This window comes from Rutidosis leptorrhynchoides, chromosome 9, assembly GCF_046630445.1.
Source record: "Rutidosis leptorrhynchoides isolate AG116_Rl617_1_P2 chromosome 9, CSIRO_AGI_Rlap_v1, whole genome shotgun sequence".
Classification (NCBI taxonomy): domain Eukaryota; kingdom Viridiplantae; phylum Streptophyta; class Magnoliopsida; order Asterales; family Asteraceae; genus Rutidosis; species Rutidosis leptorrhynchoides.
This window is the reverse complement of record NC_092341.1, coordinates 353,396,137-353,468,225: the sequence shown is the minus strand read 5'-3', so window position 1 is coordinate 353,468,225 and position 72,089 is coordinate 353,396,137. Positions and strand designations below refer to the sequence as shown.

Sequence of the window (72,089 nt, the reverse complement as noted above, 5' to 3'; positions counted from 1 at the left end):
ATCTATAATATTCCATGTGAATAATTATTTTCTTTTCATTCTTATAGAAGAATATGGCGCGATTGAACCGAATGACGGAACAAGAAATCCAGGAACTCATCAATCAGCGAGTGAACGACAGAATGTTATGGGTCGAGGCTGCAAGAGGTGCTGCAGTTAACCCAAATCCTCGTGTGGGGTGCACTTACAAAACTTTTCAAGCTTGCAAGCCCTCATCATTCAGTGGAACAGAAGGACCGATCGGTTTAACCCGGTGGATAGAAAAGATGGAGACTGTGTTTAAAATCAGTGGTTGTGTTGAAAAGGACATGACCAAGTATGCATCGTGCACTTTACAAGATAGTGCACTCACGTGGTGGAAAAATTATGTGAAGGCTGTAGGAGGAGATGTAGCTTATGATACTCCATGGGAAGAATTCAAAACAATGTTAATTAACGAATATTGTCCAAGGAACGAGGTTAGGAAGTTGGAAGATGAATTACGAAGCCTGAAGGTTGTTGGTACTGAAATCACCAACTACAATCAGCGATTCATGGAATTAGTTTTGCTATGTCCTGAATTGGTTCCAACCGAAGAACGGAAGATTGAAATGTACAAAGATGGTTTGCCCAAAAAGGTCAAGGCAAACGTTACAACATCGAGACCTAAGACAATTCATGAAGCTATAACCATGGCAAACGAACTAATGGATCAGGTCGTCATGGATAAGAAAGCATCCAATACTGATGTGAAGGTATCAGGTAACAAAAGAAAGTGGAATGGAAATTATGATCGAGGTAACCAACAACAATCTTTTAAGAAACAAGAAACCACGCAAGGTGCAGGTAGTGGTTCAAGCTTTGGTTACAAAGGACAAAATCCTTTATGCAACCGATGCCACAAACATCACTCTGGCTACTGTAATGTGGTATGCAACAAATGTAATCGAAAGGGTCATCTTGCTGAAGATTGTAGGGCTCTCGTTACAAATACAAATGGTACCAAGACTCCTGCCACCAATGCAAATAGAACTGCTTTGGCTACCATTACTTGTTATGGGTGTGGAAAACAAGGTCACTATAAGAGCCAGTGTCCGAATCCAGAGAAGAATAATGGATCTGCACGTGGAAGAGCATTTGTTATTAATGCTAGAGAGGCGTGTGAAGACCCGGAGCTTGTTACGGGTACGTTTACCATTAATAACTTATCAGCATCTATTATATTTGATACTGGTACCGATAGAAGTTACGTGTGTAGAAATTTTTACACTAAATTGAATTGTTCATCATTACCTCTAGATGCTAAGTACATGATTGAGTTAGCTAATGGTAAACTAATTAAAGCCGATAAAATTTGTCGTGATTGTAAAATAAATTTAGCCGGAGAAACATTTAAGATTGATTTGATACCCGTAGAATTAGGAAGTTTTGATGTAATAGTCGGCATGGACTGGATGTCCAAAGTAGGAGCTGAAGTTGTGTGTGCCAAGAAGGCAATTCGCATTCCTTGTAAGGATAAAATGCCGGTGATGATTTATGGAGAGAAGGGTAACTCAAAGTTAAAACTCATTAGCTGTTTGAAAGCCAAGAAGTGTTTAGAAAAGGGATGTTATGCTATTTTAGCACATGTTAATAAAGTCGAAAAGAAAGAAAAAGAGAAGTGCATCAACGAAGTGCCTGTGGCAAGAGATTATCCTGAAGTTTTTTCGGAAGAGTTGCCAGGATTACCTCCATTTAGATCTGTAGAATTTCAAATAGATTTAGTACCAGGAGCTGCACCAGTGGCTCGTGCGCCATATAGACTTGTACCGTCCGAATTAAAAGAACTTCAAAGTCAGTTAAAAGAATTACTAGACCGTGGATTCATACGACCAAGCACTTCACCGTGGGGAGCTCCAATTTTGTTTGTTAAGAAGAAAGATGGATCTTTTAGGATGTGTATAGATTATCGTGAATTAAATAAGTTAACTATCAAGAATCGGTATCCACTACCGAGAATTGATGACTTATTTGATCAACTGCAAGGATCATGTGTTTATTCGAAAATCGACCTAAGATCGGGTTATCATCAATTACGTGTCAAAGAAGAGGACATTCCGAAAACTGCTTTTCGGACACGTTATGGTCATTACGAATTTTTGGTCATGCCGTTTGGATTGACGAATGCGCCAGCTGTATTCATGGACCTCATGAATCGAGTTTGTAGTCCATATTTAGATAAGTTTGTTATCGTTTTCATTGATGATATTCTTATCTATTCCAAGAATGAGCAAGAGCATGAACAGCATTTAAGGTTGATATTAGAGTTGTTGAGAAAAGAACAGCTATATGCTAAATTTTCTAAATGTGCTTTCTGGTTGAAAGAAGTGCAATTTCTTGGCCACGTTGTTAGTAGCAAAGGAATTCAGGTTGATCCAGCAAAAATTGAAGCCATTGAAAAATGGGAGACTCCTAAGACACCAATGCAGATACGCCAATTTTTGGGTTTAGCCGGTTATTACAGAAGGTTTATTCAAGATTTTTCCCAAATAGCTAAGCCGTTGACAGCGTTAACGCAAAAAGGGAAGAAATATGAATGGACTTCTGAGCAGGAGAGTGCATTTCAATTACTGAAAAAGAAGTTGACTACGGCGCCTATTTTATCGTTACCAGAAGGGAACGATGATTTTGAAATATATTGTGACGCTTCGCGACAAGGTTTTGGTTGCGTTCTTATGCAACGGAAGAAAGTTATTGCATACGCATCCCGACAATTAAAGATTCACGAGCGGAATTATACGACGCATGATCTAGAACTGGGAGCAGTCGTGTTTGCATTGAAGATATGGAGACACTACTTGTATGGGGTTAAATGCACTGTGTTTACTGATCATAAAAGCCTTCAACATATTTTTGATCAGAAACAGCTGAACATGAGGCAACGTAGGTGGGTCGAGTTAATAAACGACTATGATTGTGAAATTCGTTATCATCCCGGGAAAGCGAATGTGGTGGCTGACGCTTTAAGCAGAAAGGAATGAGAACCAATTCGAGTACGAGCAATGAACATAAAAATTCGCATGAATCTCAACTCACAAATCAAAGAGGCTCAACGAGAAGCTCTTACTAAAGAAAACATAGGAAATGAAATAATGAAGAAGTATGGGAAACAACTCATTATGCGGGAAGATGGAATTCGATATTTTGCAAACCGTATTTGGGTACCAAAGTTGGGTGGATTAAGGAAGTTAATATTGAATGAGGCACATAAGACAAGATACTCGATACATCCTGGAGTTGGAAAGATGTATCAAGATCTTAAGACGCATTATTGGTGGTCTAATTTGAAGACAGACGTTGCAACATATGTTGGAGAATGTTTAACTTGTTCCAAAGTCAAAGCAGAACACCAGAAGCCGTCAGGATTACTTCAACAACCAGAAATCCCAGAATGGAAATGGTACGGTATTACCATGGATTTCATCACGAAGTTACCAAAGACTGCCTGGGGATACGACACCATTTGGGTAATTGTTGATCGTCTTACCAAATCTGCACATTTCTTGCCTATAAAGGAAACGGATAGAATGGAGAAATTATTACGATTATATATAAAGGAAATAGTTTCAAGGCATGGAATACCTATTTCCATTATATCTGATCATGATAATAGATTTACCTCAAAGTTCTGGCAATCACTACAGGAGGCACTAGGAACTCGTTTGGATATGAGTACCGCATATCATCCGCAAACCGACGGGCAGAGTGAAAGAACAATTCAGACTCTTGAAGACATGCTCAGGGCATGTGTGATCGATTTTGGAAACGGATGGGATAAATATCTACCATTAGCAGAATTCTCGTATAATAATAGTTATCATGCGAGCATTAAAGCTGCGCCATTCGAAGCATTGTACGGAAGGAAGTGTAGATCTCCTATTTGTTGGAATGAAGTAGGAGATCGACAATTAACTGGTCCCGAGATCATACACGAAACGACTGAGAAGATAGTACAAATCAAGGAGAGATTGAAAACAGCCCGTAGTCGCCAAAAGAGCTACGCCGATGTCCGAAGGAAACCATTAGAGTTTCAGATCGGTGACATGGTTATGCTAAAGGTGTCACCTTAGAAAGGTGTAATACGTTTCGGTAAAAGAGGTAAACTGAACCCAAGATATGTAGGCCCGTTCAAGATCATCGAACGCATTGGACCGGTAGCTTATCGACTCGAGTTACCGCAACAACTCGCCGGAGTACATAATACATTTCACGTCTCGAACCTTAAAAAGTGTCTTGCAAAGGAAGACCTCACCATTCCTTTTGAAGAAATTCAAGTGGACGAGAAACTACAATTCATAGAAGAACCAATCGAGATCATGGATCGTGAAGTTAAACGGCTCAAGCAGAGCAACATACCGATCGTTAAAGTTCGTTGGAATGCACGAAGAGGTCCCGAGTTTACTTTGGAGCGAGAGGATCAAATGAAACAAAAATACTCGCATTTGTTTCCCGATGACGCAAAATAGGTACGATTTTAAAATTTCGGGACGAAATTTATTTAACGGGTAGGTACTGTAATGACCCGCACTTTTTCGATCAATTTATACTTATAAGATTAATATTTACATAAATTAAACCTTACCAACATGATAAGCAATCCAAATTGTTGAGACTTATGTTTTCAAAGAGAGTTTTACACAACGATTGACCGTCTAATTTGACCGATGATATCACGAACTATACAATATATGATAATTATACATTTGTGTATATATATGTATATATACATATTTAACATGATCTAAGGATGTTTTAATACCTCATTTTGTATTAATAACAATAAGTTATAAGTATATTTTGAAACTACTAACTTAAGTTTTCAAAACAATAACCATACGTAACGTTATTTGATATAAATACTTATAACCTATAATGTTTATACATATATCGTATATATAATGTATTTAATCACTTTTTAAAGACTTAAATACATAAAACAATATAAGTATATTCACAAAAGATAGCTATATTTGAATTCTCATTCCATTTTTCACAAAATTTCTATACGTATATCTAGAGTACATGTACTCGTATCATACCTAGCTTCTATACGTATTTACTATTGGTATATACACATCAAATCACCACCAACTAGCCCTTGTTCAATGCCTTATGTATAAGGTAACTACTTTTGTTATCTAGTATGACAATTTCACATGATTAAAAGATTTTTTCACAAAATTACAAACTTATACACCTTTTACACCACCATTTATACTCCATTCCATTTTCATTTTACTACACATTTCCTTTAACAAAAACACACTCTTAAGAAACTCCATAACCATTCAGCTAAAATCCATGAATATCTAGCCATAAAAACATCACTTAATCACCATAAGAAAACTCTTACAAAAACACTTCAAGAATCCTTCCAAGAACACAAGTTTACTTCCAATCTTTCATCCAATTCCATCACCCTTTTGGTTCTAGGTTCTTACTCCTCTTTTACAGCAATCTTGTCCAAGTAACTTGAGGTAGTAACTTTGTTCATAACCTTATTCGATTCATATATATATAGCTATCTTATTTTGTGGTATAAAATTTTAACAACAAGAACATAGTTTGAATGTTTTCAAACTTGTTTGCAAACTAAATAGATCCTTCTAACTTAACTTTTAAAATACTTCAAGACCTGTAATATATCATAAATATATTCTAATTTAACAAGGTATAACTTGGTTTTTCAAAGAACACCTTAAAAACTGTTTTTACGACGTCGGAGTGCAACCGGGGGCTGTTTTGGGTTGGATAATTAAAAACTATCTTGAACCTTGAATTGGAGGTTTATTTTCTGGAAAAATGATATTTACTATGAATATGATAACACATAAAAATTTCATGATTTAACTCAAAGTATAAGTATTTTTAGAAAAATAATCATTTAAGGTTGTTTACATGATGGAAAAATGATTAACTTCATAAGTTTCACCAAAGTTTGACCTATGACCTGTGATTTCGAATACAAACTAAGGTATTTACAGTTCATATTCTTAAAGAAGGACTCGATCCAAGGAAGTGGCAAGTTGAACCAACGAAAACGGAGTTGTAACGAAGAAACTATGACCAAAACAAAATCGGATATCCAAGACTAGTTTAGCCACGAAAATAATTGGAGAAAATTAAAAAAATCACATCTTTCTAAAATAACATGATATTTTATATATATGTACTCATAATTTAATTTTATATGGTTCAGGATCACCCGTAAACAATACGAGAAGATTAATCATAAGATCCCATGATTGTACGCAACACGTCATTTGACAACACCGGTACTTTATGTACGCAACACGTCATTTGACAACACCGGTACCGTGGGTCAAGATTAATCTCGACCAATACATATACGATGGGGGTTTTATTTATTTCATTGGGGGTTTATTAAACACCTAAAAATGAACCATTAAAATTGAATTACTAACATCGGACTGCTAACTACGGACTAAGAAATTATTAAAAGTATTAAAAGTATAATAAGTATATATATGTGACGATTGTTTTAAAAAGAAAAGGTATTGATATATTATATATGGATAGGTTCGTGATATCAACCGGAGACCAAGTCAAAATATATATATCTTCAAGGCAAAAGTGAGTATATAGTCCCACTTTTAAACTCTAAGAATTTCGGGATGAGAATACATGTATTTTATGTTTTACGTTATGGACACAAGTAACTGAAAAATATATTCTACGTTGAGTTGTACCACTGCCATACTTCCCTGTAGCTTGGTAACTGTTATTTACAGCGGTATTGTAAACACGAATCCTGTTGATAGATCTATCGGGCCTGACAACCCCAACCGGACTGGACGACCAGTATTCAACGGTTGCACAGTACTTCATTTTATGACTACACTTGGTACGGTGTAGTAAGATTTCATAATAAAGGGAATATGCGATGTGATTAAATGTTAAGTATGGTTACCAAGTGCTCAATCACTTAGAATATTTTTATTAAAACGTTTATATATGAAATCTTGTGGTCTATATATATATTGCTGCCGGCATTAAACCTATATCTCACCAACTTTATGTTGACGTTTTAAACATGTTTATTCTCAGGTAATAATTAGAAGCTTCCGCTGCAACATGTTGAATTTAAGCAGGATCTTGCGTACTCATATTTGTGTCAAAAACAAAACTGCATATCCGAGGATTTGTATTGTAAAATATGCTAGAAATCGTGTTGTTATCATCATATGTAAAGTTTGTAAGTCTAAGATTATCGCTAAACGATAATCATCTTTTTATTGTCTAAAGCTTGTATCAAAAATAAGAATTATGGTTTGTAATGTAAAATATATGCAGTTGTTCTTTTAAAAATGTCGCATATAGAGGTCAATACCTCGCTATGAAATCATACGTTATCTAACACGTTCTTATGGTTAAGGACGGGTTATGACAGTCTTAATATAATTTAACATGCAGCAAAACCTATAATTGATCACCAAAAGAGTTGACACATGCCTCATAAGAAAAAGACTGGTCTTTTATTGAACGGTGTTGAAGATAGCTATACATCAAAGATGTCAAATTATACTCAAGTTCATGTATAAAACTGATTTGATCAAAGGTTGGATAATGCCGAAACGAGTTTTTTTTATCATTAAAATTGTTGCTTTGGTGGTCCAAATGTTAAATCATACCATAACAAACACATAAGCATAATTCACAAGCTATAGATATGATGGCGATTTCAACTACAAAATCATTTATTATTAAATTATTATACACATTAAAAGTAACTTTACAGTACTCACTTGATAGTCTCATCAAGAGCTGCAGGTAATTTGAGTTCTTCATTGAAAGCAGAAGTTATTATAATATTGTGTTAGGGTTTTAAATTATAAGAACATACTACGAATCGTTTCCTGAAGCTTTCAACAACAATTGCTGCAACTAAACTTGATCTAATTATGAACGTTTTGTTGTAAAAAGGGATACCGAATTATAGCAAACCGCTAGTAATATTTGAAATAAAAACAATAAAGGAACACCAAGATTTAACGTGAAAAACCCCAATAGGGTAAAAACCACAGGCAAGGAAAGAAACGTTTCACTAATAAGAATAATAGGAATTACACTTCTCACTAATTACAAGGATAAGCACCAATCTTTATATCTCTTGTGATTAGGAGATTAACACTCACTAACTCTCTATAGACTCTTTTAGTATACAAGAACACTTGTGATTTTGGGATGTATAAATGAGCATGTATGATGCTCTATTTATACTACTAGGAAATGAAGAAGTTGTATACAATTTGACAACCACATGCTAGTTGTAATCAAGTTGTCATCTACATGGTAATTGTAATCAAATTGACAACTATATGAAAGTTGTAATCAACTTGATAACCATATGAAAGTTGTGATCAAATTGAATTTGTCATGCAACCTTCTAGATTATTAATTCAACAATCTCCCACTTGAAGATTTGATTGAAGCTAAATCAATCTTCACACGTTAATCCTTCCTTGCCAATGATGTTGCTTACGTTTCTGCTAGGCCGCATGAGGAACGACACCAAATAAACTTGTCACAGTTGATCTACTTTGTTAGAAAATCAGCCACATTGTTGTCAGTATGAATTTTCTGCACATCCACGATTCCTTCTTCCAATTTCTGACGAATGAAGTGATATTGAACTCGTATATGCTTTGTCTTTGAATGAAATGCTGGATTCCTTGCAAGATGCAAGGCACTCTGGTTGTCACAAAATAGAGTGATATTCTCTTGTTTGTATCCGAGTTCCTCCAACAACATCCTTAACCATACTGCCTCTTTAGCAGCATGAGTAGCTGCTACATATTCTGCCTCTGTTGTTGACGTGGCCACAACTGACTGCAGTTTTGAAACCCAGCTTACTGTTCCACCACAAAGTGTGAAAACATATGCAGTGGTAGATTTACTATTATTAATATCTCCTGCATAATCTGAATCAACATACCCTTTGACAATAAATTCTTGTTGCCCGTAACATAATGCAACATCTAAGGTTCCCTTGATGTATCTTAGGATCCTCTTAACCGCATCCCAATGCTCTCTCCCAAGATTCGCCATGTACCGACTAACTACTCCCATTGCATGTGCAATGTCTGGTCTTGTACATATCATTGCGAACATTAAACTTCCCACTGCTGATGCATACGGTACTCGAGACATCTTCTTCCTCTCGTCTTCACTGCTAAGACTCATAACGGAGGATAACTTGAGATTAGTAGGAAGCGGGGTTGAGATTGGCTTACTATCTTGCATATTGAAAAGCTGCAAGATTTTTCTCAAATAATTCTTTTGAGAATGCCAAATCTTCCTATTATCTCTGTCTCGGTGAATTTGCATCCCTAGAATCTTGTTTGCGGCACCCAAGTCTTTCGTTTCAAACTCCCTAGCTAATTGAGCCTTCAACTTATTTATACGATCTTTGTTGGGACCTGCAACTAACATGTCGTCTACATATAACAGCAAAATGACAAAATCATTGTCTCCAAACCTCTAGAAATATGCACAAGGGTCTGCATGAAGTCTGTTATATTCAAGGCTCATCATGAAAGAATCAAATCTCTTGTACCAACATCTCGGCGCCTGTTTGAGACCATACAGAGATTTCTTTAACCTGCAAACCAAGTTCTCTTGTAGCTCAAAACCTTCTGGTTGAAGCATATAAATTTCTTCTTCAAGGTTTCCATGAAGAAATGCAGTTTTCACATCTAGCTGCTCTAGATGCAAATCAAATGTAGCACACATCGCTAGAACTACTCGAATTGTTGTAAGTCGAACCACGGGGGCGAATATTTCATTAAAGTCTGTTCCTTCTTTCTGAGCATATCCTTTGACCACCAGTCTTGCACGATACCGCTCCACTTGATCATCGCCATTTCGCTTGATCTTATACACCCATTTATTTCCAATAGGTTTTCTACCTTCCGGTAATGGCACAAGTTCCCATGTTTTATTTTTATGAAGAGCTTCAATTTCTTCCTGCATAGCTGTCATCCACTGAGATGCATCTGAATGATTCAGTGCCTCGCGAAGATTTACAGGCTCTCCTTCCTCAGTTAGAAGACAATATGCAACATTGGTTTCCATAATATAATCCGAGTGCCACCCTGGACGTTTCCTTTCCTGATTAGAAATACGAGTCGCTGGAGCTTCATCAACGACTACTTGATTTTCATCGTGCTCTGGTACTGCTTCAGAAGAATCTTTATAAAATTCATTTTCAACCTGTATATGTGTAGTTTCTTTTGAAGTGCTAACATCTTTAAAATTTTCGTCTTCCGTAAAGACAACATCTCTGCTGATGACTACTTTGTGGGCAGTGGGGTCCCACAAGCGATACCCCTTAACTCCATCAGCATACCCCAAGAACAAACACTTTCTCGACTTCGGATCCAGCTTTGTCGTTTCTTGAGAATTGTACATTACGTACACAGGACTTCCAAATACATGAAGGTCAGAATAATCAACTGGTTTTCCAGTCCACATTTCCATCGGCGATTTCAACTCAATTGCAGTTGATGGTGACCGATTTATCACGTAACAGGCAGTACTTACTGCTTCTGCCCAGAATGATTTTTCCAAGCTTGCAGTTGCCAACATCGCCCTTGTTCTATCTAACAAGGTTCTGTTCGTCCGCTCTGCCACTCCATTTTGTTGAGGAGTGTATGCCGTCGTGAACTGTCTTTTGATGCCTTCTTGTTTGCAGAACTTATCAAATTCATCACCATTGTATTCTCCTCCATTATCTGTCCTCAAACACTTGATCTTTTTACCAGATTCAAGTTCAACCCGCGCTTTGTAAACTTTGAAAACTTCAAACACATCTGCCTTCCTCTTGATTGGGTACACCCAACATCTCCTAGTGTAATCATCAATAAATGATACAAAATACTTTGCTCCTCCTAGGGATTGAACTGGTGCTTGCCACACATCAGAGTGAACTAATTCTAGAACCAATTTACTTCTAGAATTTGATGCGTCAAACTTCAGGCGATGCTGCTTGCTAATTACACAATGCTCACAAAAAGGTAACGATACCTTTGTAAGACCAGGTATAAGATTTCTTTCAACAAGAATCTTCATACCTTGTTCAGACATGTGTCCAAGCTTTTGATGCCATGTTATAGCAGCTTTATCACTTGAACTATTCAAAGCAACAGATGCTTCCGCTTCCCGTACCGTCTCGCCTTTCAAAATGTAAAGATTAGCACCCACCTTTTCTCCTTTCATAATTACAATTGCGCCTTTCATGATTTTCATGATCTTGTCTTGTATTTCCATCTTACAACCAAGATCGTCTAATTGTCCTAAAGACAATAAGTTCTTCTTCAAACCCTCCACGTGTCGTACTCCTTGAATAGTACGAACTGTACCATCGTGCATCTTCAGAATGATATCTCCAATTCCAATGATCTTTAGTTTATGATCACTGCAACTGTATACAGATCCTCCCGAGATACGTTCATATTGTTTGAACCATTCTCTTCTAGGGGTCATGTGAAAAGTAGCTCCTGAGTCAAATAACCAGACATCAACAAATGTCTTTCTGCCTTCATTTGCTACCACTGCCTCACTAACCAAAGCAGTCCCATCTTCTGAAGTGCTTACAATATTTCCTTGAGGATTAGAGTTATTTAAACTCCGACAATCCTTCTTCAGGTGACCTTTCTTGCCACAATTGTAACATGTGTAAGTCTTCTTTTTCTTAGACTTCAGTTTACCATGATTGTGACTCCCACTTGGGCCACGTTCCGTCGATCTACCTCCTGTCACCACCAAGGCCTCCGCTTGTCGTGAACCGGCCTGTCTATCCTCCTTTCTATTGCGCCGACCCTCTTCTTCTAGAACCGCAGCAACAATATCATCATAGACTAGATATTCTGAGAGAATATTATTGGTTAGGTTGATGATGAGTTGATCATACGAATCTGGTAGACTCTGAAGTAGAATTTCGGCACGTTCTTGTGACTCTATATTGCAACTCAATGAAGCGAGTTGAGAAAATAGAGTATTTAGGCCGTTAATGTGCTCATTCACTGAAGTGGATTCACTCATGCGTAAAGCATAGAGTTTCCTTTTAAGGAATATTTTATTGTGGAGTGATTTGGTCTCGTACAATTTTACGAGGTGATCCCAAATCTCTTTCGCCGTCTTCTTTTCTTCTATGCTAGACAAAACGCCATCTGCTAATGCCAGATGAAGATTTGCGATAGCCTGGCCGTCCATTTCTTCCCATTTTTCATCAGTGAGCTCAGATGATCGTTCACTGATGGCCGCTAAACACTTATCCTTTCTCAGGATAGCTTTCATCTTTAGTTTCCATAACGAGAAATTACTCCCGTTAAACTTTTCAATTTCAAATTTCGTAGACATTGCTATAATTACAATCTTCTTTTCGACAATATTATTTTTCGAGAAATAATACACACTAGATATAAGAACCTGGCTCTGATACCACTTGTTGTAAAAAGGGATACCGAATTATAGCAAACCGCTAGTAATATTTGAAATAAAAACAATAAAGGAACACCAAGATTTAACGTGAAAAACCCCAATAGGGTAAAGACCACGGGAAAGGAAAGAAACGTTTCACTAATAAGAATAATAGGAATTACACTTCTCACTAATTACAAGGATAAGCACCAATCTTTATATCTCTTGTGATTAGGAGATTAACACTCACTAACTCTCTATAGACTCTTTTAGTATACAAGAACACTTGTGATTTTGGGATGTATAAATGAGCATGTATGATGCTCTATTTATACTACTAGGAAATGATGAAGTTGTATACAATTTGACAACCACATGCTAGTTGTAATCAAGTTGTCATCTACATGGTAATTGTAATCAAATTGACAACTATATGAAAGTTGTAATCAACTTGATAATCATATGAAAGTTGTGATCAAATTGAATTTGTCATGCAACCTTCTAGATTATTAATTCAACACGTTTTAGTTACGTTTACTATTAATTCAACTAACATCGTTAATCTACAGCTTCGATTCTGATATCACCGGGCTACATACATATCAGTAAGAACAGATTTCTAATTCAACCCTAAATCCATACAAATAAAATTATCAGCTGGATATTATTTTTATTTTAATGTACATATCAAATATCAAATATCAAATTAGCCCGTCTAGCTCGGTAGAGCGCAAGGCTCTTAACCTTGTGGTCGTGGGTTCGAGCCCCACGGTGGGCGTTTAATTTTTTTGTTCATAATCGTATAAAAGTAAATTGACGATCATCATACTATGTTGGTTCTACACGTTAGAGTGCCAGGACATTTAACTATGTTTTCTTATTGAGTTATTTTCTCATTTGATGATCAGAAAATGACAGATAAACAATATACGGAGTATTAAACTAAACAACCATACTTGTTTATCCATCATTGAGACATTCAATTCCATTACAATGTTATGGTAAAACAATAGTTTAAATGTTGCCAAAAGAACAACTTATGGTTCCACCTTTTTAAAATCCTATCGCCTATGTACTTCATCGCTCGCGCATTCTATAGGCTCACGAAATATATTTACATGTACTTGTACCTGAAAGAAGGATAATAACAAAACACATTACAAGCAGTGGTACAATGGACCCAAACAACGCATTCCAAGAATGTTATAATCTGACTTACTTGGGTCGGTAGACACTATGATCGCTGTATGAGCAAAGTCACAGTTGAAGTCATGACGACCATTGGCTTGATAGTAAGAGTTCATGAGGAATGCTGCATGAGCTCGTATGGTATTGGGCTCAAAGCAACGGCCACCGGGCTGGGTTGGGCTACAATCGACACCATTGCTGCAGATGTAATCTATGTTGGCTTGAAGTGCACCGTCGCTGGCATTTGGTTTAGGCACGCACCAAAGCCTGCCTGATGCTGTATATGGTGTCGATTGTGTCGGTGACTTTGGTGATGGGCTCGACTGTGTTGGTGACGGGCTCGTTGACTGTATCAAAAATCCAATTATATTCAACTTACAACCTTATAAGATAATAGATATCAACCACAACTAAAAGAATTAAGCATGTAAAAGAATAAAATGAAACTAGTTACATTATTTAGGATTGAAATAAAGTTAACCGTAATCTTTTTTTTTTTCCAAAAAAAAAAAAAACAGAATTTTACTATTAGCATAATAAAGTGTGCATCATTCATGAAAATGATAATTTTAATAATTGAACTATTCAACGAATATATTCTTTGATGCTCCCTCGTTTATATATCAAATTGCATGTCGCGTCCCTCTCATTATTTTTCAACTTCGGTGGTCCCATAATTTTACAAATATTGTTTTGGTGGTCCCTCTGTCTTTTTCTGTTTAAAATGTCCGTTAAATGTCATCACATGATGTCGTTTAAGATGAATTAAACGTCATAAAACAACATCATGTGTTAATCACGTTATGGTACTTAACGGACATTTTTAATGAAAAATCAACAAGAGACCACCAAGGTAACATTTGTAAAATTAAGGGACCACGAAGTTGAAAAATAATGAGAGGGACGTGATATGCAATTTGATGTATAAACGAGGGAGCATCAAAGAATATATTCGTTGAATAGTTCAATTATTAAAATTATCATTTTCATGAATGATGAACAAATTTTTTTTTTTTTTACGGTTAACTTTATTTCAAATTTATGATTCATACTTAGTACTTATATCTTAATCAACAACAACAACAACAATACCCAATACCACATGAGTGGTGTATGGGGGAGGTAATATGTAGACAATCCTTCCCCTATCCGAGAATAAAGATAAGTCATTTTTCTACCTAGAGAGAAACACTCTCAAGAGTAGAGAAAGTCATCCCTCTCTTTATTCGACGGATAAAGAGATTGCTTCCGAGAGGACCTCCGGCCTTTAAGTAGGAAAAAGGTTTTATTTTTTAAAAAATAATACTCCCTCCGTCCCATTACAAGTGTCCACTTACTTTTTGCACACAGTTTTAAGAAATCCCACTAACTTCATTCTCCACCAATCAGAAATCTTCTCTCTCCAGAATAAACTCTTCCCATTGGTTGAAACACAAAGTGGACACTTGAAATGAGACATCCCAAAATAAAAATGTGAACACTTGTGGTGGGACGGGGGTAGTAATAATAATAGACGCCATGAAAATGGTAGAATCAAATTTTCATGGTTTTAAATCCTGCCTGGAATTTAATTTAGGCTCTAAGAGTCAGTCAAGTCACCATCAAATCGACGATTGCAGTCGACTCAGTAGAGCCATCAACTTATTCTCGGATACTTATATCGTAATCCTTAATCAAATTTATAATAAATAAAAAGGTAATACCTGTGATTGGTGCATAATCCCAATGTCATAAACTTCAGTAAAATCAGGTCGAAACAGTCCAAAATTCTTTTCATCCAACGACGGCCCTTTTAAATCCTCATTAAACAATGAAAAAATGTAAGTTTCAAACTTTCGTCCAGGCATCAATGGCGTTCCGACACCGGAGTTAAACTTCTTGATCACTCCACCATTATAAGCAGCCGCATTTTCGGGATTCGCATGAGTATTTTGTGGGTCCCCGCCGGACGGCCACCCTGTTTCCGCAACGATAATTTCAACGTCTGGGTAACCCAACTTTTTCATCGAAACGTACACTGCATCCATCAGTTGATCGAACTGATTCGTGTACCTTAAATTTGACAACTTATTACTCCGTATATAATACAGTATAACTTATAACTTATGCTACAAGTGCTATATATGTGCAAAAAGGTTACAATGTACCTCCGTTGATTCATACTCAGATTTTTTTTATTAAAGATCATGTTGAATGATGAATTTTTTAGCGATTTATTTTGTTTTATTCTTCCACTTATGCAAACATACTCTAGTCTAATAAATCAATATTTTTGTTTTATTTGTCCACTTATGCAAGCTCTTTAAGAATTAAAATACGCTATAAGAAAATTGACACTTTTCAATAAATGATTAACCATTACTTCAAGTGTCATGCTTAGCATTGTCTTTTTATTTATTTATTTATTATTTATTTTGATGAAAAACAAGAAATTAAATACTAAATGAAAAGAGAAATTTTTTCATAAAAAAACAATGAAAAAAACATCCATGTATTCATTTTATATAATATAATAGAGTAAAAGTAAATTACTTTATAAAAAGGTACCACCATTGATTCTCTGGTTCTCCACTTCTCCTTATAAAAAGTATACGAGTACTTTATAAAAAGATTGATCACTTTTATTAGAAAACAAGCAATACCTTTTTCCAGTCGCTTTATCAATCCAACCATCATTTGGTTTGAAAAGACAAAAATTCTCTTTCTCGGGCGAGTATCCGAAATATGTATATGGGTTAACCATGAATGCAGACTTGGTCTGCCTATGAAACTTTAGCATCGGGGCGAGATTACCCACATCCCATCCGGATCTAAACGACGCGTTACTGGGCGGGTATGAAGAAAAAAGAATATCCAGTGCATGTGGGCTAGATATTTTTATGTCTTTGATCCCAGATTTAATTAGTGCAGCGTTAAGTACTCTCATTGCTGGCACAAGGTTGTCCACAATGTGTTGTGGACCCCAATGTAGTACCTGTTAATTTGTACATTGTTGCAGTAAGACTTAAAGAGTTATCATTAACATGTATTGTACATATAGTATTTATTTATAATAATAATAATTGCTATAAAGTGACGTTTATTAAAAAAACGGTATAAAACTCCAATACATGTTAATAACAGCTCTAAAATTATCATTTATTTATTTAAGAGTACATACCTCGGTGCCAACACAAATGTAATGAATCTTGGTAGCGGGATAGAAGGGTTTGATATTGGTGTGGACCCACTGACGTGCGTTCCATGGGTCGGTGAGCGAAGGGATGTCCCCGTTGGGTATGGTGATGGATACGAGGATTCCAGTGTTAGCAAAGGCTTTTATTATATCTGGGTTGATGTCGAAGATTCTAATGCGGTCGATTATTGTGTTGGATTTGAGGAACTGAGCGACTGTAGCTGGTGACGGGAGGTTGTCGCCTTGAGTGCCATAGTTGACTCCGATAGAGCTGACTATCGGTACGATGAGGAAGAGGAGGAGGAGGCTGAGAGGAGGTTTTGGAATGGTCATTTCTAAAGTTATGATTTGTTGGTGAATTTATTTAGGTGATTTTATAGGTGGTTAGAGAATTTTTTATGACTGTTTAGAGAAACTTTTAAATGAAAAGATAGGAATGAGTAACACGAGTAACGTGGGTATGTGGGGAATAAAAGTAAAGAATAAAAAAGGAATGCAATATGAAGAAATTTAAAGTCACAAGTAACATGTTTCCAAGTAAAAATAAGCCTATATATTACCCTATTAAAGTTTGTTGGAAGTTTTTTATTTTTGTTATTACTTGATTGTAAAAAGATTGTATTAAATTTTCATGTATAATAGTTGCAATGGTATTGAATCTAGTTAAAATGTAATATGATGAAAATAGTTGTTACATACTTACATATGGTCTTTTATGATATAGAGTAAATATTTCTATAGTTGTAGCAATGACTCATGTAATGCTCTTTAATATACTATAAGACCTCTCGTAGTGGTAGTGGTGAGTTGCGTTTCTTACTCGTGTTTCTTGCTTTTTGTATTTTTTTTTGGTGACTAAGACATTTCTTTTTTTAGTAGAGTAGTGGTGGTGTTGGTTTTGGTGCTTGTTAAGAGTATTGTGATGATGTGTTAAAATATAATTGGGTAAATATTAAAAGAGGATAAAAATAATATTTTTAAAATAAAAAAACCAGAAACGCGCGTTTCTTGTTCCGTTTCTATTCAACAAACGCCTCCCATTTTTGGCATTGGCTTAAACGTTGTAAGAACTTATTGGTTAAGTAAGTGAATAACTTTGACATTGATTGATTTTAACGGATTTGATATACTTCTAATTTTTAAGATGATTTTGATAAACTTTAACCAGATAAAATAGATTTTTACTGAATAAAACTGATTTTCACCGAATAAATTCGTCTTTGAATGGTTTTGATGAATTGATTAGCCTTGATCGACGTTGACTGCGATGTTGACTACTTGAACCAAGGCGGGTTAGACTACTCATATTCGACTTTGAGAACTAGTTAGCCAACGTTTTAACACCCGCAAAACCTTCAAATAGCTGTACTAGGATAATTTGTTTTTTTAACATCATGTTAGGAGTCACTAATAGAGGGCAGAAGTCATTGAGGAGGCCCGAAGTCACTTACTCGATCATATTCGGACCACGTGTGAGGACAAAACCCCAAATCAATTGCCTAGAAGACACAATTTAAAGAAACTTCCCAAACAGAAACATCAATTGACTACTCATATGGCGTAATCTGAAAATGACTCCTACGGGATTCGAAGCATGATCTTCTCATTACATGAACCCGCCGGGTACCACTGGTCTTTTATTGAAAGTGGTATACTAGGACAATTTTGTCATTTTGTTATTTATGTGTTATTTTCGTAATCAACATCCATTAAAATAAGGGTGATAATTAATACTTGTTATAAATAAAACTAGCTTAAGATCCGCGAATTCGCGGGATTTTTTTATGGGTCAAATCAAATTCTTTTTGTTCCATTAACAGTATTTCATATTGTATATGTTAGGTTGATTAGAAAGCAAAACAATATCAGAAATGATGGTGTCTTAATATTGCAAACACAAAATAAAACAAAGTTGTAAACCATAATATCACTACAAAGCGAGACTTTCTACTCACTTTTCAAGTCGAGTTTCCTACATCCTACTATGTGATTATAATCTCTTAACGTGTTGATGAATTGCACAGAGAACAAAAGTCATTTGCTTTATTATGAGTATACTATGGATATGTTTTAAGGTAACAAAATTTGTGTTGTGCTCCAGCGTTTGGTGGTCTGCCTCTTTTAGGGGAGGTCAGTAGTTCGACCCCCGCTAGCTATATATTAAAAACACAATTTCATCCACACCGTGAATTATCCACCCATAGCACCTTTTCCATATCGTTTGGGTTAAGGGGAGGGAGCTTTACTTTCTCTAAAAAGTAACACATAATTGTTTAGTGATTAATTACTAACTTTTTTCAATCTCTTACTTTTCTTGAAAAGAAGACTATGTCAATTTAGCACTCTTCCTTGCTAACTACAATGAAATCAAAACAAAAAACTACTACATAAGACACAATGAATGAAATTGTGTTGATTGTCAATGAACAACTAAATAGTATTGTTTGAAGATTAATAACGCATCGAAGTTGTTTTGTTGATCGAATCTTGATACATTGAAGCTTAATAAATATACATTCTATACAATGAATTCTGAGTGAATTAAGAAAATACTGAATTAAGATCCAATATAGCTGTTTGATATATAAAAATTTAATGTAATATTGCAGCATATGTTGGGAGCTATAAATGCGAGCATATAAAAACAAAATCAGCACATTCGCTAGATGACTAAACACCTGCCCAATGTCTATGTGGAACATGTTTATCTTCGTATATAGTAGCACATTAAGCAGTGGCGGGACTTGAAATTTTTTATCGAAGGGGCGAGATAATAAAATGTAAATAAAGAACACTCCACAAAGATTATAATTAAGCACAGCGGCCTTTAAGATCTTTAATAAATTGTAGTATATAGAAATTAAGAAAAAAAATACCGCATACTAAAATAAAATTGTATAATAAAATCATAGTCCTCCTTTGTTCAATTTCATTTGAAAATTTTTGGGATAAAAATTGTAACCTGTGGGATTAGGGAATTTAAATTTAAGCTTTGTATTTAAGCTATTTAATTTAATGGGTTCTTGAAAATGCTTGTTAATAGACTTTTATATATAATTTATTTAATCGACCACAGCGTGTTGTATTCATGCGATCATGTAGCGGGGTATAATATATGTATAACAGTTTTTTAAAGCCCACTTAACATAGAAGGGTTAATTGTACGCTGAATGTCAGGTGGGGCAACTGCCCCTTCCACTATAGCCTATCTTCCGCCCCGGACATTAAGGATTCAACTTACATTTTTCAAGTGTTGCAAACATACTTATTTAAATTTTAATTACTCAACTTACATTTTTCACTGCAACACTCTTCCGTGTAGTTGGAAATAAATCACTCTTTCGTGTAGTTGGAAATAAATCAGACTTTTGACACCCAAGAAAAGCAATAGATAAGTGCTGATTAATTAACTTAAAGACAACACAATCGTACCAAAAGTGATCCATTCTGACGTCACAACCATTTTGTCATTTATGGCATGTGGCATACTAAAGTGACAAAAGTACAACAACAACAACAATACCCAATCCCACGAGAGTAGTGTATGGGGGAGGTGGAGTGTAGACAATCATTCCTTGAACCCTAGATTAGAGGGAAGTCACTACTCCACCCGCGGGTATAGAACCCGCGCCTAGATAAGATCGTCCCACCCTCTACTCGAGAGCCAAGAGATTGCTTCTTAAAGGACCTCCATGTAGTGACCCGAACTTTTCTATGTTTATATATATTAATTGAGATTGTTATTTACATGATTAAATGTTTCCAACATGTTAAGCAATCAAACTTGTTAAGACTTGATTAATTGAAATATGTTTCATATAGACAATTGACCACCCAAGTTGACCGGCGATTCACGAACGTTAAAACTTGTAAAAACGACATGACGATATATATATGGATATACATATGGTTAACATGAGATTATGATAAGTAAGTATCTCCATAAGTATATTAACAATGAGTTATATACATATAAACAAGACTACTAACTTAAGGATTTCGAAACGAGACATATATGTAACGATTATCGTTGTAACGACATTTAAATGTATATATATCATATTAAGATATATTAATATATCATAATATCATGATAATATAATAATTTAACATCTCATTAGATATAATAAACAATGGGTTAACAACATTAATTGAGATCGTTAACTTAAAGGTTTCAAAACAACACTTACATGTAATTACTAACGATGACTTAACGACTCAGTTAAAATGTATATACATGTAGTGTATTTAGATGTATTAAAATACTTTTGGAAGACTTCAAGACATATATCAAAACACTCATACTTAACGAAAATGGTTACAGTTACTTTTCCATTCTTTTCTTTCATCAAGAATTCTAGTCGTATTCTTACCCGTATTATACACAGCTTCAAAACGTACTTACTATGAGTATATACCAATAGGAACTAGCATGGGATTCCGCTCTTGATTATGTCATGTATGACTAATCAATTTTAACTTCTACCATGAGCTAGTCAACTAACTAGAACTCCTTTTAACCCCACTCACCACTCACCAATTACCACTCATCATTCACTCCATTTCACTTCCAATTCTCTTTCTAATTTTCTTTCAACACACACACACACTATTATGAACGTATTTTTCCAGTAGTTAATCATCATCTTCATCAAAAATCACTTCAAGAATCAAGCTATAATCATCATAGGAAGAACACTTCAAGAATACTTCAAAAATCCCTTCAAGTTTACTAATTTACTTCCAAGCTTTCTAATCCATTCCAAGTAATCATCTAAGATCAATAAACCTTTGTTATATACAGTAGGTTATCTTTCTTATTCAAGGTAATATTCATATTCAAACTTTGATTCAATTTCTATAACTATAAACTATCTTAATTCGAGTAAAAATCTTACTTGAACTTGTTTTTGTGTCATGATCCTACTTCAAGAACTTTCAAGCCATCCAAGATCCTTTGAAGCTAGATCATTTCTTGTCACTTACAGTAGGTTTACCTACTAAACTTGAGGTAGTAATGATGTTCATAACATCATTCGATTCATATATATAAAACTATCTTATTCGAAGGTTTAAACTCATAATCACTAGAACATAGTTTAGTTAATTCTAAACTTGTTCGCAAACAAAAGTTAATCCTTCTAAATTGACTTTTAAAATTAACTACACACATGTTCTATATCTATATGATATGCTAACTTAATGATTTAAAACCTGGAAACACGAAAAACACCGTAAAACCGGATTTACGCCGTCGTAGTAACACCGCGGGCTGTTTTGGGTTAGTTAATTAAAAACTATGATAAACTTTGATTTAAAAGTTGTTATTCTGAGAAAATGATTTTTATTATGAACATGAAACTATATCCAAAAATTATGGTTAAACTCAAAGTGGAAGTATGTTTTCTAAAATGGTCATCTAGACGTCGTTCTTTCGACTGAAATGACTACATTTACAAAAACGACTTGTAACTTATTTTTCCGACTATAAACCTATACTTTTCTGTTTAGATTCATAAAATAGAGTTCAATATGAAACCATAGCAATTTGATTCACTCAAAACGGATTTAAAATGAAGAAGTTATGGGTAAAACAAGATTGGATAATTTTTCTCATTTTAGCTACGTGAAAATTGGTAACAAATCTATTCCAACCATAACTTAATCAACTTGTATTGTATATTATGTAATCTTGAGCTACCATAGACACGTATACAATGTTTCGACCTATCATGTCGACACATCTATATATATTTCGGAACAACCATAGACACTCTATATGTGAATGTTGGAGTTAGCTATACAGGGTTGATGTTGATTCCAAAATATATATAGTTTGAGTTGTGATCAATACTGAGATACGTATACACTGGGTAGTGGATTGATTCAAGATAATATTTATCGATTTATTTCTGTATATCTAACTGTGGACAACTAGTTGTAGGTTACTAACGAGGACAGCTGACTTAATAAACTTAAAACATCAAAATATATTAAAAGTGTTGTAAATATATTTTAAACATACTTTGATATATATGTATATATTGTTATAGGTTCGTGAATCAACCAGTGGCCAAGTCTTACTTCCCGACGAAGTAAAAATCTGTGAAAGTGAGTTATAGTCCCACTTTTAAAATCTAATATTTTTGGGATGAGAATATATGCAGGTTTTATAAATGATTTACAAAATAGACACAAGTACGTGAAACTACATTCTATGGTTGAATTATCGAAATCGAATATGCCCCTTTTTATTAAGTCTGGTAATCTAAGAATTAGGGAACAGACACCCTAATTGACGCGAATCCTAAAGATGGATCTATTGGGCCTAACAAACCCCATCCAAAGTACCGGATGCTTTAGTACTTCGAAATTTATATCATATCCGTAGGGTGTCCCGGAATGATGGGGATATTCTTATATATATGCATCTTGTTAATGTCGGTTACCAGGTGTTCACCATATGAATGATTTTTATCTCTATGTATGGGATGTGTATTGAAATATGAAATCTTGTGGTCTATTATTACGATTTGATATATATAGGTTAAACCTATAACTCACCAACATTTTTGTTGACGTTTAAAGCATGTTTATTCTCAGGTGAATACTAAGAGCTTCCGCTGTTGCATACTAAAATAAGGACAAGATTTGAAGTCCATGTTTGTATGATATTGTGTAAAAACTGCATTCAAGAAACTGATTTCGATGTAACATATTTGTATTGTAAACCATTATGTAATGGTCGTGTGTAAACAGGATATTTTAGATTATCATTATTTGATAATCTACGTAAAGCTTTTTAAACCTTTATTTATGAAATAAAGGTTATGGTTTGTTTTAAAAATGAATGCAGCCTTTGAAAAACGTCTCATATAGAGGTCAAAACCTCGCAACGAAATCAATTAATATGGAACGTTTTTAATCAATAAGTACGGGACATTTCACTCCAACCAGGAAAGCTCATTAAAATGAGAAAGTGCGGGCATATGTACCTGTAAGCGTTATGTGTGTCTAGGAAGATGAAACCATACGAAGAAGCCAAAAAAGAAAACACATATAGCAGTAATGCACAACAGTAAGACAGATAGCATAAAAAATATAATGCGCAGTAATAAGTAAGCGAAAATAAATACCCATCAAGAGGAATCGTACCTCCAGGATAATAATCTCTAAAAGCTAATTTATTTATCTTGTGACTTATCTGCATTAAAAAAATAAATAAATAAAAATCTGCATGATGCATTTTCAATTTATTAGCAAAAATCAATTGAAGGTACGATTTCAGATTTACAAAAAAAAAAAAAAAAAAAATACTTCAAAAATTTGATGGTCTGCAAAAAGATGGGGATTCTAGCCTACATTATAATAATCCTCTTGGAAAAGGTAGTAAATCGGGAATATCAATACTCGACTGATGAAAGCTTTAGATGAAGTGAAAATTTCCAGCCACATTGTTATCAATATTAATAACTGAAATCAAAATTGATAACTGAAATTAAACAAAATTGAAGAGAGGAGAAGGGGAAAAGAAAAAATGCAGTAAAAGAAAGCCATCGTGAGGTGCCAGTGGCCGGAAAAATTGATAACTGAAATCAAAATTGATAACTGAGATCAAAATTGTTCATTTATAACAAACAATCGGACATAAACAATACATAGAAACATTAAAAATCACAAAGTTGAAATCAACACCATAATTCATGAAATCGGAAAATAAGAAGTTCATAACTTTATTTAGAAATATTTGATCATAAATTTAAGTAAATAAGTTGTACCAAGAACCTCATTTACAAACAGGGTGTGATAAAACGTCTTGATTTTTAATAATAAACATAAAAAAACACATGTTTATCAATAACAAAAAAACATAACCCTTAAACTTAAACCATCAGTTTTGACACATTTAGTCAGATAAGTAGCCTTGAAATTAAAAATCATTACGGTCAATCATTGATATAATCAAAATTAAGAACCCTAAAAATCAGTATAACAACATTAATAGTTTAAGGTGATCGTTTATTTTGAAATATAATACAACCAATCATATAAAAAGACTAAAGGATTCAAAACTTACCTGTGGTAGATGAAACATGATAAATCGATCCGTCCCATTGTTACAATCATAGATACAAAAATCAATCCGTTCTGTTTTCATTGTTACAATCGTCATAATAAAAAACTTCATTAGAATTGTAGGCAGGCGAATTGGGGAGAAAGCTAGGTTTTTTCTTCATGATAAAACTACAGGTATTCATACACATGAAGAATAGACGATTAATCATACCTTACACTGTTAAAATCTTAAAGTACTCAAGTTCCCTACAGCAAATAAAAAGGTACTCAGTTTACATAGTAACAAAATCAATTGATTAACAAATTTCCATTTAACTTAAAACAAAAATCTGCAAAAAACATATAAAAAACCCGTTACGATAATCTAACATTCACTCGACAAATAAACACAACACTTACAACGTACTTGTTCAGTTTTGCCCAATTATTATCAAAATACAACAACAAACACAATATGCATTACCTATAGCTAAAAACCCGACATGTAAAGGCAGTTTGTTTACGTATTTATATATACAATGTAGACAACCACAATCAAGTGATTTACATAAATACTTTGACACCTCTTTATGTTACAGTTTTTCATCTATCAATTATATGTATACAATAATAATGTTGATACACCAAAGTCATGAAATCTATTTTGTCACGATATGCAAGAACAACGCATTAATAAAAACGTTGTGAAAAACATAATTGATATGAAATAAAACAACTATCAACTTCATATTTTCTCAGTTTTGGGTAGCAAAAACCTGAATTTTTAAACCCTAACTAAATTGGAGAGGAGAATATTGATACATCAACACGATTATATTTTAAGGATCATTATAATTCAGAATTTCGTATGAAATGATATATCTCATTATTCATTCATCTTAAATTCAAGAAACTAATTCGAATGATGACCAATACACATGAGCTATTCTTCCAATTACAGATGACACTAACATGATTTTAAGAATGAGCAATAGGAATGAGGAACAAATTACAGATTACAACTCAACTCCGTTTATAATCATGACCTTATTCACTTTCGTAAAAAACTCATGAACAGCAAAAAAAATGATTCAATTCAAAGACTATCATAGTATTTTTTTGATTAGAAAAGTGATTACCTTTTGGCAATATAGCATTGAACCAGTTTCGCATCTGTTTCAAACCAGACCCATGAACATCAAAACCCTGATTAAGTCAGACAATGAATAACTAATAAGGTTTTGAGAGTATCAAAAGAATTTGTGATTAGAAAAGTGATTACCTTTTGGATATATAGTATTGATTGAATCTGGAATCGAGTTCATCCATTGCAGATGCCTTAATCTAGTGATTTGATTTGAATTAAATCCAACGATCGCTTAAATGGGACAAACTGAAACCTGATTGATGTTAATTGTTAAGGGAATTTTATCAATGAGAAACGAATCGAGTAATTGAGAATGGTTTGACAGTTATTGAACCCTAATTCCCAAATAATGTCCCGCTAGTTTTGTGTTTAAAGGGTGTTATGGTAATCAAACAATTCATGGAGTAGATTATGATGTCATAATCAAGTTTAAAAAAATGGATGGTTTAGATTAGTTTAGATTATCTTTTTTGATGGCTAAGATTAGTGTTTTGAATTTTAGATGATCTATTTTTAGTTTTGTTATTATAAATATAAAGAGATATGACATTACATTACAATATAGGGAGTATAATATATACTCCGTACTTTATATACTCCGTAATTATATAATTATATAATAATGTAATAACATGATAAAATATTAATGTAATGTTGTAGCTTCATGGTATTCAGTAATTTACGTTACACTTATTTATTATACTCGGTATCCACTTATATTATTTATAGTATTCATATGGAGTGGTTTTTATATCATATCTCAAACATGATGAAAATGAGAAATATATCAATCTTTATGTATCTAGCAATTTATGGTTTTAGTATAGTACATGCGTGTGTTAATCTTGAACCAGAATTTAGAGTTCAAGTTCAAAACTTGATCCCAGATAGTAACATATTGGTTCATTGCAAGTCAAAAAATGACGATCTAGGCGATCATCATCTATCGTATAACGATGAGTTCGACTGGAAATTTTGTGAAGCTACGTTTCATAATACATTGTTCTTTTGCCATTTCTACTGGGAATCACAAGAGCAAGTTTTGGATATGTTTAACGAGACGATGTATGATATATGTAATTGACATAACGGCCATGTTAATCCATGTAATTGGTCAGCCATGACCGATGGGATATATTATTATGATTCCAACAAATCTGTTTGGGGCAAACAGTATGATTGGAAACCCAAAAGTATATGAATATGTTGTATATCAGAAAGAAATAAGTTTTTTTTTTTTTTTTTTTTTTTTTTTTTTTTTTGAGAAGTCAAGCCCCCCTAAAGCGTAGCATGTGGGGATTGAACCTGGGTCCATTTGAAACTTTTCAAGCATCTTACCACCAAACCACCCCTTAGGGTTATATTTTTAGTAGCCTGTAGCCTTGCTAATCTGCTTGTATTCATTATGTTTTACTTAATTATCAAAAACATTGAGTGTATCATTGATCATCAAAAGATGATCTATAATTGACGGCTTTATATATTCATATAAGAGGTAATAATCATCTTAAAATAGCCTTTAAGATAGCATAGTTGTTGGGGCATCATTTTCCTCAAAAGAGGTCATAGGCAAACCTCGCTCGCAGCCTAGCAGTGCGAACAGAAAAATAGTCTTACCCATTTACTAAAAATAAAAAATAAACAAGATTATCTTGTAGTTGACGTCTTAATATCATCACATGAGGCTTTATGTTCAATCCTCACTATAAGACATTTTAAAGTGGCGAGAGAAAAATCGGAAATGATCATGAAATAATCCCACAAATCACATAGACCTAAGTAACTATACTCACCCACCCCTAAGTATGCTGAAAATGGGAGACTTAATCCGTTGATTTAGTCTATCATTTTAATTATAAAGAAAAAAATAAAAAAATAAAAAGTTGTATTACTCTAGCAAAAAAAAATTATTTCCTCAAAATCTACACTACAACAACTTCAAATATAAAATCAAATAACCATCAACTACAACACAAAAATTGAACAAATTACAACAAAAATTCCAGCTCCGACAGTTAAAAGGCTCACCAGAGAACGAAAAGCATCGTTGTGACCATAAGGAGTTTTGTCGCTAGACTTTAATCCATCGTCACTGTCTTTTGAGCTCCCCGAGCCCGAAGATTCTGGAGATGCCGCGGGACCCTAAACAACGCCAAAGTCACAAATTATCATTCAAACACTCAACACGTTTTGACATATAAGTAGTTAAATCTAGCTAGTGTTTGAAATCAACTTTCAAAAAATGTTTGAGTTGTACAAATAAGAGAGAAACAAATTTCAAACACGTTTATAAGTAAATTTACTTACATGTGATTTTCGCTTTGGTGCACTTCCATTAATGACACCAATGTCATAAACCTCTGTCAAATCGGGCCGAAAGAGCCCAAAGTTCCTCTCAGCAAGCGAGCCCGGCTTCTGGTTTTCATTAAACAATGCAAAAATGTAGATCTCGAAATTCTTGTCGGGCATCAATGGCGATCCAACTTTCGATGATGATTTCTTAATCATCGCTCCATTATACGATTTTGCATTTGCGACGTTAACCCACGTAAGCCATGGTTCACCAAGAGACGGCCACCCTGTTTCCCCAACGACAATTGGCACATCACCATATCCTAATCTTTTCATCGCTGAGTAAACGGCGTCCATCAAACTATCAAACATGTTGTCGTACTTTTTGTCGGTTTCCGGGTCGACAAACCCGGGGTTCGGTCGGAACAAAGCAAAACTATCATTACCCGGTGAGTACCCGAAGTAAGGATATGGGTTAATCATGAACCCGGACCCACTTTCTTTTAAAAACTCAAGCATTGGTTTTATGATACCAACGTCCCATCCAGGTCTGAATGCACCGGAACTGGGTGGGTCCGAGGACAACATAATCCCTAGTGAGTGGGGAGTTGTCACTTTTATGTCACGCATCCCCGCCTTGGCCAGCGCTCCACGGAGCGTTTTCATGGCGGGGACAAGATTGTCTATCTGGTCCGGCGTCCCCCAATGTAGAATCTCATTACCGACACAAATGTAATGAATCTTTGTATCCGGATAGTATGGTTTAATCTTCTCATTGACCCATTTTTCGGCCTTATTAGAGTCGGTAAGGGATGGGATGTCCCCGTTCGGGAGAGTAAGTGTAACGTAAATCCCGGTGCCTGAAAACGCTTTTAGTATTTCAGTATTCATATCGAAAATCTTGATGCGATCAATAATCGTACTCTCTTTTAGGAACTGTGCGACTTCTTTAGGCGAAGGAAGGTTGTCAGCAGTCGTACCATAGTTTACGCCAAGTGGGTACACGGGTACTAAAACTTTAACAAACGTCAACAGAAGAAATATATGGCATGAAGATAGTCGAATCGAAAACTCCATTATTGTCCTGTTTTACACACAACAAACAAGAACAATTTTGATGATTAATACATTTTCTGTTTTGGTAACTAGCTAAAGATGGATTAAAGATTGCATGGTCAAGCGATTATCAAGAAGTTAAAAATGTTTGAATAATGGACCTTTAATATCTATGCACCTTTCGTATTAACGATATAAAGGCGATTTAACAGTCAAATATAAGCATTACCTTCCACTTGTTAGGACTAATGCAAACACACAGTTCATACTTTATGTTCATTAAGGTTGAATTGCTACCTATATTCTCGTATAAGTACTAGATTTGTTTGAAAAAAAGATTCACATTAATTGATTCATATAATCATATCTAATCTACTAATGTGCCAATTATTATTCTCAAAAATAAAAGAATGAAATAAACCCCCAAAAAAAAAAAAAAATTTGTGACCAACGGACATACAACCAGATTAATTGGCCTTACAAGCTTGATCGAACCAATATTCACCCTAATCGTGTCGTTGTTTGAGAAGATTGCATACCATGGCACGCGAATAATGTTCGATCTCGTGGCTAAACTACCCTTCTTGTTTGTTCTAATTCATCAAACCTTAAGATCATAATGGACCTTTCGCGAAATCGAACTTGGTTCTCCTAATTGGCAGGCTAACCTTATGAACAAGATTAAAAATAGTCCTATAATTGAAAATCTATCGCTAAACTTAATAACAATTTCTTTAGGGTTGAGTCATGTTATCCAATCTTAACATATTCTCTACCTAAACGAATTCCAAATTATACGCGATATCGTTAAACTAATACAATGGTTAAAAGAGGGGACTAAGAACAGATGAAATAATTAACGATGGATGATTATAGCCATGACAATGGGGAAAATAGATACATGTAAAATAGGGATTTTGATATTGATATGAAAACAAAATGTAGCATATATCTCGTACGACGTGTTTATAACCGGCGGTGAATGAGGAATTGAGGATCATGTATGATTTTACTCCGTATTATTCTAAAAAGGCTTAAGAACACAAGTTTAGTAAGCCCATTTAATTTAATGGACTAAGAAAATAAAAAGGGTTATTGACTTATCTATATCGGTACACCGGATGCGATTATAGGATTAAGAAGATTTTTTTTTTTTTTTTTTTTTTTTTGAAATGCAAGGAAATATTATTAATCACGAAAAAAGTACATAAGATTAGGCCTAACGGTCACCCTAAGTCCTACACGAATTTACGAGAAAATGTATACAAACAAGAGATTGAGTGTGCAGAGATTGCGCTCCCAATACAAAAACTATTACAATGCTCTAAGAAGATATATTTAGTAGAAGAAAATAAGAATAATTAGTGTAATTGATAATTAATAGTTATATAAAAATAATGAAAAAATATTTTTTCCACATATAGAGAAAAGAATAAAGATAATTGAGTATGTACTCATATTATATATTTATATATTATATTATATATAGGAGAGATTATTAAATTTGTTACAAATCAAATTAATTGTTGAATCAACTATATAGAGACAATTATGACGTCATTATCATCCAAACCAATGATCAAAAATTAAAATTATAAACTCTTGTAAATATTGATATTTATTCATTATTCATTTAATAAAATATGACATAATTATGAATATTTATTGAGAAAAAAGAATAAGGTATAAACAAATAGAAAAAAAATAATAAAAAAGTGGACATTGAGGTTGCGGCATCTTAAAATGCAAAAAGTTGGTGCAATTAATAATTTAGAGGATAATAGATTGATAGCTACATATGCCTAAAATTATCACTCGTGTAACTTTGAAGGGGTCTACATGTGCCTAAAATTGGTGCAATTAATAATTTAGTGATATTTTTATAACTAGTCGTGGAGCTCTCGCTTCGCGTCGGGAGCTCCGTTTTGAATGCGAGTTAAAAAAAAAAGTCTTGATCTATTTTGTAAAAAAAAAATTTCGACATCTAACATTGAAGGGTTATTTCTTTTGTGAAAGTTACTTCTTTTAGCGTTCCTTTTTTTTTTTAAGTTAGTTGATCTATTTTGTCAAAAAAATGTTTTTCGACATCTTTTGGTAGTATTGAAGGGTTGTTCATTTTATGAAAGTTGCATCTTTTATCGTTGAGGAAGAAAAGAGAGAAGGAAAAAAAAAAGTTATATAGTTGATTTTTTTTGTAAAAAAAATAAAATTTCGACATCTTTTGGTAACACTGAAAGGTTGGTTCTTTTACGAAAGTTGCTTCTTTTATCGTTGGAGAGACCAAAAAAAAGTGAAATGGCGAAAATACCCCTGGTTACTATTGGTGGATAGTGAAATAGTGTTTTGTCTGTTAGTATATATATAAATATAAATATAAATTATTTATAGTATATATGTACTAATGCATAATAAGTTATGAATTTATAAAAAATACGAGTATAAATATATAATACGAGTATGCTTTTTGACAGTGTTAGTGCTTATGTATATATGGTTAGCTTCACATAAAAATAATCAAGAACTTAGAGATTCTAAACAAATAATATTAACTCGGTTCAATTACATTGTCCAGTTACTTTTTACACACAGTTTTAAAAAATTTCATTAACTTCATATTCCGTCAATCAAAAATCTTCTCTTTTCATAATAACATCTTCTGATTAGTTAAGATACAAAGTGAACACTTGAAATGAAAAATTCAAGAATAGTAATGTGCACACTTGTGGTGAGATGGATGGAGTATTACATTACAGTTTTATTTTATTTTTTACGAACCGCTACAATTTTATTAAAAAGAAATAGCAAAAAGCTAGAGCAAAGAAACAAAAGAATACAAAAGAATACCTATAAAATACAAAGAAAATTACAAGAAAAATAAAGAAGACATATACAAAAAACCTCAAAATGTATTTTTTGACACATAAACTACAATTTGCTTAAAGTTTATATAATTGACACATACAAAATCTCAAAATGTATATATGAATGACATATACAATTGTTCACTTATAAACCAAAAATATAAAGTTAGTTTTGAAGTTAACTTTGCGATTGACTCAAACTGAATTGTAATTAACATATGAATTTTTCTGTTAACGATAACTCTAAAGGTTATCTTATCTTTTCCATTCTCATATGAGAATAGGAAAGTTTATTGGCAGCACGTCGACACAAAGTGATTTTAATGTGAATTAAATCATTGTACTTAGCAGTTATTAATTAACAATTTTTAAATTGTATAATAATTTGAAGTGTGTTAACCATGGCTCTAAGTGTCGTCGTTATCAAATCATTAATATTCCTTCCGTCCCATATTAATAGTTTACAGATAAAAAACACACAGATTAAAAAAATGTCATAAAAGTACTGTATTTTCTCTTTGCTTTCCAGTTTTACCATTACCCTTTATTTCTCCTTTAATCATATTCACATATATTAAGGGCATAATAGAACTTAAGCTTCTTATTCTTTTCTATTTATGGAAATGAACATCTCAAAATGGAATACTAGACCATTAATATGGGATGGATGAAGTAGTAATTAAAATTAATCTAGAGTAGTTAAAAGGGGTTTTAATGTAAAAGTATGTATGATTCAATCGCGAATTAATGAGGTTAAAGGAGTGTGTAAAAGGGTGTTAGATGTTGGTACTAATACTCACTTAGAAGATCCTAGTTTGCAAATTGGTAGCTTTGTACCTACTGAGATTTCTTCTAAGGTGATTGAAGGTAATACTAATTTGGATGGCAAGGGTCTTTCCAGGAAGCAACAAGAATTCATATTTGCTATGAACCAAAAATTTGGACCCTCTTCTTGTAACAGACTGAAACCCGGACTAGTTGTAAGTTGTCCATTTTGCCCTAAGGGTTTGTGCTTAGTCTTAAGTGCTTTTATTTTAATTATTTTATTAGTGTTTTATTATAATTTTGTTGTGACCAGTTTGTGACAAGGGTCCCAGAACAGGTTTGTTTATTTTATTTGGACCTCGTTTGGATTACCTAATCTTGTGCGAAAGATATCAGATAACTGGTAAATACCCGTGTGTGATGGGGTATTGTGTTTTAACACAAATAAGAGCTGGTGACCAGCTCCCTTCTTGAAGTTTCCTGATTTTTTCATTTCACTCTCTCTCACTAAACCTAACCTCACCATCTCAAACCCTAAATCATTTGATCTCGAATTGAAGCTTGATTTTAGTGTCAAATCGTTCCTTGTGTTGTTGTGATTCTAACAAGGTAAAGTTTGTTTAATTTCGTGATCAAATCAGTGTCAAAATGGGTGTTTTAGTCAAGTTTTATGAAAATGGGGTTTTGTGTCAAATTGGTAGAAATTGATGTTGTTTGTGTTTGAATGTTGTGGGTTTATGTTCCAAAAAGTTTAGTGTACGAGTTGTGTTCAGTTTTGAGGTCAAAAACGTGTCTAAAGTCGAGATTTGGTGATTTTGGGTTGAAACCCGTCACTTTGCTGCTGTTGCAGCTGATGAACTACCTTCGGCCGATGGTCGTTGACCATCGACCGATGGTGAGGGACGATCGGCCGGTGGATAGGACCATCGACCGATGGTGTATGACTTCTGACCAACTGATGTAATTTTGACGATCGACCGATTGGGGGAGACCATCGACCGATGGTGTGTTGACGATCGGCCGATGGATGGGACCATCGACCGATGGGCTTAGGCAGTGAAATTCTTACTAAGTGTGGAATTCTAGCCGTTATGCTGCCCGTTTGTAGTTTAGTGTTCATGATGTAAATTTTGAAAGTGCACAAGTGTTAAGCATGAAAATTTTAGCGGACGCAAATTTTTACTAATTTGCTATAATTCGCTGTCAGTGTGTCTAATCTTGATGGGAACACTATTCTAACTTGGTTTTTGCTGTTCTCAGGAGATAAGGACAAGGAGGAAGCTCAGAAATAATAACTGAGCAGTTGCTGGTAATTGGTGAGTGGGTCTATCTACGGATAGAGTTTAAGTAGCATATCATGCTACTGTGGTTGACTCTTTTACCATGCATAGTGTAGGAATTGCCATGATATAATAATATCGTTGCCTGATGTTGTATGTGAATTTTGTGTACACTGTGTGAATGGCACCAGTCGGGCCTAGGGAGACTGGGGACTCGAGACCGTGCCTGGGAGAGGTTAGAGTCCGTATGAGGTCAACCGTGCCTAGGGGAGGTTGGGTCCATAGGCTACTAATTGTGGAGTATAGTGTGAACGATGCACCCCCTGCATCTGGATAACTATACTGTGAATTGAGTAGCAGGGACTATCGGTAGACTCAGGCCCGATCAGCTGGGAGTCGTGTGCTCGTACAAGCCGCCGATCCTCGTATTGTCTTATTGTATGCTAGTTGGTAGTTAGCAAGTGTTGTTGTTAGTATATAGCTTGTGTGTGGCTTAAGCTATATCTGTTAGATAGACTCCATTCACTTAGCGGTGCGCTAATCCCCCACATATTCTTCCCTTGCAGGTTTAGGTACTGTTAGCGGTGCGCTAACCCAACTCTGATGTGGACTTTTGTATAAATAATGTTTTGTGGTAACGTAACACCGTTGTGTAAACTTAAACGTAATGACGTGACTTATATTGTGTTTATTATTAAAGTCTTCCGCTGTGTATAAAAAAAAAAAAAAAAATGGCCGGTGTTACACTTCTTCGGAATGTGATATGAGCAATGACAAAGGCGGCAATGTGAAATCTAGTCGTATTAATGGACCAAAAATCGCTAGGCCTAAAGGTTCAAAGAACAAAGTCAAAAAGAAGAATGCGGATGGTGATGGTTCGTTACAATTACGGGATGAGGTTGACGTTAAGGTGTCATCGCGAATTAAGGATAAAGAAAGTCTTGTCGTGGTCAATGGAGGTGGCTCTTCCGGAGTCGGTGATGTGGAAGGTCCGCCGATTCTGTCCAATCCCGGCTCTCCTATTAGATATTCTTATAACTCGAGAGGGGGGAAGGCGGTTACATACGAGCAAGTCGAGGGTAAGTATTCGAGGCCGGTTATCAAGGATAAAGGCAATATTGTTTCTTCCGATGCGGACTTGGATGACGATCGTTAGCTTTTGTTGTGTGTTTATGTTTAGAGTATTCGTAATATCTTGCTAGGAGTTTAGTTTGTTTCACGTGGTGTTGTGTTTCCATTGTTTAGTTTCTTTTGTTGTAGTTTCGCTTCCGTTTGGATGGTTTTTTGGTTAGGACGTAGTTCGATGTTAGTTAGCGTAGTTTTTGTTGTTTTGTTTTGTTTGGTTTTCTTGTTCCAAAGCTTGTCGGCTTTCCCTTGTATCTTCTCGTTTTGGCTCTTTCATTTTTTTGATGAAAGTGTCTTTAGTTTATATAAGTCTTCGTCTTTTTCGCCGAAAAAAAAATGCATGATTCAATCAATCAATTCAATTGAAAATAGAGAAGGAAAATAAATAAATAAATAAATAAATAAATAAATAAATAAGAGTTCTGGTCAAAGTCAGTTAACAGAACTAAACATGATGGATTATATATTACGAAAATTCAGCAAAAAGAACACTGACCTGTCATATTTTTGTTCTCAGATCCTATTTTTGTTTATAAAAAATCTTTCAATTTGATTCCACAATCCCCACCATTCATGCACACTCTCACTTTCTATTTTTTTCTCAAAACTGTTCAACAAACATTTAACGGAGTATATAAAATTCTAAAATATATACTACTCCGTAGTAACAAGTTGAAGTGAAAGCAAATGAGTCATTTTTTTGGCTTCACTTTTCTTCTCGAAGGGTTTATTGTTAATATTAATTAATTAAATTATTGAAAAAAGAAGCCTTTTAAAAATATGTAATACTCCATATATTTTGCATATTGAACACGCATCTTGTGTGTGTATTCACACCCGCCAACTGTTCGTCTAAATTCCCCAAAGAAACTTTTCCGAACGTTTGGTCACCAGAAAACAAAATGGGTTCTTGTTTTAGTTTTCGATTCAAAATTGAAAGTTCTCGTCTTGATGGTGAGTTATGCTTTAATTTACTTGCTTTTGCAAGTTTATTTAAATTTAAATATTTCATGCTTATAGATCTTTTGGTATATACATATAGTTCTGTTGGTATTCATTTGCCCCCTGAGATGTGTTTTTGTTATTTTCGCCAAAAGACCTTTAAATAGTTTTTTTTTTTTTTTTTTTTTTTTTTTTTTTTTTTAAATAGTTAAATTGTATTTAGGGGTGTTGGATAAACTTACTTTACCCTTGTTAATGACACAGTTGTGGTTTGTTTATTTCTTGATTTATTGCTAAGTCATGCCACTATAATCAAGCCTTTTGGGCACAGTTACAGATTATATGTTATGTTAGTATTATCATAATAACATGATGTATATAATTATGTGTTGTAATAGGTAAGGTTACATCTGCATCGGTACCGCCTAGTCCTAGGAGCCAAGCTGAGATTTTACAGTCAACAAATTTGAAGTCGTTTAGTTTTAACGTACTGAAATCGGCCACGAGAAACTTTCGGCCGGATAGCGTGTTAGGAGAAGGTGGGTTTGGTTCAGTATTTAAAGGTTGGATTGATGAACAATCACTTGCAGCTGCCAAACCAGGTACTGGTACTGTGATTGCTGTTAAGAGGTTAAACCATGAAGGTATTCAAGGTCACCAAGAATGGTTGGTAAGTGTTTAGGATCATCAAAATTTTGTGAAATTAGTTTTTTTTTTTTCCTGCTAAGATGGTATTGTTATAATATTGATGCAGGCGGAAATTAATTACTTAGGGCAACTGGATCATCAAAATCTTGTGAAATTGATCGGTTATTGCCTAGAGGATGACCACAGACTCCTTGTGTATGAATTCATGCCACGTGGCAGCTTGGAGAACCATCTCTTCAGGAGTAAGTTATATGTAATTGTTACAATTGTAACTGTAATTAATCGGTTATGTATAGAAGAGCTAGTTGGATCACTGATTCAGGTTGAAATGTGTCACAAAAACAATAGTGATTACAATAGTAACAGAGCGATTAAGGAACTTGTATGTAGTAGATTAGACTTTGGGCAACTTTTAACATTGATAAAGTATATGGGTCAAAATCGCCACCTCAATGTAAATGGATCTTGTATTCATAAATATCTATTAATCACTTGTTCACATAATCTGTGTGACAGGAAGTTCTTACTTTCAACCTCTTTCTTGGAAACTTCGTATAAAGGTTGCTCTTGGTGCTGCGAAGGGCCTTGCATACTTACATAGTCCTGAAGCAAAAGTGATATATCGCGATTTCAAGTCATCGAATATATTGATCGATTCTGTACGTCTGAAATATTTAGTTATTAACTTAGTTCATGATAGGGGTCTCACTTTGCTTAGTTTTTGTTTCCGTGTGTTACATATTTTTCGTATGTGCATGCTTTCAGAACTACAATGCAAAACTTTCGGATTTTGGGTTGGCGAAAGATGGGCCGACTGATGGTAAAAGCCATGTCTCTACAAGGGTTATGGGTACCCATGGGTATGCAGCTCCTGAATACATGGCCACAGGTAATGTTATCTACCAAATGTGACAATTTCGACCCATTTACTTATGATGTATCTATTTGGGTTATGTTTCGGGAAAACCACCGAATTAACAAGTAACTTGTTTATACGGGTCAAATGGTCAAAGGTTGCCGAAAGTGTAAGTCTAATCATCGTGCCCTTAAATATGATAGATTTTAATTGAATACTTACAATCCTCATAAAGATTAGACCTTTTCAAAATTCATTCTTTGACCCAATGTCCCAAAACCCGTTTTGACATATCATCCCCCCATCCCGACCAATTAACTTGAAGAAAAAAAGCCAGCCCAACCAACTTGACATACCCATTTTGCCACATTTTATTGCATAATGGGAACTCTTTTGGATCAAATATCCGTCTACGTTATTTTCAACTTGATTGACTTCCCCCTTTGCATTAATGCCTCTCAATCTTACGTTAATTATTGCTTCCAGCCAAGTGGTACACGTTGACTTTTCGATCGGAAGCTAAAGAAGATGTCATAGTCGCCTAGAATTTATCAAAAAATAAAATAAAAAATACTCCCTTTCATCTCAAAATAACTGTCCCATTACCTTTCAAAGTCTTTTTTCTTTACTTTGACTTAAAAATATTTTTGTTTGCTATTTATAATCTTTGATAAAATTTGTATGAACAGACTGGATTTTAAACAAGTTTTTATTCGTACAATTTTCATCAAATATTATATAACACAAACAGAAATATATAGAAACAAACATAAAGGACTTAAAAAGTCAAATTGGAACAGTTATTTTGGGACAAGGAGAGTAACATTTTTTGTAATCGTTATTAATATTAATATTAATATTAATTTTAATATTAAATATTTTGTTAATTCAACCTCATATTAGGTCACCTGACTGAAAGAAGTGACATATACAGCTTCGGAGTGGTTCTCCTTGAGATCTTAACTGGTAGAAGATGCATCGACAAAAACCGTCCATCTGGTGAACAAGTACTAGTTATATTTGCTAAACCATTTTTGGCGAGCAAGCGTAAGATCCTTCACATCATGGACCCACGTATCAAAGGCCAATATTCTGCTCCTGCTGCGACCAAAGCAGCCTTACTTTCAATGAAATGTCTTATGAAAGAACCTAAACACCGACCCAATGCTGATGAGTTGGTCAAAGCGTTAGAGCAGATTCAAGAGTTGCAGAAAGCCGCAGAAAGTGAAATAATTGAATCAGTTCGTAAAGATAATGATGATAAAGTTGTTTATTATCCGAGGCCTGTGGCTTCTACTAGTGGCAGTGGTTAAAACTTCGAATTTTGTATAACTTGAAGTAGAATTGAGAAAGAGGAAGGGATGATTTTGGTGTACAGTTTGAGTTTTGACTAGTTATATGCCATTCAAAGTTGGTCAATCCAAGTTTTCTGAGTAATGTAGAATGAACATATCTACAAATCTGCTGTTCTTAAGTTTTTATATGAATTTTCTTTTACTATTTTAACGTAACGTAGCGATTAGGTCCTCGTGTCATCACAAAAGGTATCAGGTTCAAACATCACCAATATGTTGTGTAGCTCAACGGGAAAAAAAACATCATATTTATATCCATAATAGTTAGTTTTCAATGGACAATTACAACAAGAACAAAATCCAATACCACAAGTGAGATGTAGAATCTTGGATCAAAGCTCCCCCACTGTGGGCCCAGGGATTAAAGGCATCGGGTACCACTGAGCTATAAGCTCGTTGGTGAGATGTAGAATCTTACTCATATCTTTTGAGTTTATATAATTCCCTACAACTTTGTTTAATATAACCAGTTTAAAATAACCAAAAAAATATGTGCTTATCTGGATCATAAGATCTTGTAAGTTTATTTAATTGAGTTGAACAACCTTAAAACATAATCCAACTAAAAACCTATTTAAAACACAAAAAGTATAAATAATAAGGTGTCTAGGTTTGAGTAGAGATAACAATTAATATTCGAGTCAATAAAGTTTCATCCGATTCGCTTAAAGCGGATTTAAATTATCTAAATAGATAAATATTGAATAATGGATATGGAGATGTTCAATATATTTTATCTCATTTAATTTCAAACTTAATTGAAAGGTAATGATCACAGTTACTAGAATTAATTTAATTAATAATAAAGTGTGATTTAATATCAAATTCACACATTATTATTAGTATATATACTAATTAGCGTAATGTTTCTCTGATTTAATTGGACCACGTGAAAAGTTATGATTGGTCAAAAAAAAAAAAATATTTTTCTTTTTTGTTTTTTTCTCTTAATGTGTGTCATTTTTTTTATTAGTTGAGTTATGTTATTTTGAATGGGTTAACTGAGTTTTTTGTTTATTTTTTTTATTTTACTAAACTATATATACTAATTAGCGTAATATTTTTCTAATTTAATTGGACCACGTGAAAAGTTATGATTGGTCAAAAAAAAAAATTTATTTTTCTTTTTTGTTTTTTCTCTTAATGTGTCATTTTTTTTTATTAGTTGAATTATGTTATTTTGAATGGGTTAACTGAGTTTTTTGTTTATTTTTTTTATTTTACTAAACACAATACGAGAAATTTTAACGAGAAATATATAAGTTCGTACGACAATAACCGTTTCGTCATGGATTTTTACCCAATATATTTTGTCTTCAACTTCTTTTATTTATTAATGTGTCCTCTTTTTTTTATTAGTTGAATTATGTTAATTTTGAATGGGTTAACTGTGTTGTTTGTTGTTTTTTCTTATTTTATAAAACGTAATACGAGATATTTTAACGAGAATTATATAAGTTCGTACGACAATAACCATTCTGTCAATAGCGACGTCTTTTGGCCCAGCGAAGCGGGCCGAACCCATTTTCTAGTTAAGTTAATTTACGTACTTAATTTCTATATCACGTATAAATATTAATATTTTGCATTTAAACTTATGAAATTAACTCGGTTTATTGTAGCATATCCCATTTAAAATGATTTTGTTCCTAAAATCAACAATAATAAACCTTTAACATATCTTTAAAATCACTATCATTATAGCCTAATCACCCTAAAAAAGATGATTTCGTCCCCAAAATCACAAAAGAACTAACTCGGCCTTCAGCATATTTTGATAAAGTATCGTAGACTCCTATTTATCATTTGTAGCAACTAAGCTCAAGAGAATACATTTTACTTTTTTGCGTTTAATGGTGTGTTTAATAAAACTGAATGGTTAAGCATTGAATGGTTAATAATCTGAATGATTCAAAGGTTATGAATGAGTTTGGTTCTAAATGACTATAAGCTGTTGGATTATAATTTTGAATGAGTAATGTTAATGATGTAAAATAACCTTATTAACATTTATATGAATAATAACTAGAATATAGTTGTTCAGTAAGTGTTTTAATATAATTTAAATGGGATATTACATATAATTTATGTGCTTACTCGTTGAAGAGACTACCTCAACTCTGAATGGTTCAACACTGAATATCTGAACCATTCAGCATTATATGTCATTCGGATGTCAGAAACAAACGTACTGAATGCTGAATGGTTCAGCATTCAGCGCTGAACCATTCCATTAAGAGGTAAACAAAACACCCTAAATCTCTTTCTTATATGGCAATTTCATTTTAATATGTAATTTATTCTCAGAATATAATTTGTTGATTTAATCATTATAAATGGGTAACGTTTGTTTTTTCGCTTTAATTTTATTCACTGTCACATATTACATTCGTCGTTCTCACCCATCTCCAACTAAGGTCTTCTCGCCCGGTGCCAGAAATATTCGATCCCAAGTTCCCAACGCCTCGCAAAACCTCAGTACTTCTTTCTTTATTATTTTTACTTGACTGGCGGGTTCAAGGCCATTCTCGCAGGGCGAGCGCACCCGATTCTAAAGTACTTTCCAAAATCACTTCTCATTCAGTTGTCGAAAGATCGCCATCACGCCATTCACGAACCCATATCTCCTCCAAGACATTTAATTTCTTCTTCCCTACACTATTTACCATTAAGAATATAGTTTCATAAAGATCCAATCATGATCATGACACGCCTATTTCTTCAACTTACATCTATAATTACCGTGGTTAAGCGTAATTATAAATATATTGTACACATATATAGTATATACATGTTACTTCCACTATGCATCAAAATTCATTAATTCTCTACATACAAATAGTGCCTTGATAGTAATATTAGTATTTTTAATACTAATATTTTTATTAGTATTAGCATTTTATTAGTATTATTAGTATTCTTCTTAGTATGGTTATTATTATTATTATTATTATTATTATTATTATTATTATTATTATTATTATTACTAATTGTTATTATTATTATTATTATTATTATTATTATTATTATTCGAAATACTATTAGAAATAGTAGTATTACTATTAGTATTATTGATATTTTTATTAGTAATTTTGTTAGTACCATTAGTATAACAATAGTATTATTAGTATTATTATTATTATTAGTTTTTTAATTACGAATATGACTATTATTACTATTATTAGTATTATTAGTGTTATTATTAGTATTATTAGTAATATTTTTATTAATATTGTTAGTTTTTTATTAGTATTGTTAGTATTATTGGTACTGTTATTAGTATTAAAAGTATTTTTATTAGAATTATTAATCTTATTACTATTATTATTAGTACTAATAGTATTTTTATTAGTATTATTAATATTCTTTTTAGTATTATTGTTATTAGTATTTGTAGCATTTTTATTAGTATTACTAGTAGTTTTATTTGTATTGTTAGTACTTTTTTGAGTATTACTAATAATTTTATTAGTATTATTAGTACCTTTAGTATCATTACTACTTTTTAGTATTTTTTGTACTATTGGTATTACTTTGTTGTTAGTATTATTAGCATATATTTCTAGTATTAGTAGTATTATTATTAGTATTATCAGTGTTTTATTTGTATTGTATACATTTTTATTAGTATTATTAGTATTATCATTAGAATTTTTATTGATAATCTTCTTAACATTATTAGTATTATTATTATTATTATCGTGAGTACTATTAGTATTTTTAGAAGTATTTATAATGTTATTATTAGTATTGTAATTATGATAAGTATTTTTTATGTATTATTGTTAGTATTATTAGTATTTAAATTAGTAATATTGGTATTATTATTAGAATTTCATTAGTATTATTAGTATTAGTATGATTAGAATTATTATTTGTATCAGTAGTATTTTTCTAGTATTATTAGTATTGATAGCATTATTAGTATTATTATTAGTATTTTTATTAATATTATTACCCTTATAATTAGCATTATAACTATTTATATTAATATTGTTAGTATTATTAGTTGTTGGGGGAGAATGTGGGTTAACATGAGATTATGCTTAATGACTATACTAATCTTAACCCATAACAATAAGTGTTTTGATGATGACATATGCACATAGCTAAAGGTGATGGTAGACATCTTGACATAAATAAACAAGTTCATTAATTCACACTTGCTCTAACAAATGATCAAAAACCAAATAAAGCTTAAAACGGAAAACGTAAAGCACACGGTTAGTGCACCTCAGATTTACGAAATCTGAGTTGCACGGTCGACTCCGGGGCTGACCGTGGATCGACCGCAGAAACCTACTGTCTAGATTTTGATCGAAAAATGTTTGACCACTTATGGGCATCTATAATTCATGAAACTTGTTCAAACATGCTTAGGATAGTTGCCTCCTTCATTCCCAAAGGAGTTTTGGTCACTAGAACACTAATCTTGGTTAATCACGCCTAATGACGCCTTAATGACAATTAAGCCTTGATTAAGGAAAAACATATAAGTGTTTTAGGAAAATATGTACATCTAAAATGTATCTAGACATTCTTAGGATGGTCACCAAGTCCCAACCAATAGTTGCTTTTTCCTTATACATGTGTTGGACATTAATGTATGCTTATACATTAATCTTGCAAATGTCACTTTGCAAGTAAAACTTACATAGTCTTAGTTTAAGGTTATGTTATTACTATGTGCTTAATTCTAAGATTACTTAGTGATCTCTTGCTAGTCATTACATGTATAATATACTTGACTACTTGCTATTAGTACATGTGTATTATTTGAGTATGTGTTAAGTGCTAAATGTTATGTAGTTATTTAATATATGTATGAATGAACCATGTCTTGCTATGTGTTACAAGTTAGATTCCACCAACTAGTGTTTAGACTACTTGATTATATGATTGTGTTACTTGGATAATATTTGGAATGTCATAATCTAGTAAACTTAAAAGACAATGAAACATTAACACACATAGGCTTGCTTAAAGTCTAAAATTAAGTTTATGAATAAGTTTAAACTTGATTAACTTGATGTCTTGCAACATGTTTAATTGTTATTACTTGCTTAATTTGTCAAGACATCATTACCACACTTACTTAATTACAAACAAGTTTAAATTTGAATACTAGCATGCTTTGTGATTAAAGTGAGTTTTTGTCATCAATGACATGTTGACCAACCAATAGAGATTTAGAAAATGTGTTAATTACAAATAAAGGATTATGATAAAAATGAGATTGTCTCAAATGATTATCATGTCTTGTATCCAAGAATGTTAGACTTTCCACTTTGAGCATGATAAGTCACTATCAAGGCAATACATCCAAGGTAAATGGATATTTAATGCATATAGTATTTGTATATGATGTTGGGTATCTTTTTGCAGGCGTTAAATGAAGTAAAGTGTCCAAGGAGTGATGTTCAAAACTGATTCAAATGGCTATACAATGGATATATATTTTGGACTGGAACACGTGCGATCGAACCACGATCGACCGTAGGTCAGGCCGCAGACAGGGCTGACTTTTTATCTCTCCATATAAATAGCAAGACTTGGAGAACTTTGAAAACTTGGACCTCTTGCATGCTACAACTCAAAATCATCAGAGAATCACAAGAACATAACATTCATACATATGTTTGTGATTAACAAGAGAAGTTTTATAATCTCATAGATTATAAAAGGGGTGTTTGTAAACTTACTTTTAAATTCTAATCTTTGTAAGTTTGCATAGTGATGTAATAATTCTTATAATTGTCTTAGAATTATCATCACTGAAAAAGGGTGAGTCTTTGTACTTTGTAATTATAAGAATATGCTAGCTTAGCTATCTTCTTCCTTAAAGGGAACTAGGGAGTTGATTAATCTCATTGGAGATTAATACTTATCCAAGTTGAAGACAAGTTGATCTAAGTTGGAGGTAATCTTTCAAAGTGATAGAAGGATTAGGTTAATTATCTAAGAAGAAGTATAAGGCTTGTAAATCGGATATCCACTGGATTTGGAGAAATGTGCTTAGTGAAGCAAGAAATCCCGATTAGTGAATCGGAGAGTGGATTAAGATAGATTAGTTAACATCCACCCGAACCACTATAAATCCTTGTGTATATGTTCCTTACTTTACATTCCGCACTATTACAAACATAAACACACCACATGTTGGTTTTAGTTGATTAAGGTGATCAAGTATCGTTCAAATCTTATTGATCATCGAAAAAGTTTTAAAATTCGTATTAAGTAACTATTCACCCCCTATAGTTACTTACAATTAGTATTATTAGTTTTTTACTAAGAACTTTAGATTTATTATTAATAAATATTAGTATTACTAGTATTATTATTATTATCGTGAGTACTATTAGAATTTCGAGAAGTATTTATATAGGTATTAATAGTATTATAATTATAATAAGTATTTTTATTAGTATTATTAATATTGTTAGTATTATTATTATTAGTGTTATTAGTATTAGTAGTATTATTATAAGTATTATTAATTATTAATTATTATTAGTATTATTTTAAGTACTATTATTGATATTAATATTATTAGTACTATTATTAATAATAATTATATTTTCATTAGTATTATTAAAATATTATAAAACTAATAATAGTATTATTAGTTTTTATTAGTATTGTTGTTAGCATTAAAGTATTTTTATTACTTGTATTATATTTTTTTAAGTTGTATTGAGAATAAAGGTAGTATTATTAGTGTTTTTCTTAGTACTATGGGTATTATTATTAATATATTTATGTATTTTATTGGTACTTTTAGAATTTTTATTTGTATTGTAAAAAGTTTATCAGTATTATTAGTATTATTAGTGTTTGTACTATTAGTATATTTTTTGTATTATTAGTATATTTTTAGTATTATTAGTATTTATTTAGTATTCTTACTATTACTCTGCTACTAATATTACTAGTATTTTTTATTAGTTTTATCGTAATTATTATTAGAAATTTTCGTATTTCATTAGTGTATTGTTATTATTATTATTAGTAATATTAGTATTATAATTACTATATATATTAGTATTATTAGTATTACCATAAGTATTTTTTATTAATATTTATATTAGTATTATTAATATTTAAACTAGTATTATTGGTATTATTATTAGAATTTTATTAGTAGTATTAGTATTATTATTAATATTATTATTATTATTATTAATATTATTGATTATTGATATAATAAGAGTTATAATTAGTATTAGTATTTTACTATGAGTATTAGTATTTTTTTAAGAATTATTATTATTGATAGTATTTTTAGTATATTATTAGTATTTTTATTAATAATATTATTCTTATAATTAGCATTAATACTATTTATATTAATATCGTTAGTATTATTAATTTTTTTTATTAAGAATTTTAGTATTATTATTAATGTTATTACTAGTATTAATAATGTTATTATTAATATTATTAGTACTACTATTAGTATTTTTATTAGCATTGTTTGTATTATTAATATTGTTATTGATATTATTATAAGTATTATTATATTATTAGTTTTTTATTAGTATTATTAGTCTTACTAGTGTACTATCCGCGAATGTTGATGAGTTGGTTAAGGCATTAGAGCAGATTCAAGAATTGCAAAAAGCCGCAGAATGTGCGATAAATGAATCGATTCGTAGAGATAATGATAATAATACCATTTCTTATCTAAGACGTGCGATATTTACAAGTGGTAGTAGGTAAACTTAGATTTGTGTATAACTTGACATAGAATTGAGAAAGAACATATGGTCCAAATGTGTAAGTTTAAGTTCTAACTAGTTATATGTCGTTCAAGTTTTCGAAGTATGTAGAAAGTACACATGTACAAATCTTCTATTCTTAGGTTTGTATATGAACAAAAAGACGAGGATGAGTTAACTTTTTGACAAGGAATGCGACTATGAATTTACACAACCACAATAAATTCATTCAATTCGAGTCAACAAATGTATCTGAACATATACTAAAACCATCTCCCATTGACTATATGTATAATTATTTTAACCATCTCAAAAGATAACATAGGGGTTTGGTACCGCTATTATCACAAATGATATCATATTTAATCCTAAACCTCACTGACAGCGTATGTATAGCCCGAAGGAGTGAAAAATAACATTTTTTTTGCATCGGTACTAGTTAGTTTTTATATGGACATTTAAGTTCATATAATTCCTTAGAACTTATCAGTTTATTTAGTTAAACTATCAGAGAGGTCCTAATGATTCGCCCAGCCACCCGCCCACAAGCTCACCCACCTGGGCGCCGATGGCACGAGGTCGCACAGGCCTCCGCCCAGCTAGTTCGTCCCCCACTTCGTCCATTTTGAGCAGATTTCTGGACGGGATTCTTGTTTATTATTATTATTATTATTATTATTATTATTATTATTATTATTATTATTATTATTATTATTATTTTATTTATTTGTTTTATATTTGAGGTTTAACATTGGAGTGAGAAAAATGAATTTGCAGGTGAGAGAGATGAATGAGAGATGAACGTGAGGAAAAGAGAAAATGAAGATAAGGGGATATATTTTTAATTTTTGTATAGATTTTGGGCCCACAATATTTAAGCATACTTCAATATTTAATCAATTTAGTTTTTAAGGTTTAAATTACATGTAATTTAATGAAATTATTGTAATTTTTAATTTTAATGAAATTTTAGTTTTATGTTGTTTATTTAAAATTTATAATACAAATAATAATAATTGTTTGATAATATAAAAATAAAAAAAATAAAAATATGAAAGGAGGAGTGTTATTGTTGGGAGTGTTTATTCCTGAAAAAGAAATTAGATAAAAGTGTTGATGTGACGCTAAATAATTGGTGAGTGAAGACCCTCTCATAAAATCTTATCGAGTTGAACTTAACTTTACAATAGTTTAACTAAAAACCTATTTAAAACCAAAAAAGTAAAATAATAAGGTGTCTAGGTTTGAGACTTTGAGTCATAAAACGACACCGTTAATAAAAACGTTAAACCTTGAAATATCTAATATCGTTATCGTCTATTAACAACCGAGGTTTTGTGTGTAGTCGGCCAAGGTCTATCAATGGCGTTGTTACAGTTCATGTGTTCCGTGACACCACTAGCACGTGCAGCCAGGTCACGTGCCATTATCGTCTCTTCCTCTCGCACCGTCGTCACCGTCCCCTCAACCACCACCACCACCAAAACGAAAACATCGCCACCGGAATCCACCGTGCTTCTGGGCATGTCGGAAGAACAACTTCAACAGCTCGCCATTAATTTCGGTCAGGTATAATATTGTTCAATTATATTCACCTCCAATTTTCTAAATTTAATTTGATATAACCTAGTTTTTTGGTTCAGTTAAACATTTGGGATTTTTATCTATTTATTTTTATTTTTTAGCAAGGTTATAGAGGCAAGCAGTTGCATCATCTTTTGTATAAGCGAAGGGTAAAATATATTAAAGAATTCAGTCAAGGTGAGCAATAATGCTTTTATTTTTTAGTGAGTTAATTATAATTTTAATAACAATAACTGATTATGTTAGAAATGATTATGGATAAATGATAGCGCAGAATGAAATATATGTTGGATTCGTTTATAGGTTAAAAATTAAAATGTATCAGTTTAATATAATAAAAGGAAAATGATGTATCGGATTGATAGAAAATGGTGCTTAATTTGATGCATCAAACACATATAAGTACATATCTGTAGTTTCTCCAACATTTCTACCTTAACGCGCTCATTGTACAATAACTTTAATTTGGAGGCCATGTGTTATCACAGTTTTTGCGTACCTTCAAGAACGGCTATAGCTGTGTGATAGTATATTGTTGCTGTAACGTAATATTGGTGGTGTTTTCTTGAGTTTATTAATTGAATGTTTCCGTGTGTAAAAAGTGCCTCTGGCGTTTAGAACGGAATTACAAGAAGCTGGTTATGTGGTTGGGAGGTCGTCTGTTCATAGTTCTGTGGTTGCAGCTGATGGCACTATCAAGGTTAATCATCTTCAAACTTTATAAAACTATAATTGATGTTGGTTCTCATTTGTTGTGATATTTAATGTTTGATTGAATTTCAGTTGCTGATAAAATTGGAAGATAACCGATTAGTCGAAACAGTTGGAATACCGGTGACAGATGATAAAGGTTCTGTTCGACTTACTGCTTGTGTCTCATCGCAGGTAATCTAACTGCTACCTTTAGTGGTTTTTGTTACTAATTATTACTCAGCTGAAAAAGTACGTTTGTTGTTGAATATGATTAATCAGGTAGGATGCCCTTTACGCTGCTCATTTTGTGCTACTGGCAAAGGAGGCTTCTCCAGAAACCTTAAAGGGCATGAGATCGTGGAACAGGTAATAAAAATTCACGAGCTTTTGTTTAGTAATGATATAAGATTGGTTATTCTTATTAATCATTTAATTTAATTTGATTTTATTAATTTAGTTGTTTTGAAATATTTGTTGTTAGGTATTGGCAATAGAAGAGGTTTTCAACAATAGGGTTACAAATGTGGTCTTTATGGGAATGGGTGAGCCGATGCTAAATATGAAAGAAGTTCTTGCTGCTCATCGATGTTTAAACAAGGTTCACAATAAACATACTGTTATATATGGGCTATTTATTTATTCTTGTTTATGGTTTAAAGATGTTGGGCCATTAAATTAATATTACCGTTTTGTAAAGGCTATATATATACTAAAAAACACCCAGAATTTCGTCGTTTAAGTTGTTTCGGATTGTCGTTTTGAGTTTGCGTTCACACTGCAATATGTCCCTCAACTTTGGCTCAATTTACACAGCGACCCCTCAAGTTTACATTTTTTCAGGGGTTCAAAGAGTAAATATATAATTTTATTAAAATAAAAGAAACTAATTCCACCCGAATTTTTAACGGGCCCTATCTTCTCGCTTGGTGCGAGTTAAATTTTTATGAGACCACCGTTCAACTCGAAATAATTTTACGAACACAACGCGACTAACTATACGCGAAATGGACATCATTAATAAAACACTAAATATTTCGGGCTATATTTCATACATATACATACACGTACAACAAACAACCCAACCTATTAGATATATTAGGTACCAAACAGCGTATATCTAAATTCGACCGCGCGTTAAATACAACCGCAGCAACGCGCGTTCGAATTTTTTTCTAGTTTTTACTAAAATTAATATTACCGTTTTATAAGGATATACAAATAGGACAAAGAATGATGACGATTTCTACTGTTGGAGTTCCAAATACTATAAAGAGGCTTGCTTCACACAAACTACAGTCTACATTGGCTCTTAGGTAAGCAACATTCACTCACTTGTTGATGTTTTGACTTTTGACTTTGGATTACAAAGTCAACGTGTGCTTCTTGACTAATTTCTTGTAATGTTTTTATGTACTTAAGCCTTCATGCTCCTAATCAGAAACTAAGGGAAAAGATTGTTCCGAGTGCAAAAGCATACCCTTTAGAAGCAATCATGAAAGACTGCAGGGATTATTTTCATGAAACTAGTAGACGAGTGTCCTTTGAGTACACACTATTAGGTACACGATTTTGCGTTCACATATATTTTTGCATTAGAATCGCATTCTTAAATTGATACTAATTGAGTATAATAACAGCTGGAGTCAATGATGATGTGGAGCATGCAAAAGAACTTGCTGAATTACTTCATCAATGGGGACCTGGGTATCACGTGAACTTGATTCCATTTAATCCGATAGATGGTACCGAGTATAAGCGTCCTTACAGAAAAGCAGTACGTTTTTTATTTTGATTATCTGATTACTACGACATGACATCAGCTTTTTTAAGGTTGTTTATGGTTACATACTCATTTAAGGTCATGTTAAACTTCAATTGCAGATCAGTATATTCCAATCTATGCTAGAGTCGCGTAAAATAACTGTTAGTGTACGTCAGACAAGAGGTTTAGATGCAAGTGCGGCTTGTGGGCAGTTAAGAAACGAATTCCAGAAGAGTCCTTTGGTCACACCCTCGAGTGACAACATACAACCTGTACCTGAACTAGAATTTGAACCAGAACAGGAACCAGAGTCTGCTGTTGCTTGTTAGTAAATGAACCACCGATCAGGCAGTTTTGGATGCATGGTGCTCGGTTTTTTCTAATTTATAACTGCATCTGATTTATGGCTCGCATGACTGGTCGAAGGGTCCAACCATTATCGACAGATGGTCTAGCCAGAGTCTGCTATCTTGAGCCTGCATGAACAAGAAATGTAGGTTGATTAGTGGTTAACTGCAGATTTGGTATGGTGATCACTGAGTAGTAAAGATCTGGAGAAGGAATATACATGTCTTCTTTAGAATATCATTTTGTGTAATACTTTACTTTTTGTTGCTAATATATGTCCCTTTTTACCTTATTCTTAATATTGTATTATTACTTTTTTGGACTTTTCTGACGACTCTTACGGTTTGGTTGTTGTTTGGTTGTTGTTAACGTGTGCATAAATTGCTAGTACAGATTTGTCCTTTTTTTGAAGGATGAAAATTTTTATTTAAAAAAAATGCTCTAGCGGTAGAAAAAAAAATTACATCGGCTTCAAGATGCAAAAGTTCCAACAAAAAAATAGACTTATATCTCTAGATCTCGGTCGTTTACTCTCGTTTATTTACATCCGTGGAATAAATTTCATCTGCTGTTAAGGTGAACTTCATAGCCCCACTTTTACTATTAGTGTTTTACAAATCTTGGGGTGAGACACTGAGACAAATGATTGCTTTTAAACTGTTTTACGTTTTAGACACAAGTGCTCAAACTATAATTGTGCTGCCATGCTATGTTTCATGCTAAATTCTTGCCATGATATCGTTAGTTGCTACGTATAAATGCAAGCTTAATTATTGTGAGTAGACCTATTGAGAGCAACGTCTCTATTCAGGTGACCGTTGGTCAATGGATACATAATAATGATTTAACGATACGAACGGATAAAGTGTTATGGGGTAAATTTGTTTAGTCTCGATATCATACACTTCAGCACTACTTTCGAACTGATATGTCTATATCAAAGTTTTATAACTAAATCTTGTGGTCTAAAAACTTTCGTTGTTACCAATAAATCTATGAATTCACCAACCTTTTTGATTGATACTTTTAAGCATGTTTTGTCTCAGGTGATAACTAACTATGCTACTTGGTGCTATGCTGCTACTTGGAGTCCGCATTATCATTTACATTTATGCATTTGAACAATTACAATTTACATTTTGAATTTTCATTTGTAACGACTATTTATTTTCACTGGAATCCAAGCATCGAACCAGAAAATGAACACTTGTGCCATCCCCAGTTCTTTTGTGAAGAGGAGAACAAGAGATGGTGGATTAATTGTGAAAATAAGAGACATCAGAAATAATATTACTCCATATGCTATTTGAACTAGATAATCTAACTTGAAAGCAATTAAATACTCCATCTATCCCATTTATGCAATAATAACTTGGACCAATGCGATTTGAGTTAGACTTAAATCTCAATCTTCAGTTTTATCTCTATTTGACAAGATCATACAATCCATTTGAAATTCTATCGAACTAAACTCACAAACCAATAAAAGTTAAATTACATTTAACCAATATAATTGCAAAAACATTACCCTCAATATGAACCATTGACCCGATCAATGTTGTTTATTTAGGCTTTTTTTATACAAAAAAACGAGAATTTTATATAACAAAATCTTTTTCTTCAAAAGAAAAAAATAAAGAAAAATAAGAAATAAACACGGACATGGCTCGAAAGTAGAAAACAAGAATCTAACGACAGGATTGTAAGAGAACACTGTCTAAATCCGAGCCAACGACGAAAATGACAAAGAAACTAAAAACATGGAAAGAAACTAAAACATGTTGTTTATTTAGTACTCGTATAAAAAAACAAATAATCAATTCGAGTGTTTACTTCTCTTCTCGTTAAATGAGTATCTACTGCCGTTATCTCCCCGTTAACTACCAGTTAACTTTCTTAGAAACGATGCCGTATTGCACATATCCTAAAACAAACTTAGAAACCCTAAATCGTTATACTCTATATAAACACCATCCACTCACCAACCAATTAAACCCTAGCAACCAATCTACCGCCTGCCGTCGTTGCTATCGTCTGCTTTACTATTTTTTAAACTATGAATTGTATATTTTATGGCTATGATTATAAAGAGAGAAGGCTCTAGCGGTAATTCGATGAGCTGAATTTTGCCGCCTCATTTGTAATCCGTTACAATGATTGGCACTCATGGCATATACAGTTCATCGAATTAGGGTTTCATTTTGTTTTTGTAGTTAATTACATTTAATCCACCGCGATGACAGAGATCTCTAAAACTACACTTGATATGAGCCCTCTCTTGATTGCAATTTTATTAATAATCTACAAATTTTATATTATCAATTGCATTTGTTGTATTCGATTGTAAATAGAGTGATATATTATTTATATAATAATATCTGTATCTCTATTTATACACAACGATGCGTATATTAAAAGCCTGGTTTTTTTACATTATGTTGAAACCAGGCAGCGGCCAGACAACCGTAGAGATAGTTTCCACAGATGAGCAGTTTTTGAAATCTGCTTGTCTACTAATATCTATCTCACATTATCAAAAATTAGGGCTTTTTGTATGATATTTGTTTATATGTGTATGTAATTATATGTATGTCTGTATAGTTTAAGGCTTGCATTTACCAACTCAGCTTAAGTTCTGCAAAATGTGTATTGGCTGAATGGCTGATTAGTTTTGAATCCATTATGGTCTTAAAATAGGTTCATCATTTGAATAATTTGATATGTCTGTTTCTTATATTTCATCATGATGGATGTTTTATGACTGCATTGCTGTATTCGATTGTAGATAGAATGAGGTTTTGATCTCAGTTTTTCTATTTATACACAGTAATGCGTATAACAAATGCTTGTTTTTACAGTGTTTAATTCTTTATCGACTGATAACGAACTTCTCATTTGTTGAAAATAGGCAGCGGCCAGACAACCGTAGAGATGGTTTCCACAGATGAACAGTTTTTGTGATCTATTTGTCTACTAAAATCCATCTCACATGTTTAACAAAATCTGTTTAATTATATCCAAAATTAATAATTTGACTATTATGGTTTTTGCAGTTGCTGTTTGGATTTCTTATTTATTTATTTTACCTGGGATATTTAATAGGTTTGGTTCTGTTGGTTCTTGCCTAGCTGAATAATGCAAGTTTATATTCTTTAACTTCACCATGTATTTATAAAATAAGACTGCCCTGCTGAGTCTCCGGTTTCAACTAATAATTTCAGTTGATGTGTTTTGAATTCGATGGAGGAGCTAGCAATGAGATATGCTTGATTACACGGGATTCGTACAAATCTCATATTTTGAGATGAAATTAAGCAGGATGAAGGTGAAACGGAACAGAAACTTGTCTCCCATTTAGGATTATGTATTGACCAGTTGATGACCTGTTCTTCGACGACCTGTGATGGGAGCTGGAAGCCTGGAACCAGAACTAGTTTAAGGTGGTCAGGACTTAACGCTACAACTTTTTTGTTGGTAAAACTTGTCAATGTAAATGCTGTGTTGTTCAGCAAAAATTGTATAAAAACAATGTTCAACTGCGTTGCATTCAAGTCTATTTCCATTGAATCATGATTAATGGATGTCTTCCATTTTTGCTTTCGTTTGATGAATATTTAGGTATGATCGTTAACCATAACAACTGTGTGAGTTCAGTTGAAATTCAAGACCAATGCGGTTAAGATCAATCTCCTATTATAATCTAGGGTTTATAATTAGTGATTGCTGAGATTTGATTGTAAGGTTATGAATGAGTAAAAATTGTTGGCAGTTGAGTAGGATTAAAGATTTAAAGTTAATGATTAGGGTTTCTCATTTCGCGACATGGGCGGCAGTTGAACCAATCGGTGGTGGATATAGTTTTTTTTCTTTCTTGCCGAGCGAAAAGTGGGGCATAACGTCGACTTTTAATAAAAGAAATACACTAAATGTCAAACTTTAACTTATAAATGTTAGAATACAAGAAGTCAAGAGTCTCCCTTTAGAGACTTTCACAAGCTGCCAAACCAAGTCCAGCCATCAAGACAACAAAACGGATACATATCTGCACATTTCCATTTACATAAAGGTGGCTCCAAAAGTGTTTATGGAGCCTAACCTTTTTAGGAAATAGCCGTTAGACCATTTGATGTATTTAAACATGTTCATATGCATTGTAAACGAAATGAATCAGTTTGAAACAATAAAACAATCTATTCACAATGTAATCCTTTAAAGTTTAAACTCTTTTTTAGTTCTGTAATATTCATATTCATATTCAATCAAGTATCGTATCAATTAATATTTCCGCATATCAATTGAAAACAATAAATACACAGAAAAAATTGGATTTTCAACACCTTACCCCTTATAAAATTTCGAGCTCTAGCGTGACTACTTGAGGATAACTTGTAACTCCTATAGTGGAAAGAGTGGACTAAGACTTACTGTATGTAGTGATTTACATACAGAAAGGAACCGTATCATATTCTACGAGTAATTGAGTTTAGTCGAGCATAGCATAGTATCAAGTTCAAACTTGACTCGGTTAAAAAGTGCAACGTTTGCAAGTTTGTATTTTTTGTTTTGAACTCAAGTCAACTGATTAGCATATGGTGGGAGCTTAGCTCGATTCAATTAACAACACTAAAAATGAAAAAAGATTCTTAACCATGATGTTATATGGTACTTTAAGGTTTTAATTGACCCGGGGTGTTTCTTTTGAATCCATTCAGGATTCAAACTTTGTCTCCTGCACTGAGATTCGGATTTCCTCTCGAAAGAGTGTGCGTGTGTGAAATATGATCGCGAAGGTGGTTAAATTCTGGGTGATGCTGACAACTTGCCTTCAAAAAAAAGTTTTTACGATCAAAGACGAATATTTTTACTCTACCTGGTCTAACTGAATTATTATTTGAAAATTTTTAATCCTTCTTAATCAACAAATGGATACATTTTGTTTAAGAACGGAATAATTGAAGATACTTGTAAATCTTTTTGAGTCGTAATCTTATATTGTATAAAAAGCATAACAAAAGACAAAACGATCACGGTGGGACTCGAACCCACAATCTCCCGCTCCGGAGGCGAGCGCCTTATCCATTAGGCCACGCGACCATTTTGATACTTTTCATCTAATTTTTGTAAAGATAACTTCATGATTCCACAATGTAGTATCTGATGCTTTATCCTGGAATCTTTTATGTTATAACTGAAATACGGAGTATAAAATTAAAACGCATCATCAGCTTTATAGGAATCATAACTCAAACTTGATTATTCTAAAAACAAACAATCCAAGTATACTTTTTTAGAACATTTCTTCATGATTTGAACAATTGTATTTGAATGAGTCTGTATTTGCATTAGTGGTAAATTGGTAATCTAGCACTTTAATCTCTAATAGGTCGTTTTGAATGGCATGTTAATACATGTATAGGAAAGAATTTGGAACCTACCAAGTTACTTCAAAGTTTATTTTAGTGAAGTTTTTGTTTTGATAACAGTTTGAGCTTAAATTTATAACTCAAGTAAGCTCTTAGTCATATGTTTAATTTTATACTCCATATTTAATAATGTAAAAAAAAGTGGAGCTTATTGAAATGTAAAACTTTTAAAGCTATTCAAACATGCTTTTAGAAATAAGTAATAATAATAATAATAATAATAATAATAATAATAATAATAATAATAATAATAATAATAATAATAATAATAATAATAATAATAATAAAAAATTGTATTATATTTTTACATTTTATATTTGTGTCGTTTTAGGTCAATTTACAATTATAAGCTTACAGCTTCAATTATTTTACTATATACTTACAAAAATAAACTATAACTTTCCGTGCGAGATATAAGCTCCACCACCCTCTTCGGCTCGTTCTGTCAAATACACCCCATATAATATTCTTTAGGTTGTTTTGTGGTCTATATTCTAATCATAAGAGTCAAAAAATCGATCATACTTGCACCAAACTTTGATTCCATTGGGGATATTAAGGTTAGAAAGGCTTAACTGAGTTTATGTTAGTGTATCTAAGATTGTTATTAGACATTTGTCTTATGTTATGTAAACTTAGTTACTAAGAAAACTTAGCTATTAAGTTTTTTTAGCTATTAAGTATTCTTAGTCTTTAAGTATTCTTATCCATTAAGGATACTTAACCATTAAGTATTTTTATCCATTAAGGATTCTTATCCATTAAGAATACTTAGCCATTAAGTATTCTTATCCATTAAGGATTCTTATCCATTAAGTATTCTTATCCATTAAGGATACATAGATATTTTAGTATCCTTAGTTGTTAAGTAATTATCGATATTCGTGATACTTACCTATTAAGTTTTCTTAGAAGTTAAGAAAGTTAGTTTTTTTGTAGCCTATAAATAGGAGTTGTAATCAAGAGTTGTAAAAGATAACAAATCTTCAAATAATGCACTCAATCTTCTAAGTATTTCTATTCTACACTTCCATTATTTATTCTAATCTACTTATCAACAAAGTCTTGCTATTTTAATCTTTAGCAACAAAGTCTTGCTATTTTAATCTTTCAAGTGTAGAATTCTATGCTATTCTTGAACATTTACAGTGGTATCAGAGCTTTCTTCTTAAGGGGCTGTTATATTCACGATAATACAATTTTAGACTAGACATGGCATCTAGTTCAACTGCTCCAGCAATTCCAACATTTAATGGGTTGCACTATCATATTTGGGCAGTAAAGATGAAGACATATTTGAAGTCTCAAGGTTTATGGAAGGTTGTAGAGACTGATGAAGATCCTCCAGCACTCAGAGCAAACCCAACTGTTGTTCAACTAAAAAATTATGAAGAAGAGTTGATGAAGAAAGATAAGGCACTTGCATGTTTACATTCAGGACTTGCTGATCAAATTTTCACCTCAATAATGGACTTGGACACACCAAAAGCTGTGTGGGATAAAATTCAAGATACTTATGAAGGTTCTGATAGAGTAAAAGCTGTCTGATTATTGACTCTCAGACGAGAGTTTGAATTGTTGAAAATGAACGATGATGAACTCGTGAATGATTATTCATTACGAATAATGGATGTTGTTAATCAGATTAGACTTCATGGTGATAAGATTTCAGACCAGAAAGTGGTGGAGAAGATAATGATAAGTGTCCCTCAAAAGTTTGAAGCCAAAATTTCCGCAATAGAAGAATCTTGTGATATTAGCATGCTTACGGTTTCTGAACTAACCAGTAAGCTTCAAGCACAAGAACAGAGGGTCTCTATGAGATCCGAAGAAAAGGTTGAAGGTGCTTTTCAAGCTTCTTTCAAAAATAACAAGGCTGAGAATTCAAGACAAAACACATATAAGAAAGGAAATTATAAAGGAAATAAAAGTTCAAACTCACGAAGCTCCTCTTCAACATCAAAGAAAAAAACTTTCCCTCCATGTAAAGTTTGTCAAAATACAAATCATCAAGAAGTTGATTGTTGGTTCATGTAACACCCTAATATCTATTGTACATAAGTGTAAATATAGTACATAAAGCATGGGAATAATTCTGGTTTTAAACAGAAGTCGGATTTATGATCAGGCCTAAGTGCGCTCAGCGCACACTTAGGGGTGCGCGCGGCGCACTCCTACTGTAGCCGGGTTCTGCCTTTTTAATTAGATATTTTGAAAGGGCATTATGGTAATTTCACTTGGGGACGAGTTAAGATCACAAATCAGTGGGTTGGGAGTCATAACTCCACTTTCAACCACCATTTTCTTTCTACTTTAATTTTAGTGAGAGAAACCCAAATTTGAGTGAGAGAAAGCTCAAGTAAAGGAAGAGGGAGCTAGTTTCGGGTCTTAGCTCGAGTTATAAAGTTGTTCATCTCCTCTCTAGCTACGTTTTAGTTGTGGTGGTAAGTTCTAATTTTGATTTCCTTAATTTAATTTGTGTAAGGATTAGAACTTGGGTTAGTGATGAACATAAAACCTATTGTTGGTGATTTTGGGGGTTTTGGGTAAGATTCAGTCAAGAGGACTCAAGAATGACTAACCTAGGGTTTCAAAGTAATAATTGGTGTTATTGAGTCTAAAATAGTTAGTTATTCACTAGCTCATGTGTGTTGTTAGTAAAATTGGTTCTAGGGTTTATGGTTGACTTGAAATGGGTCAAATGGGTGGGTTTGACCTAGCGGGATAAATTGAGTATGAAAACACCCTAGTTATGTGTTGATGGAAGTCTTAGAACCTTAATCACTAGCTTTTAGTGATTAGTTGGGAGTCTTGACCTTTAATGTGTGAAACTAGTGCAAATGGGTCATAAATACACTAGTGAGGTTAGTTGGTAGGTAATCCAACTTATTATGTGTCACGACCCGGAAAATTTCGACTAATTTCAAACCAAACTCTCAATACGATTTAATATTTTGACACAATATGCAAAGTCTGTAAAGTTAAGTCTCAAAACTTTGGAACAATTTGCATGAATGCATTTGACCTTCGACTATTCCCGACGATTCACGAACAATTATGTGTAAATAGATATGTACATATATGTATAATTTCTATACAAAATTATTCTTATGAATAATGTAATATAAATAATTTATAAGTAATATATGTAGAAATTTATAATATTTATTTCTATGCAAATAATCACAAGTAATATTTAGCTATTGTATTAATATTAATATTATTATTATTTTCATTATTATTATTAATATTAAATATTAATATTAATATTAATATATGTATTATTAATATTATTTTTAATATAAATGTAAGTATAATTAAAAACATTTAAAAAATACAGCACAATTAGCCTTTTATCTTCTGTTCCTGATTGCAATAATTTACTGTTCCTGATTGCCGAGATTTAATGTCAACAAAGTAGGAGTTAAATTACTGTTAACATGTGAATGAGTTTTAGTGTATATGTTTGTCATCTATCTTCTTTATCTTATATAATATGTGACGTTTATGGAATGCGATGGATGTCTTTCTGCTCACTACTCAAATTCTGTTTTCTTATTTTTCTTAACCTATGATCACCTTAACAACATCTTTTAAACCCACAAGGACCACCTTCATCTAAATCACACCCATTTAATCTTCTACCTCACCACCTTATTCTCTTGTTCCTTTTCTTGATCGAACCCACTACTACTTGTTATGTTTATGTTCTTACTCGAGAACCACTTACCTATTAATAATAAAGTTTAATCACCATAAAACCACCACAAGCCACCACAACCGCCACCCTTATTACTTCTACCTCTCTCTCTCTTCCATCTCTCTCTCTCTATACATCACTATATCTTTTCCTTCTATTTTGAAATCGGAAGCAAACCACCATCCACAATTTAAACCGATTTATATGATCTTGTTTCAATACCCAACACCACTTATGCTCACTGTTTCGAACCACCACTATCTGCAACCTGCTACATCTTGCTGTTACTCCTGTTTTCTAATACAAACCGTCGCACACCACCACAAACCCGTCACCTTGGAACTTATGAAACTCATCTTAAATACCGTAAGCCATCACTATCCATCACCACCCAACCTTCTATCTTTCTTGGCTACCTTCAAGGCCGCCGTCTACAGCCACCACCGGCCGACACCCCTGCAGAAACCACCACACCACCATCGTAACACTTTACAGTCACCATCACCAAATCATCACCGTAAACTACTCAATACAATTTCCATTTCCTGTTTCCACTTTACGTTCAAACCAAAACCCACCTACATCGCCACCTGTTAATATTACCGTGATCTTGTTTTTTTCTTTCTTCTGTTTCATCCACACCAACACGACCACCATGAACCACATCACCTTGATTACCTTTCACCACCGCTAGCTACTACACATGTTTCTGTACTATCTTCTGCTCGACAAGAAACCCACATAAAATCATAACGAGCTGCTCAAACTAATTTCTGTTTCATCACCCAATCCGTATCAATTTCCTTGTTTTCTAGTCGTTCCAGTCTCCTGTTATTACTACTACTATCTTCGGTTTTGGGCACGAAGAATACACAAAAGTCACCACGAACTGCACTGCTGCTCTGTGCTTCCTATGCGAACTAAACGAATCTCAAATACTAGTATATACATATTACGAATCTATCATGGTTCCTTTAATATATTATCTAGTGAGCACTTAAGGAAAGTGGGATAATATGACATATATTAGCAAATAATCTTTACAACAAATAAATGGTTTGAATATTAAAAGGGTTAGGTATTACAGATTAGATACACCTAGGGTCATAAGATTCGGTTATCAAATTGCAAATGGGATATATATTAAAATTGTATGGCCAACCATATGTTGGGAAAAGGCACTTTGGTTAATTTTTTTTTAGATGATGATGAGTGGCGTAGACCCCTCAGTTGATTTCGTAAATAATACAGCAAAGTTGTTGATTGAGATGGGGACAGATAAAGGAATTGAGAATCACTAAGGGGCCATGTCGGATTTTAAAGCATTGCAAACAGATAGATCTTTCTTAATAATGCGGGCCAAGGTTATTTCTTTTATGGATCATTTTATTAGTGGGTTTGGGATATAGATTTTTGGGCCGAAATCTAGTTCACATTTTTGTTAGGACGTATTAACGTTGATGAGGTAACGTTTTGATTATGACTAAGATAAAATGAAAACAATAATTAAGATGATACAGATGATGAATGTTCTGTGATGAACGACGATGGTAATGAATTTGTTTTGGTGATCGTATAGATTGAGGATGATGATCGTGATCATAGAACGATAATTATGATATTCGATTATGTTGTTATGATTACGATGATGATGATAGTGGGTATGGGTAGATGATTAAGGTTTAATGTTGATGATTATGATTTAATGTTACATGAGATAAAGATAATGAAATGGAAAAAAATAATGATCATAAGTGATTATGATCATAAACATTGATGATATGGATAATGATAATAGCTTAGATGGTTAAGGGGTGTGTCTGGTGAATGGGAGGTCGCGGGTTCGAGCCCGGATTGGGACAGTTTGTTTTCTTTTTGGAAGCTCTTTTAAGGTAGCTCTATTGTTATTATTATTAGTAAAATCATTATTTTTATAGTTATTATTATTAGTATTCATTATTATTAACATTATTATTATAAATTATCATTTTTAATTATACTATCATTATTATTATTTTTATCATTACTAATATTATTTTAGTATTATTATAATTTTAACAAACAAACGATATATATATATATATATATATATATATATACAAAAATATATTTAATATATATATATAACATAGCAAAAAAATTTATATTTATAATTATTTTAAATATACAAAATGAATATATGAAACATATAGGTTATTAATATAAAAATGATATAACTAATAAATTTATATACATAATTTGTTCGATTACGATTATATGTTTTAATACATATATGAATAATATAGGTTCGTGAATCCGAGGTCAACCATACACTTGTTAAATGTCGTCATATGTATTTTTACTACAAAATACATTAGGTGAGTTTCATTTGCTCCCTTTTATATATATTTTTGGGACTGAGAATACATGCGCTGTTTTTATAAATGTTTTACGAAATAGGCACAAGTACTAAAACTAATTCTACGTGGGTTTAAACCAGAAATATACCCTTAGCTTGGTAACATTAAACTACTTGTCTATGTACGGTAGGCGCGAATCCTAAAGATAGATCTATTGGGCCTGACAAACCCCATCCTGACTATGGGATGCTTTAGTACTTCGAGGTTATTTTAAACACACCTGATCTGGTGTACTTCAGAGGGTAAAACATGAACGTTAAGGCTTGTTACCGGGTGCCTACAACTTAGAGAGTACTTTTATACACTTGCGAGTGTACATATATTTATAAACGGAAATCTTGTGGACTATTAATATATTAAAAAGATTGTTATGATAAACCTATGAACTCACCAACCTTTTGGTTGACACTTTTATGCATGTTTATTCTTAGGTACGAATTAAGTCTTCCGCTGTGCATTTGCTCATTTTAAGGACATTACTTGGAGTCGATCATCGCAATGGGACCAAATGTTGATGACTTCGTCCAGGTGGATAAGGACGGGTCCTCACATTATGTGAATTAATTGAGAATTAATTATGTTAGGTGACTCGCTTTGAAGGTTACAAGTTATTGTTGGAAATCTCGCCAAGTCGACAAGGTGAGTGGAATGATTATACATGTGTGTATGTAATGTATTTACTTGTACGAGATTCGATGTGGGTTTAAGTTCGGGCGATCGATACCACATCGGGTCAATATATGATATGGGTTTAAGTTCGGGCGTTCGATGCCATGTCATGTATGTGTGTGGGCGTGTATAGTGGGTTTAAAGTTTGGGCGTTCGATACCACATTACACGTGACGGGTGGGTTTAAAGTTCAGGCGATCGATACCACTCCGGGGTTAGTGTTATAATTCGTTGTACGCTAACGGTTGTTGGGAACACCGATGGGAAATTCGAAGTACCATTCCTTTGTACTATTGGTTAACCATGGTTATGTGTTTGTAGTATGGCACTTTATATTATTCGAGTTATATATGCTATTGTTTGTGCTAGCTTGTGGTCTTGGAGATTTAGCGTTATACATTGCGTTGGTATGTCATTTAAGTTGCTAGCATGTATGAGGTAATTGTGTATGTGATTGCAAATAAGTAGGTTATATATGTATGTGTATAATTATTGCATTCACTAAGCGTTAGCTTACCCTCTCGTTGTTTACCTTTTTAGGATCCGGCTTGGATAAGGGCAAAGGTATTCGCTTGGATTAGTGGCTCTCGGGGGTTTTAGCTTTTTGAAAGTTCGACCAAGATTTGGGTAGTTTAACCCCAAACACCATGCTCTAGTGACGTTTGGCAATTAAACTTTTTGTGATCGAAACTCGTATTTCATACTTAATGGTATTTTGGGCATATGTGGGCCCCGCAATGTAAAACTCATTTTATCATTGATTCGTGCTTGTTTTACTTATACTAATATGATGTGAAAAGCATTTCGTCTAAAAATGATGGGAAGTGTTAGATCTTTTTACGAAAATGAAACAATTTGGACAGCGGGCTGCCAGGCCCTGTGCGCGCCGCGCACTGGTAGGGGTGCGCGCCGTGCACCCAGCCTGGGCAGGCGTGCTTCGATTTTTTTTATTTTGCAGTTTTGGTCGTTTAACGGGTTGGGTCGTTACAAGTGGTATCATAGCATGGTCTAAGGGATTTAGGTGACTTGAGATAGGCGCCTAGACTTAGACTTTTGTGTTGTTGAATTACATGCGGGACTTGTAGGACTACGGGTCGGTGCGGGTTTTGATTAGTTCTTTGGTGCATAGGTGGACTAACTATGCTTAGGTTATGACATACTAATCATGTGTTATTGTTTTGAACATCGAGCAAGATGGTTGTGATACGTTTGAGCATGGAAAAGGCATGTGAGCTTAATAGTGAGTCGCGACCATTATTACAGTTGCAAGTCAAGTCAAGCAAGGATGTGCGACAAATATCGAGCTAGATGTGGTGTGTGTGCGGTCATATGCATAGGTATATATATGTGTATTAAATTGTTGGTGATGTCTAATCCATTTTTAATCTTTAGAATGAAGACGAGAAACGGAACGGATACGAATGGCAATGGTGGTCCTTCTCATGTGGAGGAAGATGAGATGACTACTAAGATTGAGACCGCTTTAGAAAACTATGTTTTGATTTTCTCGCGAAGGGTTAAACAAATATTCGAAAAGTCGGTTTCGGAACAAATTGTCGATATGATTCAAGAACGAATGACCAATGCCGTCAAATAAGAAGTTGAAAGGAGGTTTCCTAGACCTCAAAATAGGGGCGAGTTGGAGTTTAGCTATAAGAACTTCTTGGCGACTAAGCCTCCTCACTTTCACGGGGATCCCGACCCCATGAAAAGTGCGGCTTGGATCTCCGATGTTGAAGGTTGTTTTCGCACGACCTAGTGCCCACCCGAGAAAAGACTAGGCTTGCTACTAGTTTGTTGAGGGGCCATGCTAAAGATTGGCTCGATGGTAAAATTGATATGGTGGGTGATGCGGCCTTTGTGGGGCCATGAAGTACTCGTAAGTTACGGCACCTTCATGAACAACCACAAAATCTTTTGTTCTAAATAAAACCCATGAAGACAATCACCACAGCTCAACCATCACCCTCTATGACCGCTATCGATCACCCAATAAAAATTCCACTAAATTCGCCACTGCTGTAAACCGCCTGTTTTGATTCTATTAAAAGACCACAATATCAATCCTGCTACAACCTCCGTTTTACTGTTTATGGTTTAACACGCGATGAATCATGAAAGATTATTTTGCTATAATGGTCGTAAAAGGCTGCTGCAAATTATTGGTTCTTTTAATTTAATTATATAAATCGAAGCCCCACCTGTTTATTAATGTTCCCCGTTAATCTACTGATTTCAAGAATCAGGTATAAGACATTAAAAACGATTAGGGGTTTCAATTTGATTATATGTTGGGCCGTATTCCATTTATTTTGATATGGGGCTTATGGATCAAACTAAGCATAGACTTGGACTGATTTTGTTTTGGGCCGTGTTTGATACGTTGTTGGACCAAAATCTTACAGCAAGTAATCAATATTGTTATACATCTTATTATTCGCTGGTAAGCTGTCTGTTAGATCATGATAATGATGATGATGAATGACATGTTTATGATGATGGGAAGATAGACGATTAAGATATAATGATGACGATTACGATTGATATAGATGATAATATGGGTATGATTTCATGATATAGATGATAAACGGTTATTGCAGTTTAAATAATTAAGTGTGCGAATTACTACAAAAGGTTACAAGGTGGTTCATTGGTTTAAGGTGTTGGTTGGTTTAGCCGAGAGGCCTTGAGTTCAAACCCGGACTTGGGCATTTTTTTTAGGATTACTCCATTGAGGTAGTTATTTATTTATTTACTTATCATTATTATTCTTATCATTATTATCATTATTATTAAAATTAATATTTTTAGGACCATTATTATTATTTTATCATTATTATTATTAGTATTAACATTATTATAAATATCTTTATCATTTTTAGTATTATTACTATCATTATTATTACTTTTACCATTATTATTATTACAACTATATTATTTTTATTATTAATATTACTATTAATATTATTATTATAAAAGTTAGTTATATTTAATAAAACTATATTTTTTTAAGTATATAAAGTAAATATATTTAAGTTAATAATAAAACACATGAATTACTAAAACTAACAGTTACATTAATAATAATATATAAAGTTATTCAACTTCAATTATATGCGTTAATATATATAAATAATATAGGTTCGTGAATCCGAGGTCAACCCTACTCCTGTTAAATGATGTCATATGTATTTTTACTACAAAATACAGTATGGTGAGTTTCATTTGCTCCCTTTTACTCTTTACATTTTTGGGACTGAGAATACATGCGTTGTTTTTACAATTGCTTTATTAAATGCTTTTGAAATATATTTTGAACTGCGAATACATGAAATGCTTTTTATAAATGTTTGACGAGATAGACACAAGCAAAACATTCCTCGAATGAATTATTATGCAGACAGAATTTCTGCGGATTATTATTGAATTATGTGGACATGATAATTACCACCATTGAATTATGTGGACATGATAATTGCCACCATTGAATTATGTGGACATGATAATTGCCACCAGTTGATGTGAATATTATATATCGAGAGAATGATTTTATACACAGGTTATGAGTATGTTATTTTTGTGCACAAGATATGTGTACGGTTACTATGATTTATGAAAATGGTTTCGTACACGAGAAATATGTACTGTATTTAAAAGATATAGCATGTACATTACAGGTGGGTATAGGATTCGGGCCCATTTGTACCATGCAGCATTTAAATCTCGTGGTCTATTAAAATGATGAATTTTGTTGTTTTATGATAAACCTATGAACTCACCAACCTTTTGGTTGACACTTGAAAGCATGTTTATTCTCAGGCATGAAAGAAATCTTCCGCTGTGCATTTGCTCATTTTAGAGATATTACTTGGAGTCGTTCATGGCATATAGAGGTCAGAACCTCGCAATGGGACCAACTGTTGAAGACTTCGTCCAGATGGATTAGGACGGGGCATTTCAGTTGGTATCAGAGCGGTGGTCTTAGCGAACCAGGTCTGCATTAGTGTGTCTAACTGATAAGTCGATAGGATGCATTAGTGAGTCTGGACTTCGACCGTGTCTGCATGTCAAAAGTTTTGCTTATCATTTTGTGTCAAAAATTATTTGCTTATCATCCTTAAAGTCTAGACATGTCTTACTGCCTCTATTGCATAGACAGTGTATAGACAAAATTCATATCTTAGCGTATCTGCTACTGTTACCTTTGCCTCACAGCTTCCGTAGATTCCTCCGTAACTTATGGAATTTTAGTATTATATATGCATATGTAAATTATGTATTGCAGGATACTAATCTACATCCTATAATCTATTTCTTATCGAAAATCCTTCATCTGATCGTACGAGATGAATCCCTCAACCAGTTCGAGTCCCTCAGATTTCGATAGCTATTCCGATAGTTATTCCAACAGCTATTCCGACATGGATATTCACCTAAGCTCCGAAAGCGGTGTCACCAGAATGAATCAATCAATCAGCCATCCCCAATTCATCTGATGGGTTCATAGTCGACTTAATTAATGGAGACGCGAAGAAGGCGATCCCTTCCACCAATCGAATTCGCCTCTTGACAATGAACCTGAAGCGTTTACCGGTGAACCTATTCGAGACACTATTTTCTCTCTCATTTCCAGAGTATCTTGTCACAATCATATACTATCTCAGATTCTAAACCTCATTCATCCGCTCGTCCGAACTGACAATCATCCCGTTGTAATAAAAGAAGTCAACGAGCTTCACGCCCGAGTTGTAGCCTTGGAAAATATAGTGCAAAACTTACCAGCTTCAACAACATCACCGGCACCAACAGTACCACCAACAACCCAAGTTTCAACATCACATGCCTCAACATCTCATTCTGTACCTCGAGTATAATCATCGTTCTACGAATCGTTCTACGTCAATTATCTTCGTTCGACATAGCGATTATGTAATCTCTAATGTTTTAGAGATTATGTATTCTAGTTCTAACAGTAAATCAAATGAGTTTAATATTATATTGACTCATTAAATCCATGATTACATCTGAAGAAAATATATATGTATATATGTTTTCATAAAGATTGTAATAAAAAAAAATTTCTTTTGTACAAACTGTTAATGGTGAAAATATTTTAACGGGTAGGTAATACCCGAGAAATATTTAGACTTCACATTAATAAGTTACACTGTACATTATTCGAAGCTGATTCAACATTCATTTACTATCCTACTTACATCTACAGAGATACGAATCCGTTCACCGCAGAATAACCATTTTCATTCAATTTTATATTTGGATTTTGACCTAGCAGAATCCAACAAGTGGCTTAATGAAGAAAACATTGGAAAATTAAAATGAATTAAAATATTGATTATAACATATGAAACTAAATATTTCTTCAAGTTTGCCACTTCATCTTAAACCTCATTTGTATCTTGACGATTCCAATCTGCATTCAAACCTTTTATAATTCTTGAAAACACTTCAATCGATAGGATGAACCAACCGCACTTCATCTACGGAAGAAAAGATTGATGCATATTGTTATGCACCTGAAAAAAAAAACTCTTAGAACCCGAGTAAACGCTTAGCACGTATCTGTGCTAGCTCCTTTGGCGTTGTTATTACCGAAAATAACTTTGCAATTCTTTTTCAAATTAGCCAATTTTATCACAGCTCCAGCACGTTAACTTTGACTTTTCGTTCGAAACAACCTTATTATAACCTTGATATATACGCGTGCTCTTTTATTGTTATCGGAGAACCTTTTATATTCCACCATATTACTATCAGCGTTTAATCATCTAAAAATACAATACTCTTGAAACCACCTCGGATTGATAACCGATGATTCAGATATGGTAGCATTAAATGCAGAGGAAACATAAAAATTGTAGATGGTCTAAACGGCCAAAAGTTTGATGATAAAGAAGGGAGTGTTAGAAACGCTCGATAGAAAATTTGGTACTGAAAAACAGATTAAGCAAACCATGAAGGAGACCAAGACCAAATACAAGGACCATACCATATATTCAAAGAAACCAGGTAATTCTGTATCCAATGAAACCTTCAACGAATATCTTGCTCCGTACTCATGTTAAAATCCTGCGGAAAATTTTTCTTCATCAATCATCGAACTTAGAAATTCCAAAATATCATCATAAATATCTTCGATATTTCTGAAGATATTTTCATAAATATTCTCGTCCGAAATTATTTATCTCTTCGTGCTATCTATATTACATCATAAAGGAAACTACTTTAGTTTCTAAATTTCTTTAAAATTTGAGTTTGAATTATGAATGATTTTGAAGTAGTGTTGGAAATTGATGCATGAGTTAGTATAATATAATGACACTTGATCAACGTTATTATATTACAGTAAGTCATGCTGAGTTTCTAAATGAAACATGATGATTCACAGACCATAACGTCATCATGTGCCATGTTACATAACTCTTTCATTATACTTAACTTCTGAACATATCAAGAAAATATATTCTTGATAGTTCTATTCTTAGTGATCCTGGTAAATTGACAAATCAAATCATGCTATTACGTTTATTCTTGTTTAGAACATTAAGTTCATTCGAAACTCCATACTTACGAATTCTGGACCGTTACTCGCTTTAATAGAGGTCGAGAAGATAATAAAAAAAGCAAAGAGCTCCAAAATAAAAGAGAAAATATAAAGCCTAATAACAATACGGAAATTACAAACCGTGTATATCAATGTTTATCGCAACATAAAGACACGTGAGAATTAAAAATACTATAACCCCAAGGGCGAAGTAGAAGAAAATAGATTCCTCCGGTGGAAGTTAGAAAAGGAGAATGATTGTTGCGATAGTAAGGATAAGGACAAGGATTAGAACTGGATTAAGCATTTTCACAATCTTTTGAATTTAGGAATTGAGTATAGGAGTGATAAAAGTAATGGAACGGAAGAGTTTAAATTATAAAGGAAAAATCAGACGTAACAATCGGGACAGATGATCGCATTTAATTAAAGAGATCCTAATTCCCTTAAATCCCGAAGAATCAGATCTTTTAGATTTCAAAGATTTTCTTTAAATCCCTTGAATTTCGGAATTCAAACAAGACAACGTCAAAAGTTAAGATGAAACTTTATTTATTCAATTCACTCTTTTATGATAGCTTCACTCGTACTCTTCACAAAATCAAATTGTTTTATCTATATTGCTCACTGATGATAAAACTCTAATTATCAACTCATATTCGTCATGAAAACATTTTAATTGTTAGCCATGACCACCTCACTCAAATTTCGGGACGAAATTTCTTTAACGGGTAGGTACTGTGACGACCCGGAGATTTCTGACCATATTTAAACTTAATCTTTATATGATTCCGACACGATAAGCAAGGTTTGTAAAGTTGAGTCTTAAGAATTTTTGAACTGTTTACATAGAGTCATTTAACCTTCGACTACTCTCGGCGATTCACGAACAATTAATTGTAAATAGATATGTGTGTATGTGTATATAAATAATAATATAATTTGATGTATTATATGTTGTTGTTATAAAAAAATTAATAAATTAAAAATAGGATATTATAATTATTATTATTTAAAATATATCTCTATATATAAATAAGTATATTAAAAATAACTATTAAATGATTGTAATACTTGTTTGATGTTTCAATTGATGTTAAGCAAGTTAAATTTAAACTTATTTAATTTTAAAATAAATGGTGATACAAAAATGAGCTCTATAAATTTTAGGCTTATTAAAAATGTATTTAGGAACTATTTGTTAAGTTTTAACACTTTTTATATTTTACTCAGAATCGAGAGGGACAGTTGATGTAATTTTTATTTAATAAATTAATGACAGATTTTTATACCATAATGACTAAAATAAATAAATATAAGTACTGTAAAAACTTGGGATATTTCCGAAGACTTTTATCCGACACTGGTTAACAACGGAGTACGAAATTCAGTCCGTGAAAGACGACGGCTAATGGATCACACGTTTTAAATTTCATTTGATTATTTTTATTATATTATTGTTACTTTCTGTCAACTACTGTATGTGATTGCCTTTGATTGATTAATAATTATCTATGGATATTAATAATTAATTAAACGGCCTAGTTAAACAATTGTATGAATATTAAATATGATATATTCAAGAAACCGGGGATTTAACTTGTGGTTCTAGTTGTTTGTGTGCTATCTTCTTTTGTGAATTATAATATGCCAACGTCTCAATTCAATGCAACTCTCTCTTATACAATTCTTGATTCAAGATACTATTCGAACACTGTGTATGCACGATCCTTTTTCAAATTCTAATATGAATACAAATATAATATGATATTAAATATATTATTATAACTAATCTAATAATTGTATGATGGCTAACTATTACAATTAGATATTTTCCCTCGATTATTGCTTCATCTTTTGTGATTCAACAACATGGTTTAATATTATATATATATTACATATATTCATGCATCTTGAGTCATCACCATCACTTTTACAACATGATTAATGTAGCTACCCGACCTCTTTTATTTTGCTGTAAAACTAATAGCTAATTATCAGTAAATTGCAGCTATGTTTCGTTTATA

General features: G+C 33.0%; 4 protein-coding genes and 4 non-coding genes across 8 annotated transcripts; 5 read left to right on the top strand and 3 right to left on the bottom strand.

Moving 5' to 3' along the window:
* Positions 1 to 13,168: 13,168 nt before the first annotated feature.
* TRNAK-CUU (transfer RNA lysine (anticodon CUU)) lies at positions 13,169 to 13,237 on the top strand. The gene has a single exon. It is a non-coding gene; the product is annotated as a tRNA-Lys (tRNA).
* A 226-nt stretch (positions 13,238 to 13,463) lies between these two features.
* Positions 13,464 to 17,155, bottom strand: LOC139869211 (glucan endo-1,3-beta-glucosidase-like). The gene is made up of 5 exons (XM_071857530.1): positions 16,808 to 17,155; positions 16,290 to 16,621; positions 15,351 to 15,699; positions 13,679 to 13,994; positions 13,464 to 13,589 (listed from the first exon to the last, which is right to left on the bottom strand). The coding sequence occupies exons 1-5, from the start codon at positions 17,153 to 17,155 to the stop codon at positions 13,561 to 13,563; spliced, it is 1,374 nt and encodes a 457-aa protein (XP_071713631.1). The 3' UTR covers positions 13,464 to 13,560.
* A 7,635-nt stretch (positions 17,156 to 24,790) lies between these two features.
* LOC139869210 (glucan endo-1,3-beta-glucosidase-like) lies at positions 24,791 to 30,373 on the bottom strand. Its single transcript, XM_071857529.1, has 6 exons — positions 30,343 to 30,373; positions 28,332 to 29,314; positions 28,053 to 28,166; positions 26,017 to 26,083; positions 24,900 to 24,970; positions 24,791 to 24,799 (listed from the first exon to the last, which is right to left on the bottom strand). Exons 1-6 carry the CDS (start codon positions 30,371 to 30,373, stop codon positions 24,791 to 24,793), a joined length of 1,275 nt encoding a protein of 424 aa, XP_071713630.1.
* A 5,784-nt stretch (positions 30,374 to 36,157) lies between these two features.
* On the top strand, positions 36,158 to 39,311 carry LOC139869355 (probable serine/threonine-protein kinase PBL9). The gene is made up of 6 exons (XM_071857669.1): positions 36,158 to 36,357; positions 36,744 to 37,015; positions 37,100 to 37,235; positions 37,510 to 37,652; positions 37,759 to 37,882; positions 38,753 to 39,311. Exons 1-6 carry the CDS (start codon positions 36,306 to 36,308, stop codon positions 39,160 to 39,162), a joined length of 1,137 nt encoding a protein of 378 aa, XP_071713770.1. The 5' UTR covers positions 36,158 to 36,305; the 3' UTR covers positions 39,163 to 39,311.
* Positions 39,312 to 48,186: 8,875 nt separating this feature from the next.
* On the top strand, positions 48,187 to 51,633 carry LOC139866222 (uncharacterized). The gene is made up of 10 exons (XM_071854375.1): positions 48,187 to 48,491; positions 48,608 to 48,683; positions 49,109 to 49,206; positions 49,290 to 49,391; positions 49,479 to 49,565; positions 49,681 to 49,797; positions 50,409 to 50,512; positions 50,619 to 50,758; positions 50,837 to 50,973; positions 51,081 to 51,633. Exons 1-10 carry the CDS (start codon positions 48,285 to 48,287, stop codon positions 51,288 to 51,290), a joined length of 1,278 nt encoding a protein of 425 aa, XP_071710476.1. The 5' UTR covers positions 48,187 to 48,284; the 3' UTR covers positions 51,291 to 51,633.
* A 2,048-nt stretch (positions 51,634 to 53,681) lies between these two features.
* Positions 53,682 to 53,842, top strand: LOC139869616 (small nucleolar RNA snoR143). Its single transcript, XR_011766219.1, has one exon. It is a non-coding gene; the product is annotated as a small nucleolar RNA snoR143 (small nucleolar RNA).
* A 282-nt stretch (positions 53,843 to 54,124) lies between these two features.
* On the top strand, positions 54,125 to 54,302 carry LOC139869617 (small nucleolar RNA snoR143). The gene has a single exon (XR_011766220.1). It is a non-coding gene; the product is annotated as a small nucleolar RNA snoR143 (small nucleolar RNA).
* A 2,028-nt stretch (positions 54,303 to 56,330) lies between these two features.
* On the bottom strand, positions 56,331 to 56,403 carry TRNAR-CCG (transfer RNA arginine (anticodon CCG)). The gene has a single exon. It is a non-coding gene; the product is annotated as a tRNA-Arg (tRNA).
* Between the last annotated feature and the right edge of the window lie 15,686 nt (positions 56,404 to 72,089).

Excerpts from the sequence above, each read along its gene's own strand:
- LOC139869210 (XM_071857529.1), bottom strand. The coding sequence starts at position 30,373 with ATGATCCTCAATTCCTCATTCACCGCCGGTT. Across the intron at positions 29,315-30,342 it reads TTCCTCATTCACCGCCGGTT|CACTTGGCGTAAACTATGGT; the intron begins ATAAACACGTCG and ends TACCCGTGTACC. Across the intron at positions 24,971-26,016 it reads CAATGCTATATTGCCAAAAG|AACGGATTGATTTTTGTATC; the intron begins GTAATCACTTTT and ends CAATGAAAACAG.
- LOC139866222 (XM_071854375.1), top strand. The coding sequence starts at position 48,285 with ATGGCGTTGTTACAGTTCATGTGTTCCGTGACACCACTAGCACGTGCA. Across the intron at positions 48,492-48,607 it reads TCGCCATTAATTTCGGTCAG|CAAGGTTATAGAGGCAAGCA; the intron begins GTATAATATTGT and ends TTTATTTTTTAG. Across the intron at positions 49,392-49,478 it reads CTGCTTGTGTCTCATCGCAG|GTAGGATGCCCTTTACGCTG; the intron begins GTAATCTAACTG and ends ATGATTAATCAG.
- LOC139869355 (XM_071857669.1), top strand. The coding sequence starts at position 36,306 with ATGGGTTCTTGTTTTAGTTTTCGATTCAAAATTGAAAGTTCTCGTCTT. Across the intron at positions 36,358-36,743 it reads TGAAAGTTCTCGTCTTGATG|GTAAGGTTACATCTGCATCG; the intron begins GTGAGTTATGCT and ends GTGTTGTAATAG. Across the intron at positions 37,236-37,509 it reads GGAGAACCATCTCTTCAGGA|GAAGTTCTTACTTTCAACCT; the intron begins GTAAGTTATATG and ends TCTGTGTGACAG.
- LOC139869211 (XM_071857530.1), bottom strand. The coding sequence starts at position 17,155 with ATGACCATTCCAAAACCTCCTCTCAGCCTCCTCCTCCTCTTCCTCATC. Across the intron at positions 16,622-16,807 it reads ACATTTGTGTTGGCACCGAG|GTACTACATTGGGGTCCACA; the intron begins GTATGTACTCTT and ends ACAAATTAACAG. Across the intron at positions 13,590-13,678 it reads CATAGTGTCTACCGACCCAA|GTACAAGTACATGTAAATAT; the intron begins GTAAGTCAGATT and ends TCCTTCTTTCAG.